This window comes from Amblyomma americanum, chromosome 3 (assembly GCF_052857255.1).
Source record: "Amblyomma americanum isolate KBUSLIRL-KWMA chromosome 3, ASM5285725v1, whole genome shotgun sequence".
NCBI lineage: Eukaryota > Metazoa > Arthropoda > Arachnida > Ixodida > Ixodidae > Amblyomma > Amblyomma americanum.
In genome coordinates, this window is record NC_135499.1 from 178,563,244 (window position 1) to 178,631,056 (window position 67,813).

Here is a 67,813-nt window from a genome sequence, read left to right on the forward strand (position 1 = left end):
ACCGAATGTGCGATGCATGCATGCGTTTGTGCTCAGCAGTGCACTGTTTCAGTTTATTGCGTCACTGGCTCCTCCTAACCCTCCGCATATCCCGCCCTCTTTTTTTGTTCCCTCGCAGCCCCAAAACCTGCTGCTGACGTCATCGTTCCCCCAGGGAGACATCCTGCTCTGCGACTTCGGCATCTCGCGAGTCATCGGCAAGGGCACCGAGATCCGCGAGATCGTCGGCACTCCGGATTACGTCGGTGAGTGCGTGCTCTCGTGGGATGATGCCCCCCCCCCCCCCACCCCTCCCCCCCCCTAAGCATGAGGAAACTTCTTGAGCCGGCACGGCTGCGCCGTTGCCGGAGTGCGATAGACAGAAGAGTCGCAGCCGAAGTGTCGACAAGTACTCCGTGGCGGCTGCAACAGTTCGACGAGACGTGGCTCTAAATCGGTACGTGCGGTAGGGGGGTGTAGTGCTGGCATAGTCGAGGCCTTCGCTGTACCACGTTTCAGCCTGAACAGAAAGCGCGCGCGAGGAGGACACCTGTTTTAAACAACCGTGCGGTTTCTTGCGAGGCATCTCGCTAATTGGCCGCCCGTCATAGTTCTCAGAGGAAAGCGACCACGCATTTCCTCGTTGTCCGTCCAAGGAGAAAAAAAAGATTATCGCCCCCTTTGTTCGCCTGTTTCTCTCCAGGACTGAGATCCTTTCGTGACGTCGTCGAGTCTGCGCGCGCGAGTAGCTGACAGCAAGGTCGCACTTTTTTTTTTTTCATTTCGAATGCCCCGCCACAGTGGCGCGTGCCTCGGCTTTCGTAATAAGCTTCCTCCACCCCCTCGGTTTCTGCTTCCTCTCGTGCGGGGTGCCCCAACGCGCCTCTCGGGTTTCGCCGCCGGCTTGTTTATTGCCGGCCGGGCGCTGAACGAATCTGCGCTGCTGTTTACTGCCTCCCGAACGGCGGCGGCGCCGCGTCCTGACCCTCGCCGCTCCGGGGTCGAGCCTTCGGTGTGCCTCTTCGACCCGTCGGCTGCTGCCACTCACGACGAGGGCCGGTCTCTCGTCTTCTCCTACGTCGTGATAGCTTTCCCCGACGACGCCGGAGGGGAGGGACGACGACGCCGGAGGGGAGGGACGTAGCGCGGCTGTGGTGCTGCTTGCTGCCACCGTCTTGAAAGCGGGAATTTACAGAAGTGCGGCTGTGATTGTGCGTTCCCTCGGAAGCTGCCTTTTCTACTTTTTGTCCCTCACTGATCTCGGAGCGTGTGCTCGAAGTAATTCGCCGTTCTTAGGTTCTATAGTCGGATACAACTCAAGAACGATGCGGCTTTTTAACCGTCAAAGGGCCCCCTTCCAGCCAATGGCGTCGGCAGATTCTCACGAACCTGCTTTTGTGACAATTGTGATATTGAGGGGCGAAGACTATCCGCGACCATGTAGGGAGGGAACTATCTCCACTCCCTGCATTGGTACGCTAGCAGACTCATGAGAATCGGCCGATTCCATTGGCTGGAGGGGGGGTCTGTGACGGGGAAAAGCCCCTTCGTTCTTGAGTTGTATCCGATTATAGAGGTGGAGTTTGCGGTACGTGTTGAGTGAAATCCAGGCGGAGTACGAGTGAGCCAGCGCTAGCCATTCCGAATCTCAAACTTCAGTTCGTGTGCTCTTGTCTTTAACAATACTGCAGCATTGCAGACAAACTAGACCAGCTTTGCATAAGTCAAAGATTCGTAATATGAGAACTTTGGCGATTCTGCGGTATCTTATCTTGTTCATTACCACTTCCGCTCACCACTTGCGCTCCACCCATCCGCTGTATGTCCGCATTCGGCCGGTTCTTCCTGGAAACACTTCCCGTCCATGTTGTCGACAAATAAACGTGGTGGATCTTCCCCGGGCGTGCGTAACCCAATCGTTCGTGACGAAACGCTGGACTCTAGTGCGGTCGGGCAGCAGCGTGACAGCTGCCGTAGACGACGTTGGGACCTGCGTAGTAGTGCCGTTGTCGTCTGCGGACGTGTCACGTGGTCTGACGTCACGTGTAATCAGAGACCGGAGACTAGCCAGATCCGTACGTCTGTGGGGCTCTGTAGAGGTCTGGCGGCACATGCAGGAAGACAGAAATTTCCGCTCGGGTTATGCCGCTCGTTTCTCCTATTTTTGAGAACTGACTCGCTGTAGAGTCTAGTCTTGTTCTAGTTTCGACCGCCTAGTCGAAATCAAGAGGAAGAAATTGGCTTGGGCAGGGCATGTAATGCGAAGGCAAGATAACCGCCGGTCCATAAGGGTGACGGAGTGAATTCCAAGAGAAGGCAAGCGTAAGCAAGGGGCGGCAGAAAGTTAGGTGGGCGGATGAGATTAAGAAATTTGCCAGGATAGGGTGGGCGGAGCTGGAAAATGACACGGTTAATTGGAGAGACATGGGAGAGGCCTTTGCCCTGCAATGGGCGTAGTAAGGCTGGTGATGATGGTGGTGTCTTTAGAGTTATCCTTCAGATCATTTACTCACACTTTCTGGCCATTCTGCACTAACTTTTGACGCCATGCTTACCGCATGCGGTTCTTTCTTCGAACGTGCTTCTTGAAGACACACTTGTCACTGCAGGCAGCTTTCTGTATAGTGCTGCATTCTTTCCCGCCTCGTGATGCTTTAACGCCGTTTTCATGAGCTGGGAACATTTTGTCTTTTTTTTTTGTGCGGGTGTTTTCTTTCTGGTCTTGCGCATCCTTTCGCCTATGACGCAGCAACTCTGCGTCAGTTCCACAACTTCCAAGCGCATATCAGGCCCTTGCAGCGCGTTGTTGTGTCCGCAAGCCGTGCCGCGCGGCGCCATTTTTTCCCCTCCCGCCGCGGCGGCGTCGCCTTGCAATCAATGCCACGGTCCTCGCTTCGTTCCGGGGGCGCCCTGCTATTGCGAGCCTTTCTCCTTCCTCAAGCTCATAACATATACTAGACGCGGCGGTACTAGCGCGCGCGTGCCAACAACACACCACGGCGGGCGCTGCTGCAAAACCACCGCGCACCGTCGGCGGCGTCAGCTCGTTTACCCACGGCTGCCGCGTGCAGCGCGGCTTTCGCGTGGGCTGTGGGACAGGCGCCGATTTTGGCCCGAATCGGACGGCAGGGGCATTAATTGCGCAGTCTCAAGGGCTCGCCGTTGTATACAGGGCCGCGCTGAGCGCGGCGCGTTATTTTAAAAAAAGCATTCCGCGCCGCTTGGGTGACGGACTCTGGCGCGCGGGGACGCGTCCCACACGGGACCTTGACGTGCCGTCGCTCCTGGCCGCCTGTCGGCGACGGCGGCGTAACCGCTTCCGAACTGCGGCTCCTGCTTGCTGCCATGCAGTGACGCAATGGGGCCACGCCCCCTCCCACCTCTTCTCTCTTCCGCCGTGTCGCGCGTGCGGATCTACGACCCTGCGCTGTCGTACAGTGGCATTCAGCACCGCCTCATGTGCCTTCCTTTTCCTGCGCATTTCGCCTTCCTCGATGAACTTTCTGTTACCAGGCCCATCTGAGTGTCTGCTTCAATTGAACATTTGCAGAAAAGTTTGTGCGCATGCGTGGTGAAGGCGCAGCCAGCGCCCTCTATAGGCGATTTGGTTTTGGATGGAAAACATGAGCCGGCCGTGCATTCTTCCGCGGCTGTAGTACGGCGGCTGATGCGAGCTGTAACTGCCATGTAACTGCAACGCGTTTTTATCAAAACTAACCACGCGTTTTACAACAGCGAGACTTGTACGTAATAAAGGGCGCGATGAGATACAAAGGGCACAGGACAAACCCGTTGATGGGGCCTATAATGCGCACATCCAGCACGTTTCGAAACGGGTGTTCCTGCTTTGTTTCGTGCTTACTGCCAAGTGCACACTGCTCGGTCGTTCTAGAAGTTTTGCCATCGACGCAGGAAAGCCGAAATATATATATTAGTATGAACATTCACCATAAATGCTACAATGTCAAAATGTGCTATCTGAACAGGGCGAGCACGGCCGAGCGCAACTTCGCGTATATCCGCACATTCTAACGCTCCGGCGGCCCGTTAGCACGCAAAGCAACGCTTTAACATATCATCACGAGCCATGGTCGTTTACTAATGAGCTAAGTCTTCCCTGAGGCAAAAGGTGCTGTGTGAAGTTAGCAGAAACTCCTGCCCTCTTAAGCAAGCGCAAATATATATGTATATGTACACACACACACACACACACACACACACACACACACACACACACACACACACACACACACACACACACACACACACACACACACACACACACACGCACACACACACGCACACGCACGCGCACGCGCGCACACACACACACACACACACACACACACACACACACACACACACACACACACACACACACACACACACACACACACGCACGCGCGCGCGCGTCGGTGCGCGTCGGTGCGCATTAGGAAAGTGCACCCCATTATACTGTTACACTCGCCCGCGCATAGGCGCACATTCACGAACATTTTCACTTGGTCATTCGGTGTTCCGTTGAGGTAGAAGAGTGTAGGTTGTTAGATGCGGGCTCCTGGTTCGTTTGTGCCGTCTCTCGCCAAGGTCGGTGTCCCCGGGTTCCGGATCGGGAGACTGCTGTAGTGGGGTTGACGAAGAGATGAGAGGGTCTTCGAGGTGAAGAAGAGACTGAAGGGTTTATTTACATTTATACAAAGATTGAAAGAGTGAATCGGGAGCTGGCGAACACACGCCAGGTCGCTGCTTAAATAGGGTCCGCTGTCCCCAGGTCCCTAGTTGGGGAATCTAGTTCATTAAAAATGCGTCGAATCACTGTGATGTAGATCACGTGTCCAGTCTTCCGGGTCCGCCCCCAGCCACACACTCTTGCCACTTCTGGCAGATTGGGGTCCGCGCTGTCCAGGCTTCAGTGATGAATAGCCCCAAGGGGGTCCCACTGAGAGCGTCGAAGGTCAGTCACCTGCACTTCACAGCGGTAGCGTGGGGCGAATGGATCCCACCGCAGTTCGCAGAAGCTTTCACGTAGAGCGTGGGAAAGCACAGTCCAAGTCGAAGTTGTTTTCGAAGCACGAAGATTCCAGAGACGTTGGCTTAGTTAAACCCGGCCGCATTTGTCACGGCGGATTTGCAGTTCCGCCGCTCGCCGGCTCCCCGTCGTCCCCTCCGGGAGAAAAATGTCCCGGGTGGGTCCAGCGTTGAGAACAAAAGACAGGTTCACTAAAGCCTTTCTCAGACAGCGGGGAGCCGTTTCACCCCTTAAACAGCAAGGGGGGGGGGGGGGGGGGGGGGGGGGGGGGGGAATGACCCTTGTAGACGCCACCACCTGCACTCGTAGCGCTGCAACCACATCGACGGCCCTTTGAAGCCTCGGTAGATTGATGAGTCCCAGTGGCTTTAATATTCTTGGCATGTTGGCGTCTCCAAACGTAACAAGGTATTGCCACACATGGTCGTTTTTCAGGCTACAATGCGCAAACTCTTCGCTCTACCCCGTTTCTAAAAACGTAAATGGGATGTTCTCCTCTTCCATCATACTCTTTCATGAGCAGACGCATGTTTCCGGGAAAGAAACAACACTAAAACAACTAAACAAGCGCGGGTAAAGTGTTGAACGCTGCTTTGCACATGTTTGCTTGAGAACCCCTTTCCAACCAAGTGCCAGTGGAGCTTCCCTGTTCGCACGACAGGTGGCACTAGTTTTTCCGCAAATGGTCAATTGCTGTTGAATAACCCTTATGTCGGATCTATTGAATGTAAACAGTAAGAGTGCGGGGCAGCCCTCGCGGCTTCCAACACATTTTGGAAAGCTATCTGCTAGCTATGTGAAATTTTTGCCGTCACACATTTGTCTCTAATTTTGCAGCAGTGCAAAGCTTTTTCCTGTCATGTACTGACGGAAGACCAAAGTCATTGGAAATTTTTTTATCACTGCGGTTAATTAAGCAGTGCTGCAGAAACAAGAAATGTGTACCAAATACACAAGTATTCAGTGTGGCAGTGACTTTGCTTCCCATAATTGTAATCAAAAGTGAAATATAAGAGTAATTCACCTAGAGAATGGTTTGAAATAAGTCACCTTGTGTATAACTATGTTGGTATAGTTATTATGCTTAGACATTTACATATGTTGCATTTGTAATATTTGAATCATCCATTTCGTGCTTTTCAGTATCATAGTTTGTTTTCATTCAGCCTCTCAAATGCATTACTTTGTCTTTTGCAGCTCCTGAAATACTGCAGTATGAGCCTATCTCCCTTGCAACCGATATCTGGTGAGTTGATACTGCTACAACTCTTCAGCACAAATGGACACTAATGCTCATTATTTTGCTATGAAATGGAGCTGTCCTTGCCAGAAGTTCATTGTCATCACAGCTGTTGTGCCTGCCAACAGTTTTAGGTATGGTGTGGCCATTTTGCATCATGAGATGCCATGTTCCCTTTTATAGAGATGCTGTGCGAGCAGGCTAAGAGGAAATGAGGCTTAATGCTGTGTAGGCTGGCATTGAAGAGCATGTAGTTATTGGTCTTCAGAAGGAAAGGTGCAACCAAACTAAACTTGCTGCCAAATTAGAGCATCGTTTACAAGTGTTGTTCCAGCAGAGTGTTGCACGTGCTTATTTCGAATTTGAGAGCTCTGAGGCTGCCACTATAAGTTTGGAGTTGTTGTACTTCTACTTCTGTTTATGCACCAAAATGCACTCAATCCCTCTGTACAAATAAAACAATGTGGCAGGGGCAATCCACATGGGCTTATGAATGGCAGGCAGGTAAATGCTGGCCACATTGTGCAAGCGTGGCGTATCTAATGGTAGCACAGTCAATGCTTCCTAAACGTGACATTATGTGCAGTGCCGATACTGAAACGTAGGACAGGGTTAATTACACAGGGTTAATTACTGCAGTGGGCATTGTTTGGTTGATGGTGATGAGCATGATTGATACTGTGGGAAAGCTCTGTGCTCATGCATGCAACTCTTACTGTTTATTACGGAACACTAAAAAAGATTTAAGTGACAATGGCTGAAGAGAGAACAGAAACAGCAGGGCATAGATGCTGCTCAGTTCCCACCTCTGTATTCAACATTTGAGCCAAATAGTCTTGCATACCAGCTTGCAACTTGCACCTCTTGCTCTGAGTGTGGCAGAGCCAAGGCTAATGTGGCAGTTCTATTCTTAAGCTACTGCAATGCAGCTCTTGCCACCTAATTATTTACCACAGCAGGCCTGTCAGCACAGGAGTGATGGGAAGTGAATTGCATCAAAATAATGGTATTGTACCAAACCTGTGTCACTATCATGCAAACCACACAATGTGAGAGGCTTTAAGTCACCTAGTTCCAGACGTAACGAATCCAAATGCTGGCTGTTTTTTTTGTTTGTTTCGCATGCATCATCTTTTTGTGGCTGTTTGGTCACATTGTCAGCAAAACTGAATTCTAGCGATCACATTTAACCATTTAGGGGGCTGTATGCACGGGTTGTTTAAAGTTGAGGCTCATGAGTTTTGAGATTTGTAATCGATTCTGTACCAAATTGTTAGCAGCATCCTAAAGCCATGAGAGAAACCAGAATCACCAGGTAGCAGTGGTCTAGTGGAGATCTTTCAACACAAATTACATGGCCCTTACTTTTCACAGTAATTACCTAAAGGTAGTTAATCGGCTCATTTTTATAGGGGTAAATGCAATATATCTTAATTTCGGTGTTTGAATGTTCCTTCTTCATGCCAGATTGTGTTCAAGGGAGTATCTCCAACACATGGGTTTCGCAGATCTAGGCTGTTAATCATCGGGTAATATTGTCTTAGAAATGTCAGCCTAAGGCATTGCTTACGTGTTTTTATAGTCTAGTCACCTGTTTATTCTGTGCACTGTTTGCTTCTTCTGAGAAAGCAATTATTCCAAGTAAACAGAACAACAGCATGAAACAATTGCAAGAACACAGAGAAGAACACCGATGTGCACTAACTTTCAGCAATGCCTTGCTCAGCAGACACCTAATATATAATGTACCTGTGCCCATGCCCATAATAAATCGGACCGAGCAGATTGCAAATTGATCTGCTGGTTCCACTGTGATTTACTTTCTGTGGTTTATCAGATTTTATGTACTTGGAGCCACCATGGTGGCTCAAGGCTTTGTATTTTTGGCTTCAAAGCATAAGTTTATAGGTTTGATTCTTGTTCCGGCAAATGCTTTTTGAAAGAGGCAAAATCTAGAAACACATGTGCACTGAGATATCAGTGTACATCATAGAAACTGAGGTGGGCAAAACTGATCCAGAGCCTTTCACAACGCCATGCCCCATAGTCTGAAGCATTTCGCTTTTGTGTAAAAATTCATTACAGTAATCTATTTGCACGCAGACAGAGGTGCAATATATTTTACATCACTTCTGTAAGGCGTTATTGAGTTATCATGCATCTCATGGTTTCCTGCACATGCTTATCTTTGGTTTACAGTGCAGGTCATACTTCTTGAATAATGAACCAACAAGTCCAGCAACATCTGCTACTTAGTGCAACTAACTTTGTTGCAGATACTGATACTTTGGCAGATATCATGAGCACTCTGCGTTCACCACACATCTTCGATTTTCCCTGTTGCAAACTTGCATAATGAGGTGTTAGGATGGTGCTGATTCTGAGCAAGACATTTTTTTTTTTCTGTGCAGGAGCTTGGGTGTGCTGACCTATGTGCTGCTGTCGGGCCACTCCCCTTTTGGTGGAGACACAAAGCAAGAGACTTTTTGCAACATTACAAATGGCAGTCTGGACTTCCCCGAAGACCTGTTTGGAGATGTCTCTGCCTCTGCTAAAGATTTCATTGGTCGGCTCATTGTCCGCGATGCAAGGTTGGTTTTCCTAATTTACTTTTTTTCCACGCTGTTTATTGTAAGCTTTTCTAGAGAAGGCATAATATGAATTCTTCACTGTTAGGAATGCTGGAAGTGTGAAGCATGTTTTGTAGAATACTGCAGGTTAGTAATGGCTTGTTTAAACCCTTGTTTTGCATTGTTCCCAAGCTGAAAATGTTGTAGTACTTTCTTTTTCCAACTAGAGCAGTGAGTTGTCAGTTTCACTTACTGTCAGCTGAAAATTACTCATGAAAAGCTGTAGTAATAAACTTCTTGATCGATTTGGCACAAGAAGCAATTCAGCGCAGTACTACTTGATCCAAATTTTGCAAGATAAATAGCTGTGGAAGAGCTTATGTGAGAGTCATTAGGAAGTTGTTTGCAAATGCAGTTGATAAGAAAGAAAATCTGTCTCTAAATAGGCCACTCGAAATAGATGCTGTAGTACCCCTGTTGTGTAAAGCTAGCAGAACGCTATTTATTACCAAGAAAATTATATTCATTGCTATTGCATAATGTGAAATAGATATTGTCCATGACATACGGGGCCCCTCTTAAGGGTAAGAGAGAAAGAATTGGGGAATTGTTTTGCTGTGAATATTTCCAATACATGGCGGAAAAAGTGCAGTCATCTTCAAAGTGCGAAAGTGTGCATTTTTGGTTGATTGCACTGTATTGACACACATTTAGATTTTACATGGGGAAAGTAAAACATTCGTTTGGTGCATTAGTTTGCATGCAAAATGTGTTCTTAACTCTTAGCAGCAAGATACTGCCGCATGCATACAGGCACGCTGCTTAAGCAGCTGTGCTCATGAGAACAACTTGAGAAGGAAATTTTTCAGCATTGCAGTTTTTGTGCATATGTAAAGTGTGGGGAGAAACTTCTAGTTATGCCAAATACCTTGGTGATAATGAAAATGTGCTACAACATGCCGGCTGGAAAAAGCTAGGCACTCAACTCTTGAGAGACTGCCACACCATCTGTATGGTAGTCTTTTTATTGCCTTAGTACATGTGCTCCATCTAAAGACCCAGAACATGAAAAATCAAAGTAAGATGTGACATGGATATCTTGATCTAGCGGCACAGATCACGAAAGGGACACTGATGACAAATAAATGTTGGCCTGTATCGATAAGGCAGCAAGTTCTAATCACAAAGAGACCATTCTAACCGAAAATGGAGTTTTGGAAAATGGAGCTTGAAAATGCCAAGAAACGAAATACAGATGTGGCCGTAGCCGGCCGATTTCGCAAGTAAAATACATGTGTAGACATCGATTTAACTTTGATCCGAGAGGCTATGATCTAACTTTAAAAATGGTGGCAACCCATCATTTTGGTAAGGATGCCAGAAGTTTGAATTGACTGGCAGCAAGTTTTGTAAATCCTGTTTTCTCAGGAGTAAATGTGTCTTTTGCAGCCGGAGAAACATCAGCACAGCCAGAAAGAGCCAGAGAATCAAATTTTTTACTGAGAACAGTAATTGGATGGAATTGTCCTTAGTGTCTCTTTAATGTTGATTCAGTTGGGTACTTGGTATAAAGAGACACTTTACTTTCTTGAAACCGATGGCTCTCTTTGGTCAGAAAGTACTGTGTCATCATTATTGAGTATTGAGCGTCCAGTCAAGCATAAAAATTTATTTATTCCTTAATGTCCTGATATGCATTTTATTTTTGTATGTAGGTAGTGTTTAAATTCTTGTGAAACATCTTGAAACATCTTGGTATCTTTCTGATCAGGTCATTTGTTGCCCTCACAAAGTGCTCAATTAACAGTGCACCACTTTTTTAGTAATAAAAGTGTAGGGCAATCACATGCATTTCCTGACATTTAAGAGTAGTAAATATTCTTGCACTCTTCTTTTTCATTACAGCAAGCGACTCAGTGTAAAGGATTGCTTGAGTCATCCATGGCTGGCTCCTGTGAAGGCTTCCATGTTGCCTTCTCCTACCAAAGCCATCTCCCAAATACAGCCCCTGGCCTCCGGCTCAGCCTTTGGCTCAGCGAGCTCAGATTCCTCTGCATCTGAGGATAGTGACGAGGCACCAACATCAAAGCCAGCTCTCCCCACATCTGCGCCACCGACCCTCCGACCGAGCATCCGCTTCTACCACGACGTCGATGATGATGACGACGATGATGGTGATCTCATCCAGCCGCCGCCTTTGCCGCTTTCTCCACCGCCCAAGATCTCGAGCCCCTGTAAAACAATCTTCAAGGATCGCACAAATGGAGCTGCCATTGCTACGAGCCTGCCCAAGAAGCAGCAGACCAGCACCCTCCAGATCACAGTGCCTCCGCGTTTCAAGCGGCACCGGACACAGAGTGCCACGTCGGTCACCACGACCGAGCGCCGGGGTGCCTCCATTCGCCATGTTCAAGAGGTGGAGTCAGTCATGGTAGAACTGGATGGACTCTCTCTCAATGGCAAGCGACTCATCTTCACCGATGAAATCATTGTCGATGAGCGAGTGGGCATCGTGTACTGAAAAATCCTCGACTTGCGAGTGGAGCCTGGCAACTTCCTTGCTTGGCTTGTTTTCACCATGTCTGGTAGCACGCATGTTTTCCTTCTCCCAGTGACCCCACCCCGTGAGTGAGTTGAGACTGCGGACCTTGGGTTAGATTTGGGACGACGCTTAAGTTATTACTGTGTTCCCGTCAGTGTGTTTGTCCACACGGGAAAGAGCTGCGAGCCCCCGTGCCACCCGTGCCCGCACGCGTGAGCCCTTGAGAATGTTGGCATATTTGCAAGATGGCGATCTCTTCAGTGGCATAAAAGCTTAGAACCGGTAACGAGCACCACCGCCGCCGCCGCAGCAGTTGCTCGGCACAGAGGAAGTCCGCAAGTGCCTGTCGGTGCCTTGAAAGTTGAGAGAGCAATGTACAAAGCTGTCTTCCTCCATGCCTGGTGTACAAATGCGAGTTTTCTGAGCTTTTTTTTTTTCATTTGGTGTATGCCAGTACCACTGCTTGCGGATAGATGTGTACCAAAGTCATGACTGCTGCATACGTGTAAATAAGTGCCTGTTTGTAATTTTTTTTTCCCCCGCAGCTTCTTGTTTTTATTCCTCAGACCAAATGCAGTGTTGAGTATTATGTGTAGAGCAGCCATATCAGGGTGCACCAGTGTCCAAGTTTGCTGGAAGCGCTGTGTTGTCCGCAACTGAACACGCTCAGCTGCATTGAACCATTTTAGACCGGACGCACATGTCTTGCAGCTTGCTGCGAGCTTTCAGTGCTGGGAAGTGTGCTGAACCATTCTTGAAGCTTCTAGTCTTCCCGGGTAAAAAGAATAAGCTTATTTGTTTAGTTGCAGTGGTGGTGGCTTAATTCTATGTTTGTAGTTTGGACTATACATAGTGTTCCCTCTCTTTCCTTCTTTAGTTTTTGTTTCTTCCCCATTTTCCTCTCTACCAGTACTTGTTTAGCTCTACAAGTTTGGCAGAGGAAGCACATTGTTATTATCCTTTCTTCCGTGTGTTGGCTAAGGGAATTTATTTTACTGCAGGGTATGCATCTTCTTGTACTGAAGGGCAGCTAGCTTTGTATGCGAGTGTTTGAAGCCTTGAGCAACTTTTCAATTATCCTTGTGATTTTTTTTTTTTTCATAGGCCCTTTTTCTGCATTGTTTCAGTAGTAACTTTCTTAAAAAAAATGATGGATTTCTTCTCAACACACAGAATCAAATTTCATCTTATAACGACCTTACTGATTTATTGTAGCTAGGTGACAAAAACTGATTGGTGAGATTTTGTTTAGCTTATATTAAACTTGTAGCATTCAGTCTACTGTTCATAAAGTTTCACTTGTGTTGTAGCACTCATGTGATTATAGATTGACTCCTGGTGAGTAGCTAATCGATAGTTCATTTCAGTCTGCACTATTGGAGAGCTCACATCGGACCACAGCTAATGAGCTAACAGACATTTCACTCATTCTGCTGTAATTGTTTATATTGGCTTGCTGTTTCGGTCAGCTCATTGTATATATGTACATTTTGTCAGCTTTTTCAGAGAGTGGAATGATTGTGTTGTTTTCTTATGCTCTGTCCCTCTTGCATTCATTTTGTTTCCTCTGGGGAGGGAGGGTGACTTCTGTCAGAAAAGAAAATGTCACCGATAGGTGAAGCCGTTGTTCTTGTTTTTTTATTTATTCATTTAATGAAGCCAACCTTCTTGGATATGCGCATGTGTGCATTACTTGCTTTTTTGCCAAGCTCATTGTTATTTGCGCAGAGTTTGTGAACAATCAAAGCTGCAGGTGGTTGTTGAGAAGAGGTAGAGAAAGAGAGAGTAAGCCAAATGGAGAGCGATATATATTTTGAGACAGCAGTCGATCCTGTGATCTACATCCCTGCATATACTGCCATCACGATGTGCCTCTCTGTCTGTAGCAGTGGCTCGCAGTGAAACAATAAATGATACAGCAACGAGCATCCAGTGGTTTTCTTCACTTAGAGGGTCTAGTTTTACAGTGCCCTTGAGTGCTTGCTTATTTATGGGGGTCGCAAACTCTGAGCATAACTTTGAAGGCAAAATCTGCTTCACGACTTCTGTCAAAGACTAAGCTGCATGTTTCATGCTGCAGAGAGTGTCGTTTGACAGGCATTAGCATAATAAATGGGCCAAAAATGCTGCCAATAAAATTTGAAGATATTCCTTTATTGTAATAATTTCATTTTTTAGTTGGGATCAAAGCATCAAATCATATTGGACGCGATATATCTAGAGTATAAGTATTTTTCTATCTGTAGAAGAACCCTATTATGAGTAGTATGATGCAGTAAAATTCTCCATATTATAAATAAAAATGCCACGCCCAATAACATTTTTATGGCAGAAGATTGAAATGTAGAAAATAGCCAGACCAAACAATATACTGTGCCAAACACTGGTAGCCTTGACAGTGCTATTATGCCATGAATGCACTCACTCCATTGAAGCTCTTGCGAGATGTGATGTTGCCCGCACCTAGATGTATAATGGTGTTTGTCATTAAGCCAGCTATCGTACCTGGCCATTGTTTCCATTACATATGCTTCCGGGCCCTGAAGATGCTATGTATTGTTGCCGTTCGGCAAGATGGAGGTCTGTTGTTCCAGCCCGCAGGGAATTGTAATTTGTGCATACTGTGAGATCCTAGACTTCTGCAGGTCTGTATGAGAAGAGGTATTCAGTTAGCAGTGCCACAGGTTTGATGTAGACAAAGTAGGAAAGAAGTGAAGAGGTCACTCGCAAAACCAAAACGAAATAACACAGTGCCTAAATCTGTTCATAGAAGCCCTGGGCTTGTGTGGCTTTGGGCATTGTTAGGGAAATGTTGAGCAGTTGTGACACTGGTGAATGGAAATAAGCATCACTTATAGGGCACCAAACCTTGCAGTAGGCTGTGGGTGCCACAATTAAACCGACACATCTTGCATCGTTTGTACGAATGGGGTTTGCATCCAAGCCATGTAGCGGGGCCCTTAAACATATTTGGCAGTCCCAAGTTCCTCCCGCCTTCGTGAGATTAGTGTCTCTGAGTATGCAAGAGGAGCCGCGCTGCAGGGCTCTGAAGCAGATCCCTTAGGCTGTATAGTTTTCACGAAGACTGTAAATGACGCACTTTTCTGGAGGAAAATGCTTTAAACATGAATCACCAAGGCAGACAGAACCATATATAGTTGATAACTGTAGTGGAAGGCTATGGACAAAGAGCGCATGAAATCAAAAAAAGCATTGTCGTGCTTTTTGTATGACAATGCAAAAAGCAATGGGCTCCTTTCTTGAAGCTATATAAATGTGGCCAATGGGTAAAGTTGAAAATAGCATGTGGAAATATAAAAAATATGGAACTACTTTCTACTGACGCAGTTTTTTAGCGAAAGCTACATTGGCCACGAACTGGCAGTTTCGCTGTGCTCGCATTCCCACTGTGGTCGCACCGCACGACGTGACCAACCGTGTGACGAACCATGTGACAACTAGCCAGACAACCAGAATAACCTGGACTTGCAATCAAGATTAACCAAGGCTAACCAAGCTATGCCTTAGCTTTCGCTATGTATATCCTGGCATAGCCGAGCTAAGCCACTGCCAATTTTTTAGTCTGAGGTGTGCATGGCTAGTTAATCTTCTCAAGGTTTTCGGTTTAAACTTACATCCCCTTATGCTGCCCCCTCTACACGGCCAAGGAGGGCAGAGTTCACATGCAGTAAAAATGAAAGGATGGAAGTGCTACTGCCTTTAAGGCTTGGCTGTCTGACCCATCCGAATGAGATCCATGCACATGGCTAAGGTTGTACTTTGACATATTTTATGCAGCACCACTTTACACTGCTGCGGTTCACCTCGGTGGAATTTCCAGTGTCAAGGCTGCTATTCCCACTATTCTTGAGACAACAAGAAATGTGATATAAAGAAACAGAGAACCACGTAACTCCGTTTCTGATAGTCGTTCAGCTGGGACTGGGTGCGCAAAGCTGACCTAAAGAAAGTTTCGTTTATGCCAGCCAATTAACCGATCTTCCTCGCGGAGAGCTTGGAGGCTTGAGGTTTTCGTAACGAACTGCTGTTTGTATGACTGCGGTGCGGGCGAGGTCTTCATCTATCGACCTCAACATACACAGTCTGTACCAGTACGACTACCGTACAGGTAGGTGTTCAGCATCTGACTTATTTCATAGACAGTTCTGGATTGGTTACTTCGTCGGGCTTTCGCGACAGATTGCGACTTTGCTGCACATACGTCCACAATTGACATCATTCATTATTACTTTTTCTCCTCCCTTTCCCTATTACATTTCCTCTTTCCCCCATTGCGGGGCAGCCAAACCAACCCGAACCGACATCTAGTTACCCCCTCCCTTCTTTCTCTCTCGTTCGCTGAAATCTACTTTAGCGCCTTGAAATCGCAAGGCCATATTTCGCGGCCCGACATGGACACCTCGTGTATACTCGAACACCATGCTGAACACAAGGCCCGACATGAGCACCTCGTGTATACTTGAACACCATATTGAACACAAGAACCGATCGGCATGAACATCTCGCGTATACGTGTCACACAAGCCAGCGCTTGCTGAACCTACACGCGCGCCAGCCGCGGCCTGTGCCACCGTCCCTGACGTTCCAGGGCCAGTCGCACGTCTTGTACACGTCGTTGAACACCAGGCCGCGCGCACAGACGAAGCGGTGCGCACTGCCGCGGTGGCAACGGAAGAACTCGCCGCAGTCCCGGGGGCTCGCGTAGAAGCCCTCGCTGGCCACGCAACGCACTTTTCCCCAGCGGTCCACCGCGACCCCCCTCGTCTCCGCCGCGGTGGGTCTGTCGGCGGCGCATCGCACGTTGCGCGGCCAGTCGCACACGCCGATCGGGTCGTTGAATAGCAGCTGTCCGGGACACTGCATCAGCAGGCTGCGTCCCTGGAAGCACACGAAGAATCGCGCGCAGCTCTCCGGGTCCCCGAAGGTCTGGCCGCTGGAACAGGACGACGGCCGCCGCGTTGGCGTCGGCGTGGCTGCTGGCGTCGATGGTGACGTTGGCGTTGGCGTGGTACTTGTGGGGTAGTTCGGGAGCACAGGGTCGGACAGGATGAAGTCTTCCATGGGCCTTATAGGAGGAGGCTCCGTTTCTGCAAGTACACATTGCGACAGGGGACTTCACATGCTTTGTTCAGGCCTTTGTGAGGTACACGACCTCCTGGAAAGACATCTGTAGTCTACGCATTATGAAGAGACTAAAACGCCGAAAAAAAAAAGGGGGGGGGGAGGAATGGGAGGGGCAGGGACGAGCAAGTTCCTACCTTCCTCTGACGTATTAGAAGATTCGTTTGATGTTTTAGACATTCATTTTGACCATTTAGCGCCTCATCGTTAAAGATTAGCAGATACACGGTCCAATATTTCCGCTCTGCACACTCCGCTGCGAGTCGATCGGTGCGCTGTCCTTTATATTTTCGCACGTTAACTGTGATACGCGAGTTATAAGCTTTGTGCGGGTTTAACCCCAAAGAAACCCGCAGAAAGGCCGATTCAACGTCGTGAGCGTACACCGAGTCAACGCCGCTGCCAATAGCAGTCGTGGGCTTCACCCTCCGCATGTCAGTATTGCGGAGAAGCTAGCTTGTCCAAGCGTACGAAGAGAACTTTTTTTCTTTAATGCGAGCAAGGAAATCGCGAAACAAGTGAATATCTGAAATGAAAAAGCAGGTCTACTGAGCTAGACAATATTAAACACCGTCGAGAAAAAGAATATAGAACGCAACACAAACAGAGCCGTTCATAAAATACGCGTTTGAAAACACGCAACGCTCTCTATATATACAACTAAGAACGGAACATACATACAAATAAGGTCGCGTACTGCTATATTCGAATGAAGAGATCGCGGGGCCTTCGTTCGGTTCTAGACGTTTGGAACTGCGTTTGGTTCTAGACGTCGCTGAGCCGCACTCAACTGCGCGGTAAATAGACCACCGTATACCATCTTGCAGTGAATTCCGGGACACTTGGGTTACGTCGGAAGGCACACGTGCAAAGTTTGCTCGGAGCGATGGTGTATTGTTGCGACTCGCTTCTATCCCACCGCTGCCACCAGTTGTTGGGACTCGGGTATCGTGACCAGTTGTTACGGTGCATGGTAGCGTTGTTGGGCCGGAGAAGGGACGAGGAAGGATGGAAGCTTGAAGTTTGGGACAACGATAACAAGCGGGTTTACTGGCACTTTGAAGAAACTTATGTACATAATTAAGAAAGAGCAAGCAGTCGAAAATTAAAAGTTCATGCGTCGAGCGACTAGATGAGCCTTGTCGCCAGGGCCCAGAGCGTTCGTTCTCACTCGGCACGCTCCTTAATCCCCTGAGGTCCGCCCCTTCACCAGGCGATAGCCAATACAATACGTGGCACATTTCTTCAAGATCGAAAAAGTTGCACAGCATGTAGTAAGTGGAGGCACTCGTGAGAATGGGCGAGGAGGGTTCGCAGGTCCGCTGCTATTCCGCACCGTGGTGCAACCGTATTGCAAGCGGCACGTGTCTATCGAAAACACAGGTGAGGCGTGCCGCGCCGTGGGCCACACCGCGGCGGTCTCTCTCCGGGCCGGCTCCTCTCGGACACAGTTAATTGCTTGAAGGTACCGTTCCCCTCTTCCCCTGTTGTCTCTCGGTCGCTTCTTGAGGGAAACCAAAGGGAAGGTCATTCGCACCGAGCCGAGCGTGGGAAGAAATCCACAGGCTCCTTCCCAGCGAGGCATCCTTTTTCGTGCTGTCATCGGCCATCTGACGCTGTCGAAATTGCCGCTGCTGTAGCCGCCACCGTGGTCATCCCGGTCGATGGATTATGCGCCTTAATCTACCTTGGCTGGAGCGCATCCCGTTTTCTAGACCGGATGCCTTCTTCTCAACTACATGCGCAGTACGACAGCCCGACACTGAATTCCAGCAGGCATTCGGCACAGCCACGTTCAATGGCTGGATCCGGACATGGTTTTTGAAATTCCTCATGCCATTCAGAACAGCCACGCATGCCTTCCACGATGACTTATGACATATTACAATTGGCGATCAGCGGCGCAAGGTGTCGATCAATAGACATCACTTCGATGGTAACGGTCTGGCACTACTAAGCAGAGCCCGTGAGTGCTGCTCAGCGAATTCATCCCAGCTCGTGCGAGCACAGCCGTTTACCTGCTACCCATTCCTGTGTTCAAAGTGGCGAGACACCGCTAACCATTGTTATGGGAACAAAAAAAGTGGACATTAAAGTCACCTTAAGAGCGGATTATGCGACAGCATTGTAGGAGCTAAGCTGCTGCTGCATAGTTACATGTCTGTGTCAGTTCTTTCACAACATACCAACGTAGTAACAGTCGTCGCATCTTTATTTACACAAACATCCGCTGAGTGACTGCACGGAGAACCTATTCCTACCAAGTTGGTATCACCCTTTCTCGGTCCCCCCCCCCCCCCCCCTTGCTTTTCAGTTTTTAATTTTTCGCGCCATTGTCGCGTGGTCTTGTGTCGTCATCGCAATCTCGACCAATGGGCTACTTTTGCGACTAACGTAGGACGCGAAATCGCATGATGGGAAGTCTAATGCTGTCGCATTGATACCACCTGTCCGCTCTGGGAACCCAACAGCAGGAAATCGGCCTTGCAAATTCCGTTCTGTATTCCTCCTATCCATTTCTTTTCCTTTCCCTGAAATTAAGCAGCCAGACAGTTCAGGTGTCCGCAGTATTATTAGAAAATTTCGAGCGGCAGCGGATTTTCCAACACGTCGAAACGAGCTTGTTGCTGCACTTTTCAGGTTGGGGATTATCAGCTCATAAAAAAGCGGTACTGTTTTAACGTAGTTAAGCCGAGTAGACGTGCTCTGGGAGGAATGGCACGGCAGGGGAAGACGTGGACGACGAGCTCGTAAGCGTGTGTGTTTTCATTCTTTCGTCCACGTCTTTCCCTGGCGCGCCATTCCTCCCAGAGCATGTCGCGCCAACTTGCCCAAAAATTTCGATGCTCGAGTAGATGTGCGAAGGCAGTTGTTTAGCTTGGGTGGTTAAACCAGGCTGAAGCTGGTTGGAAGTTGGTGACGACGACTACATGCGATGCACAGCTCGAGAATGTGTTGCAGTTTAATACGAGGCCTGTTCGGCTGCAGTGATAGCCTAGTGCTCTCGCGCAGTGAAGCTGATCTGTTCGCGCAGCCGCGGGTTCGAAACCCAGTCGCAGTAGTATTAATTTATTCTTGCATGGGCTGTTGCTATGCTAGGCATGGCCAAAGTCACCCTCAAGGTCACCCTCCCATTGGCTGCAGCTTGCGCGACGCTCCTCCGGCCTTGCCATAGCTTACCCAAGTTACTCCGAGGCTTCACACAATATTCTTGGTTGGGAGCGTGTTAAGTGTTTTCGTAATAAAACAGACAATACAGGAACGAGCACTAATTTATAATGTCCGTTATTGGCCTTTCTGCCTGTTTTTCTGGGCTCGTAATTCACATCAAAGCATTTCCACTTCATTTACCAACACAAGTAAGGAAAAAGAGGCTCTGTACACGTACCACTGCGTATAAATTCACGACCGATAAACCCGCTAGCGGAAGTCTTCATTAGTGACAGGCGAGCTCATACGTGCTATGCACTATTCTGCTTTTAAGAGTGCATTATGGCCCTACAACATGCATGTTCCACATATATGGGCGATGGGCGCGCCAGGGGGTTCTCTATAAGAGCTAACGGCCAAAATTACCAGAAACTCAAGTTAAACTCTCATCACGATTCGAACGAAATCGCGGCTTCCCTTCGGCGTGCTCTGGCGCATGTGTCCACACGGCGGGGCAGCTAGGTCGCGTGGCAGGGTTTTTCACGTTCATTGCAACTATGTATATTCATCATCATCATCATCAGCCTGACTACGCCCACCGCAGGCAAGGGCCTCTCCCATGTCTCTCCGATTAACCTTGTCCTTTGACAGCTGCGGCCACCGTATGCCCGCAAACTTCTTAATCTCATCCACCCACCTAACTTTCTGCCGCCCCCTGCTACGCTTGCCTTCTCTTGGAATCCACTCCGTTGCCCTTAATTTATACTATGTATATAATATTAAGTGATTTTCGTGGGGGTTCATTTCATTCATTTTAGATACAATGGCGCTGTGCGTGCATGTATATATTTAAACTCAAAGCGATAATGAGCTTAACGCGTGCTTACTGACTCTCAGTCCTGACGCGCTACACTAGCACAACGTGTTCCACAATCCCCTTATAGTACAGGCTATGATTCCTCTCAGAGCGATCATCTACACATTCGCAGCATGCCGTTGAAGGCTCGCATACGGTTTGGAGCGGACGTGCGCATGCATAACCACGCGAAGCACTGCCAAGCCAAATCATTATAACGGTACAAGCCTGCACCTACCGGCAATGCTGAGAGCGGCGACGCCGGTGCACGCCGCGCACAGCACGATGACCACCAGGGGGAGCCAGCTCATCTCTTCTGCCTGCTGCATTGCTCGGGAGCGCACCAGTACCACGAGTCGACCTGAGGAACTCCTGTGAAAAAAAAAAAAAATCACAAGAGCACCCGGCGCGGTAGTTAGGCCTCGCGCCACAGAGGCGACGGTTAATTCCAACCACACAGCCTCATCGCAAGCAGCCCGGAGCAACTACAGCGGTTTCTATAGCACAACGGACGAGATTCTTCCACCAAGCGGGTTGACGGGCTGTGACGGCAGGCGTAACGGATCCAGTTTGTCAGTGGCTTCCCTGGGTGTGTGAAGCACTACGTAATCACCACGAGGGGTTGCTTCGGCCCTTATCTCGAAGTAAAACCGCGCCGTTAAATTCACTCGGAACCTGTTTTATCACTCGGAAAGAACTGGATTTGAAAAGAGCGGTACGCGGCCACTGTGCTCGTATCGACCGACGCTTGAGTCTTTGGCGATACATCATACAGTACGAGGAGGAAGTTGGACGTGCCTAAAGCTCGACTGTTTGTTTCTGATTCTCCCTGAATGTGGTTGTTACGAAGTGATCCAACATTATTTTAGTCAAGGTTAGACTTGTGCCTCGTTAATACGCCCCCTGTTATTGGACGGCTCGAACTATGGACAATGTTTCTGAGGACCAAACTGTTTCAATATATTTACGCCTCATTAGTATGTAAACTCATTGTCCGGACAATGAACAGAGTGAAAATGCACAGAGACCAATGGGGTCCATGTATTTTTGTCGCGTTGATATGGGCAGCGCTGAGAACAAAACTTCGACTGCCCCAACGAAACGTTTCCTTTCCTTTCCTGTAGGACACCAACGAAAGGCAGCGCGAAAGTTCAAATGGCCGAGTGATCGCCTCCTTTCCTGTGGTTTCATGCTATAGATTGTCAATGTGCACGGTCTACGCGCCTTTATATTTTCTATGTTACTCCGATAGCTGAGCAAAAAACTCCTTCGGCACCTTGTCCTAAGTTGGCAGCCGCATTGAGAAGCTGTCAGCTGACTAAGTACATTTATGTACTAGAGGTTCATGGAATATGAATAGTCGTAGTAGGAGATACGTTATCACGTCATGAGGAGCCATCACATGCCTCATGGCCCACTAGGCGATTCAAACTCCACCAAGTAACTTTTAAGGTAATGCTGACCACGGCAATGCACTAAGACCCAGGTTGCACAAAGCATTATAACATTATATATTTGTCATGAATGTAAAAATAGCGTCATAAGCTGTGGAATTAAGTAAGCCTGACGTTAAAGTTTAACGTATAACATGTTTGTTGTTCTCAGGACGTTTATACAACGTTTTAGAAGAAACGAAATTATAACGTAAGAAATAAGACACAAGTAAAAGATATTGCAGCTTGGCTTGTAATGTATTTTTATTTTCTAAACATTTATGTAATGTTCCATATAGAACTGGAAATTAGCATTAGAAGTAAGCGCAGGTGTAACATGTAAATACGTAGCACATGAAGCTTGTTGTACTACTAAGAATTCATGCTCCTCACCACCAAAACCGTGACTAGCTATAATGAAAATAAGGAAATAACCCCTTCTCAGCATTGGAAGTATGTTTCAGTAATGTCTGTGGAGCAATAAGCTATAACATTAGCAACCATTATTATAACGTTAATATAACGTTCCTCACGCCGCATTTAATCCAGTAATGATGAACTTCAACAGAACTTTTCAATTGAAGTTTTTGGCATGTGCCAGCAGTAGATTATACACATGCTGGGAAAATTATTTTAGAAAACTTTATTTATTAACGATTGATCGCTAACACACTTAGAGGCACTGCTTATGGGTAGTATATAAGCATGGACAAGGGGTAACAGCACAGAACAGGTGAGTGTGGTATGCTTTATAGTTGTGCTGTGTTGCAGTGCACTGTTGCCGCCCTCGTAGTGTTGTTCACGCACAGATGATGGAAGCTGCTGGTGTGTATGTGCCTAATATTACAACTTCTCGGTTTGTTTCTCCGATATTGCCATTTCAACGTTATTTTATTATTTGATTTCTGCACAAATGCTTCAATAGTATTAGAAAAAAGATTACACCAAAGTTAAGTCGTGACTTTTCAGTAAATTTACAACGATGCGCAGAGGTAGATCTTAACTACAGTTTTTTTTTTTTCAGAACATTTTTTGCCTTTTTTTTCACGATTCGTTAATGATCACGACTCGCTTTATGGAGAGCTTTTGTCAGGAACCAGTGTTCATATTAGCGAGGCACGATTGCCATGTCCAATATTCTTGGACAAAAATTTCGAATATTGGAATACTGTAAGGTACTGATATGAGAATATTGAAGATAATGGTCCATTATTCTGATATGTAGCAAAATGTCTCTTGTATTGTTTCCATCGCTCGCACTGAGCAGTTAAAACTGCCATAGAAAACCAATGGGGACCGCATTTGACGATAGCAGAAACGTTATAGTAGCAAAAAAAATGCAAGCCTGCCGATGGGAGATCTTTGGATATATTAATTTTTATAGTGAAATCTTACAATATATGAAAAAATAGTGTTCATAAACTCTTTCCTTCCAAAAAGTGCTCTTGTTCAGAGTAGTTGGGTATTATGTGCAAAGATATCACCTTCCAGCTGACCACAGTAAGCGTGTAAAACCGCATTGTAAGAGAAACGCGAGGAAAAAAAAATCATTTCAGAAAGCCTGCCGAATAATTCATTTCGAGTATGTGAAAAGAAATATATAATTAAACACTGATAACAGTATTGCAAGCATCCAATACTGTGCTGCAGCACGTACACAACAGACTAAAAACAGAGAGCGCTGAAAGTATACCTTTTCGATCGTCGTCACTTCAACAGGGCAGGCAATGCTGATGTTCGCCTCGTCATAAACACCTTTCTTCTTTCCACGTGCCCCGTCGACGTCTTCTCATTAGGTGGTGTAGAGGCTTAAGTGACGACGCGACTACGCAAAGCGGTACCGAAATTAGCGCCAGGAAGCTGACCTTGCGGATCGGGTTCAGACTCAGATAGAGGATGCTAACGCTCTCCGTTTTCTCGCAAGTCCCAGCTATAACCGGCAACATCATGCCAGCCACGCTGAGAAGGCGACGGGGTCCGCTTTCTCCGCACATCAGCCGACACATTTACGATGTTCGCGAACTTGAACCCGGAAGAGCGAATCGCGATGCCGCAGCGGAGTGGCCGCTGAGATTGCGAACAAGAGGGAAGGCGCTGTTTTTCTTTATCCGTGCCTGACTGAACGACCAACTACAGCAGCGGGAGGCGTATAGTGTGAGTGACAGAGTCGACGGGTCGACCGGTTGCCGCCTGACAACAGGGGTAGTGCGTTGTTTCCGACAAGCCAGAAAATGACGCGCCTCCAAGCATATATGTGTTGCCGCAAGGGCCACACGAGGTAAAAGTCAGCCGACCGGTTATGTGTATAGTTAGCGCAGCCAAAGTCTCTACAACAGACGTATTCTCCCCGCTCTGTATACTTCTTTTTGATGAAGGAATGCACGTGTTAAGCATGAAATGCTTTTAGAATTAATTCGAAGCAAATCCAGGCGAACATCGCCCGGAAACTGCGGTGAACCTGAAACTAGAGATGACACCGAACTTATCCGAAACATTGCGAAACTTTCCATCCGAGTGGCATCCACCAGAAATAAACTTTGCCGTAATATGTCCTCGAGCGTTATTCGAACTATAGCGGCAGCACAAACAGAACTAACAGCTTCGCTTCTCGATGTCTTACAGGTTTGCACTGTTCATCCATCGCCGCAGCGTCCCGAGCTGCGTGTTCTAATTGGTGGGTTCCCACGCGGTGTATTTGAAATCGCCGTCGTCGACATCGTTCATCTGTTCCTACTACACCATGAATGTATGCTATTCGACGTGCTATGGAGCATCTAACAGCGAAATCAGCGAGAGCTGCTCAGTGCGTTACCCCCAGCACTAAAAAAAATAAAAGAAGCTGCCGAACGTGGTGGCACGCAAAACACCAAAAGCTGCGAAGACTGAGCTGTCCGGCTAAAAGATGCTGCTGATGGCGGATGCTCCTCAAGCTGCGAAAGCAGCTAGGGAGAATATGCGCGCTGCCAAACTTGAAGAGCACAGGCAGGCGAAAGCAGGGGGACGTTCAGCAGCCAAAAGCCCTTACCATTCCCGGGTGCGGATACCACCATATATAAGCTGCCCTTAAAGACGCTGCGCCCCTAATTCCTCTCATTATATTTCATGCTAACTTGTTTTCTCGACGACGAGATACCTATAGACTACAAGTTTTCCCTCACTTCCGTGTCCGAGCTTTGCGGCATCATTGTAGCGTCTGCACTGCGGGGCTTACCTAGACAACAATGCAGGTCTAAACTCGCCTGGGAAACATTAAAGGCCACCCATGCCTTTATGGGCGCGCTTCTGAAAAAATTACACTTTCCCACCTGCCGAAGAAATGAATGGGGATTGACAGATCTAGAAAACAGGGCTGTGGTGTATTCGCAATATATTTTTTTTTCCTGGCAGCGCTAGCAAGCCACTTATAAAATAATGAACGATCTCCTGGTGGTGACAATGTAGCAGAATAGCCCCGTTCTTACTCTGATATTTTGCCCGTGGAAATGTGCAGGACTTACAACCAGAGGAAGTGAGAGAAAAAAATATTTTCGACTCCATCCCCGGGTTGCTGATTCAACTAAGTGCATACAATTGTAATTTTACTAGTATCCGCTTATTGTGAATAAGATTGCTGCTTTTTGTAGATGAGTACTGGTTTCGTAAGAGCTCTATCTTAGTACATTTTTTGGGGGGAGAAAAGGGTTATTTAACTTTGAATGTGTTAGTTCTGCAGTCCTCTGTGCTTGCTGTTGATTATGAACACGAGGAGGCTGGGACCTCTGTCAGGCATTCAAATGCCTTTAGTCCCAGCCTCTCCTCGTACCTCAAAGGTAAATAAAATGAATGATGAAATGTAAAAACTGCGAAAACTTGGTGGGTTGAGGCTGCAGCTCGAAGCGGAGCGAGAGATCGGATGTACTGCACCAAAGGACCAAAAAGTAGTCTGGGACGACCCAGAGTCAGATATAAAACGTCATGATTAGGAATCATGGCTGTGGATAGCACAGAACAGAAGCAATCAAAGCCCATTGGGAAAACCTTGTGTCGTGCCGTGGAATAAGCTTTGCCGCTGCTAGCGATGACAACAATGAGAACGATGATTATGAGGTGTTCTGAGGGCCTAACTGATGGCAACAAGAGTTTCTGACAATAAGAACTGCCAGTGGAAGTTTAAACCTAAAATATGATCCCTTTTAGCAGTTATGACACAAAAAACGTGCTACGGGTTGGGCTTTGTACAGGATGAGTCAGCGAGCGATCGAGCGAGAAAAGGATCGAGCTGAACAAAGGTACAATTTACCCAACGCAAGTGCATCGCACGATGCATCAGAGACATAAATGCAACCGGCACTTTATATTTGTGTTTCGAATGGACCCATTTTGATTCTAACAGCTCAGACCTGTCAATGCAGCTGTGGCCTAGTAGGTTTAGCACCAGCCTCGCATGAGGGACATGCGGAGTTAGATCATCAATGCCGTCGGGTACCCACTGGTGACGCAATGGGTATACAAGCTTTAACCTTGCCTGGTACTCGACTTCCCTGGGGTGAATTTTTTGGAAAATGGGCCTTCGACCCCACCTTTAGTGAAGAAAAAATACATTGGGCCGTGGAGCTCTTTGGCCAAAGCTGCCCTTGCGCATATAAATTATTATGCGCAATTATTATATGGAAGACAAAAAATAGGTCCGTCAAGCATAATGTTCGACTGACTAATGGTTTATTTTAGTTTGCACTGGCCCAGTGCAGTATAAGGTATAAAACAAACCCGATCTATGCCCGGATGCCATATCTTAAGGCCATATCTTAAGGCCTTGATGATGACATACATCATCAGTCATCACAGTAAGCAGCATAGTCTCGCGAGCCTTGCGCTTGGCGGTGTTCCTGTGCCGCTTCAGGTCGAGGCTGCCGTTAGGAGAGGAGTAAAGTCTAAATATTAAGAAGAAAAGAGGGACGGAATACGAATCGGTTCGGAACATCGAAATATTACGAGCTTCAGGTTTACGATTGCTTGAAAGGGCATATATAATTATGTGCAAAGTTTTAAGGCTCAGGAGATCGACCACGCTTCTAAATTATATCTGCTGATTGTGCGTAGTGAGAAGAAACAATGCGAATTAAAGGCCCCAACTGGACACCGCTGCTGGACGTGACCAGTTTGCGGCATGATTTACTGCCTGCGATTTAATTCAGGCAGAAGCAACAGCGGCCAGGTTACAGCCGCAAGGTAAGTTCCGCTTGATAAGGAGATACCAGCATTAAATGTCTCCGAGAATGTCTTCAAAGGTCGTGCGCACCACGCAAGGTTCTATTACGTAAGCCCCGTGGTATGAGCTCGCATCTACGTATGCGTACAGCAAAAACAGAGTAATTCTTTCTAGATTCAGCGTTATGAAACCATTATCTGTTTCTTTGTGCCTGCAAAATGGCGAAATTCCGTGGAGATATTAAATGAGATCACTTCCTCCATGCATCAAAAAAACACTTAGCACCGTCGATCATTAATTTCGCGCACCGCGCTTGCCCGCATATACATATAGCTGGGCACGCCGGGGCGTGACGTATCTGCGCAATTAATGACGCGGGGGCTAAGCCTCGAGAACGGGAGAGTTTCAACACACGGCGCCCGCATATAACTGCGCGTCGGTGTCAGTGACCGACCGCTTAAAGAGCGGTTCCTGCGCGTCGCGCGACCACTACGTGGTGTGCTTCCGCGAACTTGCTCACGATCGAACGTGGGAAGGAGCTCAAGGCACAACGTGGGTTTACCTGTCCGCGGCAGGGAGCGCAATGAAGATAAAATCCTCTCCGTTACACAAGCAAGACTTCTGGGAACGAACGAGAGGGGGACGAGGGGTGGATGGAGGCCGGACTTGAACACTTCTTCGGCTGGCCGTTCCCGGAGTACGCGGTTTATAAATGGCCTGGAAAAAGAAATTGATGGACTGATGCTGAGGGAAACCGCCGCGACTGGCACTCTGGCGCAATCTGTTGTATTGCAACTGGGCGCATTCTTGACGTTACTTGTAGTGTGTAACTTCCGATCGGCACGCTGCACCCGGGGATATATCTGATCAATAAAAGAAGCGGCAACCGATGCAGGACAACGTCCGGGTTTTCGCAGGACACGCGGTGGTCACTCGCGTGCGGCCGTCAATATACTCTGGTTCTTTTTCTTTTTTTGTTGTTGTTGTTTCGGATCATACGACTGACCTCAGGTGATAGGGACAGAGTGCGTCCTGGTGGGAAATTTCTAGGCTGGATTCTGGTTGCACCAGCTTATTCTTCATCATTGTGTGAGGGTATGTGTGCGGATGATGAGTCTGTCGGAAATAACCGTATGCGCCTACCGCATGGGTTGGATCCTACGGAACCTTCAAACTCTACTCTACTCTACTCTACTCTACTCTACTCTACTCTACTCTACTCTACTCTGCTCTACTCTACGGAACCTTCCAAAATGCATATGCATAATGTAGAAAGTGTTTGGCGCCGCGAGGACAGGAGAGGGTTAAGTGGTGAAACGACAGGTTGCTCCTCTTACAAGCGTGAACATCTCGCGCCTCTCATGTTGACATCAAAATCTTTGAATTTTGAAATTAAAGAACCGTTCAGAAAGACGGCGTGTTCACAAAATAGCAGTTATCTGAAGGATATGCATGAATATAAGACGTATGAATCACATAAATAAAACCTCAAATGGCTCTGACGCTAGTGCCTCATGATTTCCGAACCCTGCAGCTGCGCCTAACAATTTATTCCTTGCATTGTTGTTGCGAGTAATAATCATTGGTTTATTCCCTGATGAAAATTCACACACTAATTTAGCCGCATTTAGAGCTAGAGTTAGCTAAAAATGCTTTTTTCCAGCTGGAATGAAAGAAATTCTAGGTGGAAGTGGAATTTTCCGGTTAAATATTCCAGCTGGAAATGAAATCTTCTAGCTGGGTTTTAATACTTTCCAGCTGGAAGGGCATGATTTGCAGTTCAATAATCAAGATGGAAATGGGAACTTTTTAAACAAGTATATCATACCATCCATTTCCCAGCCACCGTAAACCACAGGATGACTATCTTTTGATGCGAGGAGTAGTGGCACTTCCCCTCAAAATCATATGCCGTCTCAAAACACTTCATGACTGGAGCTTTGTGTTTGGTGAATGAAAAAACTACGCCTTCAGAGACAATAAGCGCTACAAAGTGCAATTGCTGCATGAAATCTTATTATGAAAACCATTAGGATTAGAGAAAACAACGCGGTCTTAAGTAATTAGGGAGAGACACGCACACTTCGAAAACTCGCCTGTGTTTAGGTGTATTTAAAAGACCTGCTAACAGGTTGTTTCACCTGAGACATCACACAATTTTTAAGAATAGGCTTTTAGAGTTAGAAGGGCGTTTTTTTTCGGCATAGCATTGTCAGCGGTGCAGTACATCAGAATACAGCTATGACGTGCTAACTATCAGGCAGGTTAAATAATATTTAATAGTTAACTTTTTAACTATTACTGATAGGTTTTTTAATGATTGAGAGGCGTGTAGCCTAAAGTAATCAATATCAATATCAGTTTATATAATTTCAAAAACATGGTTACCCTCGGTACTGTGGCCCAACAAATTTTGGCTGTTACGACAGGTTCCGGGCACTGGAGAGGTTGCTTTTCCTGCAAGCATCTCGAGACGCATGGATGGTGGCGCGACGTAGCCAAAATTAGGATGAATGGCGTGTTTATTTATTTTTGCTGTTCTGCCAATTTCGCATTTTACAGGCGCTCCACATAGAAATTAAAGAAACAGTTCTTCAGCACACCAGCTAGCCTCTTCTGCGCATCGGAGCATGTCAGCTGACAGCTACTACTTCCTTGTCGTCCTTATCTTTGTCACAAAGACACTAGCTGCGCTTAAAGTGCGCTCGAAAGGCATCAGAACTACCCATTCGTGCAATGGCTCACCGAGAGCCAGGCGGCCGCAAGCGGGGTCAAGGACCTCGCGGCAGCGTAGTGCGGGAAGCCGGCTTCCCGTTATCCGCGAACACTGCACGAATCTTTACGTACACCGAAGTTCGATTTGACTGTTCACAATAGCTAATAATCACCACTGGCTTACGCTGGTTCAGGAAGTTTGCAATGGTGCATGCGACCTGTCTGAAATTTTATCGCTTAAAGATAATTGGTTTTATTGGAAATATAACAGTTTTTATTTGCAATGAAATCAAGGAGTTCGGCAGCTGAGAACTCACCATCGAATAATGTTGGGAAGAGCGAGCAACGGCGCATCACGTGACATTGCAAGCGTGAGCTCGTGCAGTTGCCGCGTGTGGTAGTTCTTGGCACTAGCGTAACAGTATCGCAGTGAGTCTAATACAGAGTTCGTTGCACGACGTACCAGAAGGCCTTGAGGAGATACCATACGACAGGAATCAACGCGGTAATCATGGCTGGTGTACTGCTGGGTGTGTTTGGCCGTCGACTTCCAGGTCAGCACAGTACGTGCGCAGTATGTTGTCAAAGTACTCACCGTATGTACAGAAAAATCAGCGAGGCTGGCTGTTCATAGGTACGGTAAATAACACCCGTTTGCGAACAGCAATGCTCGTCAGTATAGATTTAAAACTTGGTCATGAACTCGTTTCAGCCCCGTATTATGTTCCCCTTAATGTTGACAAAAATATAAAAATTTGTGTGCGTATATTTGGAATCCCTGATTTCTTAAAAATAACTTGAATGCCTCAAAACTTTAAGAACTCAAGCACGATGCCCACTTCCACGTTCGCGGAATTGCAGCCCTATTTGTTAAAAAGAAACCAACACACGCACAGAATTATGCCTGATTTAATACTTTACTTATCGTTGTTTGCGCAACGAGAACTCAGCTAAAGTATCCTTTAGTAAAACATTCCGCCGCGTGAGAGAAGAAAAAAGTTACAGCACCAGACAGAACTTCTTAAACGGAACTTCGCGATGTCCATCTTTATTTCTCCGTTTTGTAGAGCGATCCTTACCTCTAGTCATGAAATTACTCTACCATTCGGCCCAGCAGGAATTTCAAGTGTAGCCGGCATCACTGACTTCGTGAAGACAACTAAGAAGAAGAGTTTGAAAAGTCACGTCCGCAAACGTGGACGCGGTGCCGCAAGGGGTTAAATGGCTTTCCAGATCGAACTCGATGCGTCCTCACCAACGTTCCATCATTCCAGTTTAGACTAAATAATTCGTCCTTTTTTTTTCATTCAGGCTGCAAAACGTAACAACGACGGGACATATGTCTGACTTTGTACCGTTGTGCACAAATATTTATGTCTGTAAGGTCCAAAATAATATTAGCGTTACTAAAATTGACTCGCTCTCTTCAAGATGTCAGTCACTTAAGATAGGCATATCAGGAACAACCTAACTTTACACGGACTTCATAGAGGGGACCGTTATGTATACCCCAGACAGCGCAAGCACCCAGAAAGCGGCCCTCAGTACGAACCTGATGCACGGCTGCTGGGACGAAGCGGCTGCCAGCCCGGAGCGTCGACGTCCACCTCTGGCACCAAGCATGGCACGACTGCTAAGAAGTTCATATTCCCCTCTTTCTTTTCTCTTTTCGCCATTGTGGGGCCCAGCGCTGCGCCCCTCCCACGCATTCAGCCCGCTTCAGTTGCGGCGAAGAACGCGTCTCAAAATGACCGCGACGTCTTTCGCGGAGGCGGTCTCCCTTTCATCGTTACTCTTGGCCGTTTGGGCCGAGAGGCCATCTTACTGTATATAGGTGCCAGCGGCAGCTAGTGCCCGCTAGGCGGCCGGTCCCACACCATGCAAAGCGCATGGTAACGTTGCCCGACTCCTTCTGGAGAGGTGCACTTTCCGTCGATTTGCACAGAGTTGATGTATGGACGGGAGAGGCGTTCAGCAGTGTGGCACAAGTGTTCGGGGGAAAACCCCGTGTTTGCCGTGGCCTTGAGCAAAGTCTGGACACCGCTTGCGAGCCGAGTCCTCATGTACGTCCAGTGCAAGGCATGGATAAATAGAGCCCATGGAGAAAGTAAAGCGTTAAAAAGGAATGAAAAGATGACACTTGCACTCGAATAAACTCGAGTAAAAGTAGTGTGTTGGAACTCTATTTTAAGAACCGCCAGTGGTAACTTGCTTTGTGCTAATGGCCACGTGGTAGTTTCAGAAGGTCACAGAAGCATCGATCTTCTATGTAAATAGATTTGAGACGGTCGGGGCAGACGAAGGCATCAACTTATTTGTTTCCTAATGTTTAGAGGCGTGGTTCTCGCACAGAGCCAGCCACCACAGGTCATGACGGGTCGAATGATGCAAAGGCAGCGACAAGCTAGCAAAATTTTTGTCTTTTTATTCCATTAGCGTATTCCGAAGATCAATCTTTCTAAGAACTCCTATGGGCTGCACCATGTTTGTCGCATGCAGGAGCAGTTTCAGATCCTCTCAGCCGATAACTGAGGCGCTTTGAAGATGATCGCGAGGGATTCTCACCTTGCTTCGTGTTGATAATTTGGCGCTCAAGCTTTCTACAGCGGGGTTTCCACAGCCTCTCCCAAGCCTACACACGTATCCAGTAGCCGGGATGGGGGATGCTTGAACTACTTTTACCGGTGGGTGTTGGGTGGCTTCAACCATCGACCTCACGCAGGCGTACCAAAGACGCTGAGGTTAGCGCATTCGCCTCGTGTGCCTGAGGCACTGGTTTCGAATCCTGGATGGGCCCGAAAATATCCAGAAGTTTAAAAAAAATACGAGTTTCGATGGATTTGAAACTACGAGGAGAAGCTAGGCTTAAAAGAGATTAGCCGGCGTTGGGGTTCGAACCCAGGCCAGAGACCCAGGTACTTCACTGCAGTGAAAAGTATGTCGTGCAGTGTAACCTAGATAGTGATTGGTGATTGCTAATCGGTAAGTGTGATTGTAATAGATGAACATGATCGGTAATGTAATTGTGGGTTGGTAATCGGTGAATGGTGATAGATAATTGTAATCGATAATTTGGATTGGTACTTGATAATTAAATGCGCTTTATGATTGGTAATTGATACATGTGATTTCGGAAGCTGCTATCGCTTCTGCTCTTAAGGCGAAGCTTAAGCCTCCCCATAATTTTCTTCGTCCCGTCTTGCGTGCTGGTTTTTATTAAATATAAATCGATGTCCAGCTTTTTGGGAAAGTGGGATACTGGAAGATGTATGGGAGTAAATCAAACAGTCACAGAAGATCCGGACTACGAAAAAGAAATTACCTGGAGAATAGTATGGGGTTGGAGTTCACTTTGCAGCTATTCTCGTGGTACTGTCTTGTCATGAACATCATCTTACCAACATCCCTGGAAAGGAAACAATATAACAGCCGCACTCGCCTTTGAGGCCGAGTCTAGGACGATCTAGGCACTTGGTTACGAACATAGGTGCTTACTTGTCTGAAATTTTTTCCAGAAAGCTAAATTACTACTCGGCATCTTTTACAGACGTCCGAAACGCGCTCGTGCCCACGGGGAAAACAACAACAGATAAGTACGTTCTGTGCAAAAGTAAATAAAAACAACCTCTAGAAAGCTTGCTCTAAACAGCGTCAGCAAATAATACTAGCTACGTGTTAAATTACATCTCCTGCAGAAATTCATGTGCTGTAAAAGATAACTGCCCAGGCGAATATGATATCTGTGTGCTACTCGTGTTCATTTTTATTGTTCCGCTTACAAAAGTACGAAATGATAGTAACTCGGCTAGTTCCCTGTTCTAAGTCACTGTAGGGTATTATTAATACACAAATTACAATTCAAACTACAAATACTTTCATTTCCAAAATCGCAGGGCGCAAGGAGATTCACGCAAGCCAGTGGGTTCCACGTAGAAATGTATTTTCATTGTATCCCATTAACTACGTTAATCGGAGGGTTTAAGAAGACATTTCGTACACTAGAACAAACCACGTTGGGAGTCGCAGTGCATGCCGCGAAATTACAGGCGATTATTCGGTTATATATGCGGCCGCTACCCCGCCATCGCTTCACCAATAGCCAGCGCCACGGCCGCTGTGCCGGCGCAAACTGGGACTTTCGCGATCACCGGCGGCGCGGCGCACTCAGCGGGCCACTCCTAGCTACGGGAGATCGAGCAGCCGTGGTACGGTTAGCATTGTCGAAGTACTTTGCGCTTTTAAAAGATAAGTATTTGCGAGACTCCTGCGAGAATTGTGCAGAGTGGCCACAGCACCAGAATGTTTTTCACCTTGCAATACTTTCCACAGGCAGCACAAGCTTCTGCTGGACAAAGCCAGCTTGCTGCGTAGTCTGGTTCACATTCAGGCGAAATGTTGGCGAATCGCGGTGAAAAAAACTGTTTTGAGTAGTCACGGCGGCGCGAGCGGCGAGGTTTCAACAAGTTGAAAATTTCCGCTGCGACGCGCCGCTCAACTCGCTCAGTCGCTTGCATGTGAACCAGCCTTTCCAAACAATAAGGCAAACGGACTTCAGGCCCAGCAGGCACCAGACACTGTGCTCAGCTCACTTCGAGTGCCTTCGAATGCTTCGGATCTCAAATGAACTGCGTGCCTAGCTGGATAACACCACCACGACAAAGCGCACAAAACATCAGTGAAAACGAAACTTTAACGAAACTGAACAACTAAAAAATCCAATCCGTAGCACTGTCAACAAGCCACCAGATGTCAATCCAAAACCGTTATTTTCCCCGCATTCCCTACCCTACAGTGCTCTAGAGCACTGTAACCCAATGGAACGACCCGAACATGCCTTCCTCCATGGACCCGAATAAAGTGAACTAGAATACTAGTGGCGCGAACGGAAAGGTGCGGGCGTGCCGTTTGGCGTAGAAACCACCAGGTGGCGCCACTGCAACTTTTTCTAGCGGCGTCGTCGCTGGAGCTTGTGTGTGTTTCTCCGAGTCGTTGTTCCGGTGTGGTGCATTAATACGCCTGTAGTTTAAACATACATGCCATTTGCTTCAACTAGCTTCAACGTAACCTCATAGGCACCTTTTTTCCCCCTGCCGTGCCCCTTTGAGCATTTCGGCGATGATGAAAAATCGCGTCGTCGTATGCCGTCTGCTACCGAGAACGGCGCCGGGCAATGAGAGAGGCTCACGGATTTGCCGGTGGATGTTAGTTGTCTAGGTGCATCTTTTGCCAAGCTGATATTGTTTATCTGCGATTATAGTTTGGTGCCATGGGGTATAGCATCCTAAAGCAACTCAGGCGATTAGGGACGCCGCAGTGGAGGGCTCTGGATATTTCGACCACCCGGGTTCTTTAACGTGCACTGACATCGCACAGTACACGGGCCTTGTTAAGTGGAAGCCCACAGGGCCGATGGGACCCCCCCCCCCCCCCACCCCGCACCTCTTTCCAGGAGCGGTCATGCCCGGGGGAATCGAGGAATGTACGTCGAGGCGTGACGCCCGCGCTTAGGGTGAGAGGCGGCACTAATCCTTTCTGTCCCGACGCGTGGCAACCGGTGGATCGAATGCGCATGCAGCAAGCTGCGCATTCCACTGGGCTCGGACCGGCGAGCCCTGGGCTCCGCCCACTAGTACATACGATGCAATTGCTTTGCTATTGGTCCAAATTGGGCGAGAGCTAGATTACTCAAGCTCCGCCCAATTATCGAAGGGGTTAAAACCCGCGGGAAACGACGACTTGGGACGAGCGCGCCGAGTCTCAAGCTCGGCCGTTTTTAACAGCCTTTTTTAAACAGCCTTTTTTTAAACTGCCTTTTACTCACCTGCCTTTTTATGTCAGTGCCGTCTTTAATAAATAAGTTTTGCTTTGAGAAGTTGGAACTGCTGCCCCAACCGGCAACGTGTCGCCGGACGAAGACCTGAAGTACTCTTCGTACTGCTAAAAGCCGTTCCCATCGGTAGGAGGGCAAGAGGAAAAGTTTAACTGGTGCCGTGACCAGGATCGTCTGAGCGGCTTCCTGCAGAGCGGTTGGAGGCAGTACCTTCCGGAAGGTTGACGGGCACAAAATCTTGGTGAGAAGCCCCGGGGACCAAGGTCCAAGTGAGGCGATACCCTTGCGCGCGGCCTCGGAGTCAAGGCTGTGCACGTCAGCGCTGACAGCGAGGAAGCGGACCGACAGAGCGCCTGCGGCTGGCGACGTCTGCGGCACCCGCGGCTGGCGACTTTGAAGGCCGGGAGGACGTGAAGGGCTTGCTTCAAGCTACAGGTTCCGGCCGCACTTCTGCGCCTCAGGACGTGACCTGCTGCTGCCACGAAGCAAGTGCCATGACCGACAGCCCGACAATGGAGTGAGTTTCCCCATTCTCACTTTACTTGCCTCGGGAGTGCTTGAGCCGTAAGGTTAGAACAAAATAAGCCACAATGGCTACAGTCAGTTGGCAGAGTGAATATGACTGTGATTATGGGTATGGCCATGAGCGAGTGCAAATGTCAGAGGCCGAGCGAGCCATAGAAAAGGAGAGAGGTGACGCCATTATTCGAGACCTCAAGCGTCAGCTAGCGATAGCCGAAGAGAAGCTACGGCAGACAAAGAAAAGGATTGCAGAGGAGCAACGCTCGCGGAGAGCAGCGCGTGTATTGCAGGAGCCGGCACACGATCAGCCGTGCTGTATCATTGCCAAGGACGCTGATCAAATGCTGATAGATGAGTCGAATAAAGAGGACAGCAGCAGCGTAGTTCAGTCCGTTCCTATTGAGAACAGACAAGAGGAATCACGGGTTCCTGCAAACAGCGGAGCTGTCGTTAGCGCCGAGGAGCCGCGAGTTGTCGAGTCGACCAAGAATGTTGACACAGACCAGCAGTCCTTTATTCCCAAGGTGGAGGCGAGTTACACGGACATGTCTGTTCAAAATTCGAACAGTGATCATACCCTGCAGGTCGAGTGTTGCGAGGCAGCCGAGCAAGTTATTGGCGGTGCTAATGGCACTGATGAGCGCAACGACATGAACTGCTTGGTCGGCCCGTTTGCCCCGAATGACCTGTTGTTGTTCACTGAAGCGCCAACATGCCAGGCAGAGAAATGTGAAAGCGGCATGTGCGTTCAACCAGCATGCGCCGCACTCACAGCGGCGTCGAAGAAGCCAGCACCACAGATGGGTAGGCGAGGTTGTTCGGAGCCGGAAAACTCAGACTCGTTCAAAGCCGCAATAAGCTTGGCTCTAGATGAAGAGAATCAGAGCAGTGACGACGGGGGATTCACCCCATGCCCTGGAAGGAGCGAAGTTACACTACCGCTGATAGAGGCAAACGGCGACGCATGCTGCGATCTTTTTGCGGGTCTGGGCGGCAGGCCTATCGCAAACATAGAGGTCGCTGATGAATTCTTTGAGCTGGCCATGCCACGTTCTAGGAGGCTCTCAAGACACGAGCATTTAAAACCTTTCGCGGAGGCTTGCACCCCATATGCGCAGACGGTCGGCGTCTCCTTCGAGGAAGATGAGAGACACACCCCAGAGCAGGACGAATGCAAGAATGGTGCATGCTGCTGAGCGCAATGTCCACTTTCATGCGAACAGACGACGTGTTCGATCCTGGTGGATAGCGACAAATGCATGATGACCACAGCCTTAACCCACTCTGCCACAGCCAGGTTGCGATAGGCGTAAAAATTCCTTGTGGCTCGAGCACACGATGGGGCAGTGAGTGAGAGTGGGGAACGCAAAGAGTTCACAGCTAAGAGACTCTGAAAATGATTGGACAGGCTCATGCCAGTGTACCGATTTTGTCTTGTGTGAACTGTTCCCGTTGTGGTCATGTTTAATCCGTCTCTGACGAAGAGCACCGTGTTATTATGTGTCTTGCCCTCGTCGGGATTGTGTTGTGATGTACATAGAACTTCATGAAAACTGTAGTATGTTTTCTTTAACCCGCATTCATGGCAATGTTGTTGCACGTATGATTTTTCTTATGATTTTACCAAAGGGTCTGATTTGTGCTTGTCGTCCTTAACTGAAATGTGTAAACTAAGAATTGTGCTTGCGTCTGCATGCCTGAAGGTATCTTCCCCAGCATGTTTTTTCTTCCAATTGTTAGTAGGATGTAGAAGGGTATTTTTTTGTGCTGGTACAGCGGCCAGCAGGGCCCGGACCCTTTTGCTTTCGCGCGTTTTGTATGTTGTAGAAGGCCGCATTCTTGGCGCTATTGTGGGCTTCGGTATGTTGGGTGTACAGCAAGTGTCCCCCCAACATTCTTGGTGGGGAGGTGTTAAGTGGAAGCCCACAGGGTATTCACACGGGGGATGGAATCCCTCCCGAACTGACGGCGGCTGCGTACACGTCACGCCTTCGAGAGTGCTCGCGGCGACGCAGTTTCCGGTTTTGGTCGGCGGCCGCCGCCGACGGTGGAGGGGACCGTTCGCTCGGCCGCTACGTTCAGTCCCCGCGTCCCCGGGAGATTAGGCGGCACTTGGCAGGGCGCGCGTTGGGGTCGCTGTGAGTGGCGCTGCGCTGTCGACGGAGCTGTATTACTTCTTGCCGTGGATTTTGCGCACGTTGGACATTTTTGAAGTCCAATATTTATGAACTGGTTAGAGCAAGATGCGTTTTGTGGCATACGTCGTCTTTGTGTTTGTCTGCATCTTCTCAGAGTTTCTTCTCTTCTATCTTTCACGCATCTCTTTTTTTTCGTCTAATTTTTCCCCCCTCGACTGTCGGCATTTTCCCTCCTCAGATCAGCACAGCCCCGCTCCTTGAGCATGGTAAACCCAGATGGCGGCTTTTGTTGTAAAAAAATAATAATAATAACTGCCTCGTCGCTGCAAAGCATCTTAGCATTTTAACCCCCCCCCCTCTCCCTAATGAAGGAATGCACAAAATTCGAGACGCATGAAACACGATAGCAACGATGAGGCACACCAGACAGCCCCTTCTTTCCTTTTCAACCCTTTGAGCTGTGCCTTCGCAGACTTATAATAAATCTCCCTTGTCGAATTGCTTGCTGTCGGCACCAGCGTGGGAACGGAATAATTCCCATCAGTTTGACGTTCGCAGTGCGCATGGTTTCCAAGCTTCTCGTGGGGACTCAGACCAGCTACGCTTCGCAGTTGGCCTTTCTGTGAACGAACTGGACCAGCTGTGCTGATGCGTTCCAGCATCCACAACAAAACTTCATGCGGCATACGAAGCAGTTTCTGGTATTCGTCCGGGTCATCTTCACGGAGCGTGTTATACAGACTGTGCTGCACACCAAGGGACTTTTCTTGCATCCATGGCTTCACCCGGCACCGCCGCTTTTTCTTGAAAAGATCGTCGTCATCCTCGGTTTCAAGTAGAGCCGCCAACAACACGTACTTGCGCCTTTTTGCGACGTCCATTTCCTGCTCTGGATCCTCTAGCGCCAGAAAGTTCGACGTGTATTCAGCTCCGGTGCTGGGAACGTTTGTTTCCCTTTTTCGGTTTCTTTTCCCTCTTATCTCCCTTCAATCTTTATTATTTTTTTTAGCCTTCGCTGTCTTCAAAGAACAGCAAAACCGGCCGTCCGGCCCTTTCTTTAACCCCTCCCACGCCGCCCGGCCGCTTCGCGCGTCTAGATCCCCCGTGGCGGCCACGTGGGGTCGACCGTGCGTGGCCCGGCCGGGTCTGGCCGGCGACAGCATCCACACGACGGACCAAAAGAGCAGACAAGGCGGGCCAAGCCTCTGTGATCGCTCGTCTCACGCTTCGACATTCGGCGGCGAGAACAAGCGGAATCCGCGGCCGCGGCAGTGATTCGGCCTAAATACCCAGCGGAAAGCTCGATCGGTACGGGACATATTTATGCCGCGGTGAGGAGGAGGTAGCATTCCCACGGAGGCAAATAAGGCGGCGCGCTTCCAAGCTGGACCACTCGCTTCGGACTGGATTCCTCGTTGTTACTGCCATTTTTGTTGCGTTCACTGGCAATAAATGGCGCACCCATTTCTCGCTTGGTCTCACCTCGCCTATATGAAGACGTATGAGTGAAATATTTGCTTTATTTTTTATTTAGAGTGACGATTGTGCCCCTTCTAGGCTTAAGCGGAGCGTATGTTTGTTGACAGAAATAGTTACCCGTCCTAAAAACTAGATGGCGCCACAAGGCTGAGCGTATCCTTCCGTGTGTGTTTGCATACGCTGAACTAAAAGTGGGAAATGTGAGAGGTACTGTAGCATGGCGAAAAATACCTGCGTTTAGCGTACATGACAGTGCATAGGCTTATGGCACGTCGACAGCGTCAATTGTTCTTTTCTAACCATATCTGTGTACGTCGCGAGCGCCGACGTTGCTACTAATTTCGCTCGCTCTCGCCGCCGAATGCCCGATTATGAACGAGCCGTAAAGCTGTACTAAGGCTAAAAAGTAAAACGGAGCGTCGTCCGACCACATTGACATGTTAACAGTGGAAACAAAACTACTTTCGCTGGTGTCGCCTCGACTGCCGGGAGCACCGAGCCGGGAGAGACCAGTGTGGTGTAGTTGCCAGACTCGATGTGTGCGAATAGGCTAAAAAGTCCGTGGTCCACCGCCAGAAAAAATGCTCTCGCATTTCTCGCGCGATCCGGCCCGCGGACCATGCGCGGACCTCGCAGACCGGAAGCGAAACCCCACGTGACCGCTAGTCCGCAGGCCAGAACAGGTCCGTGGTCCGTCGTCTGGATAACCGCTCCGACAGCCCGGGGCAAAGCAATGGGAGTCCGTCTTCCTTTTCGGCATCGTGCCTCTCTGTAGTGCCTTTATAGCACGAACTTCACACACGCAAGACGATTATCTCCGGATCACTCAGAGTTTACAGCTCGAGGAGCCACGCCGAAACGTAGAACGCAGACAAAACACTTCGTTTCAGCCAGTTCAGCGCCCGGAGAGCCGTTCCGAATGAGAAGCAGCCCGGCAGCGGCAGCACGGGGCTAGTAAAAGGCAGTAGCGCCCCTTGCGGCGAGGAGAGGCGTTTTGCCTCAGCTGCTATGCTGCCGCGCGCCTCCGTTCGCGCCGAGTGACAGGGCTTCGCCGTGACGTAATGTCCGCCGTAGTTCGGTCAACCGCCAGGGTGACTTCCTAAGAAGCCGTGCATCGCCTTGATTCTGAGTGATCGCAATGAAAATTGTGAGCAAGTTAGAGATCTATTAGCTTCGTTTCACTAGAAGACATGTGCTCCAAAAGCGCAGAGTGCCGACGGAGCGGGCGCATCAAAACAGGTGCTGGAACTCGAGAGCTTCGTCGCTTTTGGCTTACGCAGTGGTGCGGGCTAGTTTGAGGGTCAACCGAAGGGGCTCCGAACTGGGGGATCACGGTTTGGTTTATCGCTTCTCGGCCTCTTAAAGGGCTAAGATCAAAGTGTAGTATCTGTTCTTATCAGCTTAATATCTGATATGGGTTCTATTGGACCCTAGATATTTTGGCAATTTTTGTAGATAGGCGGAGTGCTTGCGGCTTGCCTCACCTCTGCCACGGGTTGACCTGGCATTGCAGTGCCGCCGGGATCAGCCCACCTATTCAAATCCAAAATCAGAAAAAACCTTTCTTCCACCTCACATCGATAATTTTTCTTCTCTTTTTTCTTTAGTATCATATCATTTTCCTTATCACTTGCTAATGCATTTGCACGAACACAACCTTACGTCACCTACCTGCCACCAATCGCTTTTTGCCGATTTCCACCGCAGATTTATTTACATGACTTGTTATCTCTAAACCCTAGGGCCTCTGTCTGCGTCGGCATCGGAATGGATGCCATCACATTTTGGTGTCAGGTGTTCTATTGTTTCTGCAGATTTACCACCTCTACACATAACCATCTAAAAAATCCAGTTCCCGGCCGCTGAGTTTAACCGACGAAGTGCTTATGCACGTGGGCTTCTGTATGTGAAATGCTGCGATAACTTCCCTTTCAACTCGCTCTCTGCATTTGCCGATAAGCTTTGCCGCTTCCAGCACCGGTTCGCGATCTTTGTAATCTCTGCAGTGATCAGGGACGTTCGTGCTCACTCGGCCTCTCGTTGAAACAACGGCCTGTCTGCCCAATGTAGACGCGCCCACACTTCAGCGGTATCTCGTAGATGACTTCAGACCTGCATAGCGTATGTCGTAGCCTATGCTTGATAGCGCACCTTGGGGGTCGTTTGTCCATCATGGAGCAAAGCTTACCAAGCTTACATGGTGCTGAAAACACCGCATTCACTCCGTAGCGACTCCCTATCTTCTTGATGTGCGCTATTTTATGCATATACGGAATTACTGCCACAGGCCTCTTATTTCGCTGCTTGGTTGGTAGATCACCGCTCGAAGCGAGTTTGATCTTCTGCAGCAAAAATTCGCAGACAGCGGTTATCAAAAGGCAGGGATAGCCAGCGTTGTTCAATCTCTGAGACTGCTTTTTAAAGCCAGCCTGCACACAGTGATCACATTACTGTGGCTCACATGAATGACTCTACTAGCAACTTTAGGCCATTGAAACACTGCCAAGCTCTTGCACATTTGTGCAAAGTATTCTCGTTAAATCACGATTTCGCGTAAAATCGTTGTTTGGGTAGAAGTTTTATGTGAAATATGAGCTTTATAAAATTGGAATCCTCAGTTCTTGCAGCGAAGACGCACTAATTAAAATTTATGGTCATGAAATAAAGACAAAGTAACGTGCGGTACTTTTTTTTTCGGTAACGCGTTACCTTTTTTTTTGTGTGACTAACGTAGGTCGGTAACGCGTTCCTTTCTTTTTTTAGCATAACGAGTAACGTATATTTAGTTACTTTTTTTCGGTAACGCCTACAACACTGGTCTGGCAACACCGCGTTCACAGGTTGCTCCTACGGCGTCCTCAACTTCGCTTGAAGTTTGGTGTTGACGGCAAGAATCGGCACTGGAAAGTGGGTTCGAAAGTCGAACTCTGTGCCGTTGTCGTTTTAATGTGCCGCTTTAAGCATCGCGCATTATCGTCAATATTTCGAAATGGATGCAAATTCACCTGATCCTATCTGGCGACGTGGAGACTAACTCAGGTTCTGCCAACTTGGATGGTGTACTGACCAAGTTCCACTAGCTGACTGCAGGCCAAACTCAACTTATTTAAGAAATACAGGAACTCAAGGCTGAAGTCTTTGCAAAAAAAATATGAGCGATATAAACACGTGCATGACTGCTTTAGAAGCCCCTGGTACCGTAGCGGGCGGTTATTTGCGCTGCGTGCACAGATGTGTTGACCAACTTCTGTGACAGTGCGAACTATGGTGCGCACCGACGGTACGTAGCAGCTGCGTGCATAACAATATAATCACACAAGACCCTCAGCCAGCTGCGTAATGTCATTCCTTTAACTGCAACGTGCAATGTGCAATACCCATCAGCGGTTTTCAACGTCATCGTGTCAGAGCCCGAGCGCCGTTGCCAGTGTTGATTGAACGAGGCCGGTGTACCGCTAGTTGAAACACGGCCGGTCTCGAGATGCGCGCGCTTTTCTTCTTACGGCCTTCGCAATGGGGGTCTGTTTCCGCCTCCCGCCGCACCTCGGTGGGGTCGCCACTGCCACACCGCTGCGACCGCCGTTCACTCCGAAGGATAACGAGCTCTCGCTCCCAATTCGGCCCGCGTCAGTGGTAACTGTCAAGCCTTTATATTTTGCCCTTTTACGCAAAGACCGCGTAGTCAGCCCCTTTCCCATGAGCGAAATCTGAAACAACGGATTAACGTTTGCGCACTCACTCCTTGAGCCGGACTGTGTATGACCGAACGTATGCTTCGAGCACAAACGTCAACAGGTTACACCCTTATATTTGGCTAAAAAGCAAGGCTTTGAGCTTCTATAGTTCGTCTTCCGGCAGGTTATTTAGGAGTGTGTAGAATGATATGCGGCATGTAATACTTGGATGGCGAGTTTCAAAGAGCACTGTACCTACCCGCGTGCCTCTGGTACGAGTACAGGGCGTTCATAGTAGATGACATCGAGGAAGGAAAACTTGGTGGATGAAGTCAATGAAGTGCAGAGCCACCAGCTTTGCCCTAGTAAGAAAATCTATGGTACTAACGTTACAGTAATCAGGGATACCCTATGCTCCGATAAGCCTTCAGATATCTGAATATTAGCTGAAGTCTAAAAACAGGTTGCAATGTTGGTCGCGCCATCTGAAGGTGTAAAGCCGTACTAAATGAAGAAATTTCAGGCCTAGCGGTCTAGCTGGGAGCAGTGGCCTGGCAAAGCTGCAGTGATGTATGAGGGACGTCACTGCCAGCGTACGTGATTGCTGAAAGGTGTTTATCGGTAAGAAAACAGCGTCGCCAATGTCACGGCTGATGTAATTACACGTGCATACTGGCCACTGTCATTACTTCCAGTCGATAGTGTATGTGGTTGAGCCGCTTTCTTGAAACGAATTCTCGAGGACACGACCTCGCAATGAGATGGGCCACGAGATGGTGGACTTACGGTTTCAGATTTTAGGACTTTGGAGCAATGTCCCTTGCCAGCGTTAAATGCGCACGTCTCCCGTCAACTAGTGCATGTCAGTGTTTTCGTCGTACCTTGCCATCGACTGTATCACTGCCTTGATCGTGGTGGCGATCAGCGTAGTAAGCATGTATGCATAGAGAAACTTGATGAGCAACGCCAGCCTGCGTTCGGTTTCAGAAGAGGCTTCCCCGAAGGACCCGAAACATAACACGCTAAGCAGATAGGCAAACAGCCTAGATAATTATTACTGATGGTTGTTGGCTTCTAGCATCGCTTAAATGGCAAAATAAATAGGCTTTACACACATGCACACAGTGACAGCGTTGCTTTAATTGCGCCTCATGAGCTCTTTAATTCCTTCTTTTGCAGTAATCAGTTTAGCAGTGTTCAAATCGGCCGGCAAAAGGTACGTGCATGCTCTTGACATTATGATATTTAATGTGCGCAGTGATGGTGTAGAATGTTGCGCCAGGTTTCGGACGTATTGGTTACTTGTTATTGTTCCAGATGCATCGGCTACCGAGAAGCGTTGTTTATTGTCAGTACCGAAGTTCTTTGAGGGCGCAAAACTGCAAGCGATTCTCCTCGAGTTCGTCCTCTAGTTCGGCCGTTGCGTCCACAACAGTTGGAAATGAGACGAAAGGTATGAACATAACTTGCCTCATGCTAATGTAGCTAATTAGTAGTGAGTCACATATCCATGATTAGCCTCATCGAGCTGTGTTAACAGACACATCTTTAATGCAATCGATCATTGCTGAAAACATACTATTAAGAGAGGGCTGAAGCCAAAAATAGTGTCGCATTTTTTTACATAATTGGTCTAGGGATACGTGTTCACTGTAGCCATGTTTCCAGGCAGGAAACAAATTAAAAAATGCTAAGGAAGCTACTTTTACTCAATGTGTACAAATAGTTTCATTTACAACTACTGTACAATCGTGCCCTGTTGATACGATGACTCCCGTAATATGGACGACATAAATTATGGGCAGTTTTTTGGGGACCAAACTATTTCATTGTATTTATGCCAAGTTAATGTGGAAACTGTCTGCCCGAAGAGCGCTCTGCGTGGAAATGCAGAGATGCCATTGGAGCCCATGTATTTTTGCCACGTTAATATGGACAGTGATGAAAGGTAAACATTAACTGCCTCAACCAGACCGTTCCTTTTCTGTATCTTTAGCTTGGGACACCAGCAAAAGGCACTGCGAAAGTGGAAGTGCTTGAATAATGCTTTTTTCTGTCTTCAAGCTTTACAGTGCCAAGGGGCCCAGTCGACGTGCCTTATGCTTTTCCATACTGCGTAAATGATCATAAAAAATTCATTTGGTAATTACAGTGCCATCTTTGCACGCAGCCTAATTCAGAGTGTGTGAATTGCACAGTGCACCATAAAATCTCAAACAAGGTGTCACAGATGCAAAGAAATTAAATTTGTTTTCCTAAGTCGCATTCCATAAGCTTTGGGAGCACGTGTATGGGTGTACTTTGCTGATGATTGTAAAATGAATGTTTCGTCTGTCTTTTCAATAGCATTACCGGGCATGTAGCCAGGATTTTATTGTGTAGGCAGATCCAAGGTAGCTTTTTGTATTTTTGGGGCAGTTTCTTTCCCAATGTTCCCTAAAGGGCTTACTTTTCCCCTCTCTTAGCCACTGGTATTCGGAGCTGAGCTTTTAAGCTTTGCTGTGCCATTCAAAATATACTTCTGAATTTGGTATGCCTGTGTGCGATACAATTGCCTGGAAAATGATGGTGACTCTGCTGAAACCATCCACATTTTGTGTTTTTGTTAAAGGGGCTGTGAAAGAGGGTCTCAACAAAGATGCGGTGTGCCTAGGATGCTAAAGGACGCCGCTTCACAAATATCCTTCAGCAAGAATTTTTTAGATGCGTTTTGTGGAAGCTGAGTTATCTGTAGTCAAAATTTGAATTTCCGCATCTTCGCGCCTTTTCCTCTCCTCTCGTCACTTTTTGCACGCTGAAATGTCAGCGCTCCTCCACCGGCCCCTCGCACTCTCCCCTTCCGCCGGCTGCTGACGTAACGAGCGCGGATTCGGACAAATGCCCAGCACCGCAGGCCGCCGCTAGGCGCGGAAGCGGGAGTGTTAAAAATTGTATTGTAAAATATCGGCTCGCTTTTGAGATCTTGTATGCAGCTCGTTGGCCTGTACTCTACATAATGCGATCATTTTATAGACAACCTCAAACACCCTTTTCAGGGACACTTTAAGAAAAGGAGATGTCTATGGTCAGCAATTTTAGCCGTTTCTACTGCCATACTGGATTCTGGTCACCACTTTTGAGCATTTCATTTCTTAAATGCAGCCAAATGGCTTGGTTGGGTTTTTCACAATTACGATTTTACAGTTAGTGTGTTTGTCCTCAGCTTGCTCATTGCAACACATTTACTTCTTTTTCATTTGCAGAGGACCAGGGAACTAGCACAGTTCGCAGTGGTCGTGAGATCTCGCTCTTTGGGCCCAAGGATTTGAGGGTGCCCCTTCCAGGGAATGTAGGTGTTGTTCCAGTTGACTTTGGCACAAGTCCAGCAGTGCCCCAACCCCCCAAGACGTGTGATGTACTGTCGAGGGAGACAAACTCTGAGCGGTACCGCAACATCCTGGCACAGTTTTTGAGTCCTCCAGAAGAGGTCAGTGGTCTGTTTAGTCTATAATGTTTTGCATCATGTGGTACATGTCAAGGTTCATGTATATGCTGGACATTATTTCTTCGCACTAATCTTACTGGACTTTGTCACATTGGTATAGGTATTGAAGAATATACCCAATGCATGTTGAAGGAAATGTAGTCAGAATTAACTTGAGCATTTTCTATTTTGAGGGCTGTTTCTTTTGGAGGCATGTTGGCTATCAATGTGTAGTGTGAATTGCGGTAAGAGCAGCATTAATGAAAGCAATACCGCACTTTTGGGTCTTCTAAATTTGTTTTATTGTTTTTCTTTTAAATGTTCGTTATTTTCAGCGCCTGTCCGGCATTTATACTTTATTCTTATTTATATAAATAAGTTTTTGAGAAATCATTGTGATTCAGTCATGAACATTCAGTCGTGAGGAGTTATGCCTGTGGTCTTAAGATCCTTCTGAATTAATAGCCCACTTGAAGTGTTACTCATCACTACGACAGCCCAATTGTATCAGTTATTTCAGTACGACAAAATGAATCTTTCTGCATGTTTGTGCTGCAGCTTTTGAATGAGGCATTCGGTGGGGTCCCTGGTCCACCAGCTGTTCTAGAGTGTGTTGCCCAGGACTGCCCAGACCTGCTCAAAAAGGGTGAGTTCTGCTCAATGAATCTCATTCGCTGCTTGCATCTAGAAGAGCATCCAATACTGAAATTCTGCTGTAATTTTGAATAATACACTTGTTGGGATTACTTGGCTAATAGTTAAATTTTATGTGTATTTAGGAAAACTCAGTACAACTCATTCTACTTTTCGTTCTTTGCAAAAATCTATTTTATGGGTCACTCTGCCTATGTTGAGGTTGGTTTCGAAGCTAAAGAGATCTACTTATCACAAAGAAAATCAGATTTAAACTAGCTCTACCTTTTTTCTTTTTCCCGCCACTCTATTTCTGACGTCACCATTGATAAGTGAACGACAGTGTAGGCTAGCCCCACGGATCTGTGTACAAAATAACTGCGATGTCACCGCTTGGGAAAGTGGATGGTGATGGTGATAGCTTATCTTTTTTTTACCTTTTCAAGCTCATAACAGTTCTATTTTCGGTGAAAGCAGCCTCTTTGTCATTACAATGCAGTGATTTACCTAGACAGGCCAATTGTAAGAGTAGAGCGATCTGGCCTAAGTGTATTCTGTTCAACCTGAGCTCTTTTTTTCCTCAGGTTTTGAGCTGCACAAAATTATTGTGTGGAACAAGGTGCGAATGACTCTCATATAATGCAAAGAAGAGAGTAAATGAATTAGACTTTTATTCAGTGACTTAAATCTACCAAACCTTCCTTGAGCTGAACATGGATTTGATAATTTATGGAATATGTGAAGGGCACTAAATTCTTCTTGAAATGCTTTCTGTAATATAAGTAAATTGGCCTGACTTGTATCTTGTCAGTTCTGAGTGTGTAAACCCAAAATAGTGGACGCCCAATAAATGAAACTCAGTTAAATGAAACTTACGGATAAACGGAATTAAGCAGGGTTACTTGATTGGTTTCGTATATCTGCCGCAGTAAAATTCTTTGGTTAATTGGAACACCACTAACGTGTACCCGCGGCTAAACGGCACAAAAGGCAAAAATTTGGAATCCTCCCGAGCGTATTTATGCTTGCATATGTCAGTGGCAGTCTCGCAACCATGAACAAATTCTTCGCAGCCAACGCTATAGCCGGGACAAGCCATTCCAGTAAGTCGCTTGATCAATTTTGTTTTTGTTGTCGTTCTGCATTAGGCCTACGTGCGATCGGTGTTGCCAGTGTGTCAGCGTGATGGAGAGCATTAAGAAACGGCCGCACAAAGCGCTCTCGTTTGAAAAGAAGTTAAAAATTCTGCAGGAGCTTGAGCGAAGTTCCCTTGCAAAAACAGAAGTCGTGAAGAAGTTCGACATCCCGAAGTCAACGCTTTCGCGGATCATGCAAAACAAAAGCACCATTCAAGGAGCTATCAAGTCTGGGACCTTCGCTTCCAACCGGATGCATATGAGGATGACGCCGTATGAAGAACTTGAAAAGGTTCTTTTTCTGTGGTTTAAGGGTGCGCGGAGTGCCAGTTTTTCCATAAGTGGACCCATTTTGGAGCAGAAGGTGCGGGAGATAGCCCTGCAAATGGGGTTTGAGAATTTCAGCGCCATGGCCTAGTCTTCAAAACTATCTCAGGTGAAAGTGCTGCAGTGAATAGAGAAGTCTGCGCTGACTTACAACGCGGACGGCTGCAGGAGATATTAAACAGCTATGAGCCACAAGACGCATTCAACGTCGACGAGACGGGCCTCTTCTACAAGGCGCTTCCATCGAAGACTCTCGCCTACAGAGGCGAAGCCTGTACAGGTGGGAAGTGCAGCAAAGAGCGCATTACCATGCTGGTGGGCGCTAACATGGCAGGTGATGAAAAGTTAAAGCTGCTGGTGGTAGGAAAATCGAGACACCCACGTTGCTTCAAGGGCATTCGAAATCTACCTGTGGCGTACAGTGCAAATGGGAGAGCGTGGATGACAATGGCAATTTTCGAAAATTGGCTGCGGGAGGAGGACGCAAGGTTTACGAGGCAGGGCAGGAAAGCTGTCTTCATCGTAGATAATTGCCCTGCCCATGGCCAGGAGGAAGGGCTGAAGTCCATCAGCCTTGAATTCCTCCCTGCCAATGCAACTGCTGTCATCCAACCAGTGGACCAAGGAGTCATCCAGAATGTCAAGGTCCCACTACCGCCGCCAACTGCTTCACCGCATGCTGCTTTGTGTTGACAGTGGAAAGGATTATGTCATTGACTTGCTGTCTGCTATCCACATATCGGCCCGTGCCTGGGAACAAGTTCAGGCAACAACAGTGTAGAGGTGCTTCCACCATGCGGGCTTCGAAGCACACAATCCTGTACCCCATGAAGAGTCAGGTACTGCTGATGAAGAAGCAGACACTATATTTAATCAAATAGTGCCCTCTGCCCCTTTCTCACGACAGGACTATGAGGACATGGATTCAAATGTACGCACCTGTCGCGAGGAAAGCCTCGAAGAAATTATTGCAGAAGTGCAAGCCAAGTGCAAGGACCCTGTGCCCAGTGCAGTGCCTGACAGTGCAGCTAGGGATGCAGTTCTACTTTTGCAACAGTACGTTGAACGTGAAGGGTGCATAGAATTTTTGCAAAGCCTTTCAAATATCCACAGTCACTTTGTTAAAAAGCAACTGAAGAATGTAAAACAGACCACAATTGATACCTTTTTTCTTCACACCCACATAGTAAGGGCTGGTGCAATGTAAAATATTTCTTCATGAAATATGTGTGCTTTGCTTAAATGAAACTTCTGATAAATGGAACACTATTTGAATCCCCTTCAAGTTCCATTTAAGAGGAGTCCTAAAACTGGGCTTTGAAGAAGTAAATGTGCCTTCTCACTGCATTTATCCAGTGGGCCGTTGTGCCATAGGCAGTCCAGGCCGGTAATTTTTTATTATTATTTTTTTTATGGCTGCCAACCACCTTGCAGCAAGACGGCGTCCTAGTTTTGTTGCAAATGGAAAGGACATCATTTGGTCGATTCTGCACATATTATATTATTATATTTCTTATTTTCAGACTTCCAGGATCTGTTTCCTGCAAGAAACATTTTTGGTGACCCACTCACTGTGATCACCCTTACCCAGAAGACTGAAAATGACATGACTTATTGGAGTGAAGATGTGGACATTGAACGGGAGGAGCTCACTGGCCAGGTATGCTGTCATCTTCTAGCTACATTTTGACATGCACATTTTTACATGCTTGACACTCGCTGTGTTTTGCACTGGCCAAATAGCCATACCATTGATCAATATGTGCTGTTTTTCATAGTTTGTGTAGAGTGACTGGGGTCATGTATTGGCAGTAAAACTTTTCCTTTTAGTAGTTAGTGCTGCTGCCTCACTTGTATGTAAGCAGATTTTGTTTTCAGCTTCAATGCATATTGGAGTATTTTATTTAACGGAGAAACTTTTCTTCTATAGGTTATTGGTTTTTTGAGAACTACAGTTCCACAACTTTTGTTGAATACAAATTAAAAAGAACCTGGCTTTCATGCCATGCTAATTTTGTGACACCAGCTGTAACTTGGATTCATCAGAGTGTTCTCCAACCCAATTTCACCCTTCAGTGCCTCAAAAATATGTGGTGGTTAACAGTAATGCTTTGTTAAATCGAACTCGCTTATACTGAAACATCTTTTAAGTTGAAGCCAGTCAGAAGCCCTGTAAGAGGGACCACATGACCTACTGTTTTTCAGTACCTCACTGTTTGTGCAACCTCGTAGGAGCCATGTTTTGCTTTCACCAATCATCAGATAGTTCACTTGAGGTTGTGCTCTGGAGCTGTTTGGCAGGGATATATTTGTGTGTTGAGCTCACAGTGTCTGATAAGGAGCTGCAGACAGGGAGCTAGTGCCTATTCTTCACCATATTTATTGATGACTGCCAGCTGCTTGTTCTCCATAAAAAGGACTTCGAGTTTGCTGCCTGTGTCGGTCGTAGGCACTCATAGCCTGAGGTGAAAACAGCTACCATCAAATGGCACTGGCTTAGTTTTCACTGAAATGTCAAAATGATCAGGTAAGCCTGATTTACAGTAAGCATAATGGATAGGCACCGTATGAACATATTGGAAGATGAACATTCAATATGGTCACGTGGCTGCGTTGCGACATTGTTTGAGATTTTAGTGGCCAACAATGGTGGCGCCTATAATGCCTTGCTACGTGATGCAGTGCTCTTGCTAGCAACCGCTATCTGCATTGATTGGTTGCAGAGTGCTCCACTGTGCACAACATAATTTATTCTTAGAGCTATTTTTACACGCAAACAGTTAATGTTTTGTTAATTAATTGCTCTCGGTTGGAATGAAATAAGGTTCGGAAAACACTGACTTGAAATACCTGATCACATACTGAATATTTCCAGTTACAAAAAGTGTCAACAAAACTTGAAGCTTATCCTTTAAAGGTCATGGTGCTCTTGATGGTTGGATGTCATTACAGCACACTTAGTCAGACATCATGCAATTGAGCAATAAGTTAAGGTCGAAATTTCTGTCGCCTTGACCAGCATGATGTAATAGTAGTTCGGCACATGACCATTAGAGCACTAGGAAGTGTCATTCTTGTTGTCTATTTGGCAGTGCTTGCCAGCCAAACAGTATGGTTTGAGACCATTGACAATGTCATGTATGATGTTAGGGATGCAGACATGATGAAATCCATAAGTGTAGGAAACTGTGCATGTAACATTCCTGATAATATACCAAAATATATGGCCATAATCGATTTTATGAAGTTATTGAATATTGTAAAACTAAATACAAACCAAACAAATGTTTTATTTATTATTGAAAACTTAAATGGGCTCATTCAAAAATGCAGTGTGCAGGAGGGATGCAAATAATAGCCAAATGGGTGTTGAATTAAAACGTCACACATTCGTATTTGTTTGCATATTCCTTGGCAAGAATTTGTGTAGTGCCTGTAAAAAGAAAAAGATATAAAATCGCTTAAAGCGCTTTCTAGGTCGTGTTGTGTACTGTGGCCCTTGCACAAAGAGCTTTCCCTTGTTTTGCTGGTGTGTAGTCTTGTTACGTTAACAAGGCAAGCGCAGGCTAGTAGGTTCTTCATTGTGCAGGGAACTGTGCTGGACTGGCTCCCACAAAACAGAAACATGCTTGAAGGAATGATTGGACAGATGAAGTGCATGTTCACAGCTGATTTGATTTTATTGCTCGTAGAGGGCTCGTTTTTTTATTTTGAAAGCAAAAATGTGATAACAAATATGAGGCTACATCGCAGACAAAAAACCCTACAAGCAAAAGAAAAAAGTGCATCCTTCTTCTGTGATGAGCATGATGTCACCAATCATTCAAAAAGCATAAATTTTTTTTTTGGTTTGGTTTTTATGGGGGTTTAATGTCCCAAAACGGCTCAAGCTATGAGGGATGCCGTAGTGAAGGGCTCAGGAAATTTCAACCGCCTGGGATTCTTTACCGTGCACTGACATCGCACAGTACACGGGCCTCTAGAATTTCACCTTCATCTAAATTCGACCGCCGCGGCCGGGATCGAACTCGCGTCTTTCAGGTCAGCAGCCGGCCATAACCACTGAGCCGTGCAGTGATAGTGCAATTTTCTTTTGCAGCAGTTCTAATCTCCTACCCTTCCATAAGTTTCCTTTCAGTTTCACTTTTCCCATGGGCTAGGATAGTGATGTCAGCATGGCTTGCATTTTTTGCAGTGATGGTAATGGGAGGCTAGGTTGCCAGGATGGGCATTCTGTTTAAAAATTAGTTGCGCATATATGCTTCATCAATCTGATTGTTCCTTTTGTGTGTTTTTGTCTCATGGTAACCAGTCTGGTGCGGTTCCTTGCACAGTTCTGTTTGTGAGCTCTGATTCTTTTTTCTCTGTCCACACAGTTCGTGATGAAGGCCCGGAAGATATGCCGAGCCTTGCAGGAGGCAGGTTATTGGGCTGACTTCATTGACCCATGCAGTGGAAGACCAGTGAGTAGCTTTAAAAAATATTTTTTAATTGTTTCGAATTCTCTGCAATCTGGAAATGTCATGGCTATAATGTAGTGCAAGATTTTATTGGTTTTTGAAAAATTCCACCACCGTGATAAATTCATAATCACCAGAATTACATCTAAAGTCATCTTAATTGTGGCCTGTGCATACATTGAAGACAAATGCATACTTTCCATAGAGCGATGCTCAGTTGGCACCATTAAACATAATATGCTTAACTTCATTGATGGATTTCATGCTGTTGATGTAAGCACTGATTTGGTGATGAAATGCAGAAATGAGCTTGCTGCCAAAGCACTGTTCTGAATGGCTGCTGCCTGCTGCAGTGTCATAGTTCTCTTGCAAGCAAAGGTGAAATAGTACAAATTTTACCATGTTGCTAGCACTTTTGCTTGCTACTTTATCTGAGCGCATTTCTTACTGTTTATTGTTGCCAATCACTGTTGCAGTTTAGAAATTTGAGAAACTAGTGAATGAATTCTGAGTGAATGATAAGGCACCATGCAATTTTATAATTACCAGGAAATCAACTTTTCAAAATGAAATTTCCTTTGATGCATCATGTTATATTTTGTATTTTTAAAAAGAATTTTACTTTTTGAAGTGCACAGTGCCTTATCAACACTTATTCACTGTATCTGGTGCTGTTAAGTGATCCCATTTGTAACTTTTGTGTGGCGCCTGGGCTGCATCGGTGACCCTTGCTGCAGCGGTGACCCTGGGGGCTGTCCCATCTGAGCCATGTGTTTCTTCAACTTTTTGTTCAAAAAATTGAGTTTTGCATGGTTTTCCTATGCAAATTTTTTTTTGTTATGGGGACTGACTAACCCCCCCCCCCATAAATAACCTGCCCTTTGTGACATTAGGGGTTATTTCTGTATCAGTATGCTGTTGGCCATTGAGTCGCTAGACCATTGGCTGAAAAGCTTTCTAAATTGCATTGTCAAAATGAGGATTGAATATAATAAAGACGGTACTTGCATGTTCTTTCATGGCTCATGAGTGGCATGGATGGAAGTTGTAGACAGAGGTTGTCTGCAGAAGTGTCCGCACGAACTGTCAATCTTATGTTGTATGGTGATTAAAATAATAAAAAAAGAAAATTGGGATCTACGTGGGAATCGAACGCGGGCTGCTGGCGTGCGAGGGGGGGACGCTTCCACTCTGCCACGACACTTCGGCATTTTAAGCTGAATAAAGACACGTCTAGTGAATGCACAGTTCTTAAAAACTTATCTTCGAGATATTTACTGAGGCCTGCATGAGTAATTATGAGCTTGTTAGTTACAGATGTTGCAATAAAGCGACTACCAAATTTCCTCCGTTTCCGGCAAATTTCCTCCATGTTTGGTGTGCAGTCGTAGTGCCATCATGCGGCACCTTTTGAAAACCCTCCTCACAAAGCACGGCACTGGCGTAGCAGATGGCGCAAGTGGCAGGCCGCACACAGCTTTCGCATTTCCGTACGTAAGGAGACTTAAGTGCACCTCAAATTTTTTTTTGCAGTCACTGGGGCCTTATACCAATGCAACGCTTCTGGAAACTGATGATCGCTACAGGCACTTTGGATTCACCATTGAAGACCTTGGCTGTTGCAAAGTGATCACCCATCATTTGTGGGGCAGCAATGCTTTTGTGGGCTGCTTGTTCACCAATGCACCTGCTGACAGCCTGGAAGTACAAAAGATTCTGTGTGAGCACAATGAGTGACTGCTGTGGCAACACTGCCAGAGGACTTCAACAGGTGCATATTTGTACAGTGCTGCTGGGATGCTGTTTGGAAGGTCTGGATGTGACTGGAAGCCGGTTCAAAAATAAAACAATTAGGATTTTTTCAGTCTGTTCTTTGCATGTGCACACTCTACAGATGTTAATGTGACCATGTCAGTCATCAATGCCCTGTTTAACTGACCAGTCGTCCATACACAGTTCCATCTGGTATCCGACCTTCTTGGTTCGTTTCGCACAGGCACAAAGATCTAGTAAACACAGCAAGAAATAATTGAGATTGCAGCACTGGCCTAGGGGTTTGAGCACCCGCCTCGTATGCTGGATGTGGGGGATTCAATCCACAGTGCTGCCGGGTACCCACCTGTGATACAATGGGTTAAACCTTTCGCCTGGCCTGATGCTCGGCTTCTTTAGGGTGGAATACTCGGGAAATTTCTTTGGATCCACCTTGAGAAGAAAAATACCTTGTGCTATGGCGCTCTTTGGCCTTAGATGCCCATATGACATAAAAATTCACAATAAAGAAATAATTGAGTTACCTTTGTGGTTCAGGTCATTGTTATTCACATTCTATGATCTTCATGCAAAAGAGCACAGTATATGTTGGCAATGGATCCCACTGCTGCCCTACAGGTTGTGATTTCTTGGTCTTCATTTCTTGCCTTTTGCATCCCAGTCGTGTATCGAGTCCACATTGCTGCACTAGCACCCATTTTTAAAATCTTGCAGCAGGATTTAAGCGGCGTCTGCTGAAAGCTTTTTTATTTTTTCTGTAGTGGGAACTCAGGTGCTTTAATTCTTTGGCACTTGCTTCAGTTTTGTGAGGCATATATGTGCACTTCGCATGCCAGCAAATAACCCACTGCTTTGAGAAAACGTTTATTTGAAAAAAAAAAAAGCGAAAGGTGGTAGGGAGGGAACTCTGCTGGTTTCCGACTCTTCTGCCTTGTGCAGCCATGGGAGTTCGGTAAAGCTAGAACCGGTGGCGCGTTCGAAGCTGGCGGTCATGCAAGATCCATGCTGAAAGGGAGAGTTAGACACTACGGGCGTGGTCCGGAGGTGGTTTGACCCACTGGGCGCGAGTCCGTGAGGAGCACTGTAGGGTGACCAGAAGGGAAGCCAAGTGCTGCTGGCGGACGGGGTCGTATAGTGGGCATCTCGGGTGGATGTGCTCGGTGCCGGCCTGGACCCTGTAGGAAGAGTAGACGGACGGGAAGTGGGTCTTAGCATTCCTCCGATTTGGATGAACTGTTGAAAGTGCAGAGAGAGAAGGGTACGAGTTTGGGGAGGTCTGATGACCGCAGTCCGAGGTTTCGTACGTGGCGTCTATGGGTGCGGGAGGGATGAGCAGACTGGGAAGAGAGCTAGAGAACAACCTTATTTGCAGAAAGAGTGGAGTCACGAAAAGAGTGTTTCTCCCCTCTCCATGGTGGGCCACTTTCTAGGCAGGACGCCAGGTGGCCGACAGGCGATGCCGTTTGACGACCTCTTCGGCCTTTCTCGTGACCTCGAGTTCAACTTTGGAGGATCACTGGCATCACCTCAGAGCTGCTTAAAGAAAGCGCGCCAGCGATACTGATGACGATGATAATGACTATGGTGCACCAAGCCAAGTAAGCTTGGCACATGCTGTTAGGAACAGGAATCCTTAGGTTCAACTTGGATAGGCACTCTGTGATATAATAGTTTCATGCATGGAAGAAGGAAAGAATTGTTCATCGTTCCACTGTGGTTCCACTGGTTCCATTGCTATGGTGATCAGCCTTCAAAGATGGCTGCTCCCGTGTGTTTCGTTTGCGGTCGGTGTGTCGGGATATATTCTCGTCGGTAGCAATCTGTAGTGTCGATCAGTGTCTATTTATGCAAAGTTGTTTAAAAAACTAATCCTTGCCAACATATCTGCTTTAGTAATCTCTGTGGTGAACTGGTGTCATGAAGTGAGCGCATGCGAAATTTTCTCACCGGACACGTAGAAACTTGGCTGAATCGCAGCACTTCGCGGCGATGTTTATGCATGAATGGCAGCATTAATCCTTTTGGCGCGAATAATCTGACATGCGCAGGTGTGCGTTGTGGGTTCTGGCTCATTTGATAAACAAGTCATTTTCTCAGGTGGGCAGCCCAGTGTCCAGCCAAGTAAACATTTGCGAAATGTCGACGACCACCTCAGGGTCTGAGAGGTTCGAAAAAGTAGAAGGTCTCACAGGAAAGTTTAATGATTTGATACTGAAATCACCCGAAAAACCTGGGGACGCAAATCAGCTTGTGGTGTTCTTCGGCGGCGACATACAGGTACGCATCATGACTGCAATTCTCGGCGCATTCCATTTCGTTTTTTTTTTTTTACTTTAAACCACTAAGTGCGTAGTTTTTTAATGGCTATCACCCTTGTAAATAGTTGGCTAAATTCTTTACATACAATGGCTGTTACCATGCATAGACTGTGGAGGAGGTTACTTCGTGTTTTGTAAGGCTTGTTACATTTATCAGCGCTTCTGTTTTTACAGCAACGATAGCGACATGTTTACTCCTAGTACCTAGTGGGCCATGACTCCTGTACTTTGCAGACTTCCTGCACACTAGAAGCCAGCGCACAGTGGTATGCAGACACCTTTGTGGTGTTCAGTAGTCAAGAAGTATATGCAGCTGTGTTTGCTTATATGCTAGCATCATCCTACAGATATTACCTTCCCTCATGATTGTATTGCTTTTAAATGTGCTGCATTCTCAACTTGAACGTGCATCCAAAAGGACATGTCTTGCCCCTCAAGTTTGGCATGACATTGTTTCTTTGAACTCATTGTGATGATGTATTTTTTAAACTCGCTTGCAGGACTTTCCGGAGTTGATGATGAAGCATCGTGACAATAAGCGTTACGTCCAGTGGAACCTTGACAACATGGCTGCACTTATGGGAAGACATTTCCCCAGTGCACACTGCATCATTGTTCGTCCAAACCGACTCCAGTACCTCACATTCAGTTGCTACGACAACTTTGTTCAGAGCAACGACATGGGGGCACCGACTCATGACTTCAGTATTGCTGCCTTGGAACACCTGCTTGCTCTTCTGAACAGCTTGTCTGCCAGGCTGAATGAAAAAACAAACAAGACATTGTATAGACCTATTGCTACAAGCTTGTTGGAGCTTCCTGTGGTACTAATTGGATTCAGCAAAGGCTGCGTTGTTCTGAACCAATTTCTTTACGCTATTAAAGCACTGGAGATCAACTCTGACGATGACGTCGTTGGGCTTGTACGTAGGATTAAGGAGATGTATTGGCTGGATGGTGGCCACTCTGGTGGATCAAACACTTGGGTCACCAAAGAGGTAATCTTGAAATCATTGCGACTGCAGGAAATCAAAGTCCATATCCATGTGACCCCCTACCAAGTGTTGTGCAACTCAAGGCCGTGGATTGGCAAAGAAGAAAAAGTGTTCAGAGAGACTCTTAAGAAACTGGGGGCTGATGTGTTACGGAACCTTCACCATGCAGATGAAACTCCATCCCTGGAAATGCATTTCAGTGTTCTTGAAGAGTTCAAAGACCGCGCTAGAGGTGTCTAATTATGTGTATATCAGAGGTGGGCTTCACTACTATTTGTGCAAACTGGTGGGATGAAAACAACTGTTTTAGAAGAATATTTATTGTTGTTGAAAACTTAGCCTCTTTTTTTGCATACAGATTAATGTGTTCACATTTCAACTGTGCAAAAATGGTTAACATTCTTCAAGCCAGTTCTACTGTTAATGTGACATTTTGCTCTGCAGTGATTCAAATGGTGAATATGGACAAGGTGTTGAAAGCATCCTAGTAGATTGCCTTATTGTTGTGGTAACATATCTACATGTTTTGATGTTGCTTATTTGTTTGGAACAAGTTGTGTGCAGTGGTGCATTTGCATGTACAATTCATGTGATGGCCAACAATAAGGTTTCCTGTACAACTGTCCGGCTCTTATATTGGAGGTGAGAGTGTGGTTAATGACATGAAGTGAGACACGGAAGTAAAACAACCTGGAAAGTGTTACGCCTTATGGTCTATTTAAAAGTTATTGGAGTTTTATTTTACACTTGTTTCCTAATTAAGTACTGTCAATGCTAAAGTGCACCAGTACAGCCAAAATTAATCAAAGCTGAGTTTGTGAAATGTACCTCACTATGGGATAAAGCCGCGACAAGTGTGCTGCCTTGAAAGGTGAAAGTTGTAAACATTGAGATGCTACTTTGATGTGCCATTGACATTTTATTCTTTGTAGACAGCATTTAAGTGCATATTGTGCACGTGACTTCCTTGCCTCAATTTTTATGGTTCACCACAAACATCTTGAGACCATGCATGAGCAGAAATGGTAATTTTCTCAGCAAAGTCCGTTAGTAAGTAGTTACTTCTCGACTGGCACGGAGGTAGTTCACCACAACCTTTGACACCTTTCCTGTGCAACAAAAGAGAAGAAAAAAAAGCTGTTCCACTAGGCACAGAGAAGTGAAAGTAGAGTTTAAAGGCCTTAACTTTTATTGCCTCAGTACTTACGTATTTCACCTTTTTTTGCCATGAAATCATCAATGAATTACCTTAGGTGAGTCTTGAGAATAAGACATCGATGTTAAGATCTGTATGTACCGCATCCCTTAGAGCTAACATCAGTGCAACATGTGGTTGTCGCGACTTGTAGTGGTTACCTGTCTGGTTAGACAGTAGTTTTCAGTATTTGGAATGGTCCGTCTTCTTTGTGCTACTCTATCATGTGTTTGATCTGCAACTTGCCTCGAAGAAAAAATGAGTCATTTCACAGTGGCGTTAGGACTTACAGCTGACATTTTGTTTACTGACAAGCATTTTCTTAAATTATAGTGGAAGTGAAAATACTCAGTCTCGCTTTGAGAGAATCGAACACTGTAATCAAGTGAGAAGAGTCTGCTGCTGGCACTAGATGGTGCAGCAGGAGTCTCTACATCATGAATGCTATCGCCTCTCATTGGCTATTCTCAGCTACAGCTCGGGAAAAATGGCTCCCAGACCTATCCTGCGGAACATCAAACCATTCGGTCCGCAGGAGAAAAAGTGGTTAGTGTAGGAAATCGAGCGCGGAGTGTATTCTGCATTTTTCCTGCTGGTGTGACTGCTACTTGACAGCGGTAAAATGAGGATTAATATTTTTATTTGGCATTGAAAATTTTACACAATAAGCTGAAGTGACACGTTGTGGTGAAACCTTAGTATGATTGGTGTATCCCACCATTTGACCACATCTCTGTAAAATATGTTTAATAATTTTTTTTCCCCAAGATTGTTCAGGTTGTTACTAAATAGTGCCGCACTTTCTATGTAAGAGATAGCCACTTAGTAGCTATGGTGGCCACGGTCCACTAAAACTGCTGTTTACAAGATCTTTACATGTGGAAACACAATTGGACGCTATGTTACACAAACTGTCGAATTCTTGTCTGGTGGCTGGGGCCATATTTTGATTCCTAACTTTTGCTAGTGTGCAGTCACTATCACACATGCTGATTGTGGTTTCCAGCAATGGGATACATAAGAACAAGTGTATTATTCACTCGTAAAATTCTTGGTAAAAATAATCCATAGCATTTCTAACAAAGCCGTTGTGAGATGAGGCTTTTTGAACACTTAGCTTTTCATTGCACCTCAAAAAAATTTCCCCATAAAATTTGCTTGACGGTTCCTTTATGCTTATGTAGAAAACAAGTAGTGCTGCACCTATTTCTCTTTGGTTTATAGCTTGCTCCTGCAAGCACGAACAGATGGACTGGTTGAACATGAAACTGCTGTCTTGTTTTTAAGGCGAAAGCCCTATATGGCTAATCAGCAACAAAGCCTGGCGTTTGACCAGGAAAAGTGGTGCCAAAACCCACCTGACCTCGTGACGTCATCAGCAAAGAAAAAATTTCTTCTGAATGTGCACGGAAGTGAACTAAGGACCTTCAGCACAGCGCTTTGTGGTGTGTCTCCTCTTGTCCGCGTTCGTCGTCGTGGTCTGTGAATTTAAGCATGAAATACCAACTCGCCCAGCAACTAGCTTCAAGTAAGGACCTTCTGATTGCGAAGCGAACGCACAACCCATAGGCCACAAAACTGCTTTGCTTCTTGGTGGATAAAAGTGAACTTAGTGTATGCGTGTCCTTGCGACTGCATGCTAATGGTAGGTGTGCCATTAAAAAGGAGAAGAAAAACGATAACGCTTTCGCCTCCCATTAGTAGACCTTAGTGCACTCCATCATTTTGCTCATTGTGCTGCTACCAAAATGTTGTTGCATTTGAAAACACAGCTTCATTTTCGAAGTGAGAAATCCTGAGGCTGAAATGCCTTTAATAAATTCACTCAATGCCTAGTGTTGCACTGAAAGTACAAGGGCGATGTAAAGAAATTCGAGCAGAGCTCCGCTCTTCGCAATTGTTTTCGTCACTCTTTTGTAACAGCGGTAGCAAGAAAACGCTAGAGTCGTCCATGACACATTCTAGAATGAGCCTAACGTCTTTTTGCTACACCTAGGTAAAAGTGCGATGAAAGGAAATTCGAACAGCGCCGCGCGTAGGCGCCGCGTTCGCATTTCTTTTCATCGCGATTTTTCTATCGTTTATCCCACCATGTAGCGGTGCTAAACTCTAGCAGAGGTCTCAAACACGTGGCCTGTCGGTCCTGCAAGTTTCATCTTTTCAGCTGGCACGTCAAACTCGCTAGTCCAAACCCTGCTGCAGCAGTGCACGACCGGAGGGTAAACGAGCGCCCAAACCTCCGCGACGACTTCTTGAGGTAAGTGATCGGTTCACTTCAAACAGTTCTTCGGTTGTGATGAATGAGAAAATGAAAATTGGTTTTGAGGAAAGGAAATGGCGCAGTAACTGTCTCACCTCGGTGGACACCCGATCCGCGCCGCAAGCAAGGGATAAAGGAAGGAGTGAAGGAAGAAAAAGGTGCCGCAGTGGAGGTCTCCGGAATAATTTCAGGCTTTAACGTGCACTGACCCCTCCGCGGTGGCTCAGTGGTTAAGGCGCTCGACTATATGCATCCGGAGTTCCCGGGTTCGAACTCGACCGCGGCGGCTGAGGAAAAACGCTAAGGCCCCCGTGTGCTGTGCGATGTCAGTGCACGTTAGAGACCCCCAGGTGGTCGAAATTATTCCGGAGCCCACCACTACGGCACCTCTTCCTTTATTCTTTCACTCCCTCCTTTATCACTTCCCTTACGGCGCAGTTCAGGTGTCCAACGATATATGAGACAGATACTGCACCGCCGCCGCGCTGGCTGAGTGGTTATGGCGCTCGGCTGCTGGCCCGAAAGACGCGGGTTCGACCCCGGCCGCAGTGGTCGAATTTCGATGGAGGCGAAATTCTAGAGGCCCGTGTACTGTTCAATGTCAGTGCACGTTAAAGAACCCCAGGTGGTAGAAATTTCCGGAGCCCTTCACTACGGCGTCTCTCATAGCCTGAGTCGCTTTGGGACGTTAAACCCCCATAAACCAAACCAGATACTGCACCATTTCCTTTCCCCAAGAAACCTATTATTATTATTAACGTGCACTGACGTCGCCCAGCACACGGGCGCGCGCGTTAATTTCGCCTCCCTGAATGAGACATGTCGGTATATCATCCAAACATCGCATCAGCTGGCACGTCAAACTCACTAGTCCATACCGTGCTGCAACGGTGCACGAAATCAAGGTGAACATATGAGCACCCAAACCTCCGTGACAATTTCTTGGTTTCTTGGTGTGAGTGTGATGCATGGGTTCGCATTCGTAACCGACTTGAATTTGGTGCAAGCTGGCTGCCCCTGAGTGACAAATATCTCTGTCTGTCTACAGATAATATAATAAATGAAATAAAATTGGTTTTTGAGGAAAGGCAATGGCGCAGCAATTGTCAGCCATCTCGGTTGACACCCGAACGGCGCTGTAAGAGATGGGAGGAAGGCGCGAGTGAAAGAAGAAAGAGGGAAAGAGGTGCCGTAGTGGAGGGCTCCGGAATAATTTCCACCACCTGGGGATATTTAACGTGCACTGACATCGTACGTGCAGCACTCGGCCGCCTTAGCGTTTCGCCTCCATCGAAACGCGACCGCCACAGTCGGGTTGGAACCTAGGAACCACCTTTCCTTCCTTCTGAGGAGAAGTAGATCGTGCAGTATACACAAGTCCTGCAAAGGATTGCGACAGTCGCTCCGTCCGAGCGCCGTCCGTTTTCTGGAGCAGAAAATTCGTATGTTCACATTCAGTTATTACTCAACATTTCAATATAAACCTGAAAGCGCCTTCACTTGTGCTTGAATCATTTCGTCATTGTGGTTTTCATTGGTTCACGACAGTGTGAAATCAGTGCCACAGGTGATTCGCCCGTAGCGTTCTTAACAGTGCCCAGCGACAGCTTCTGTGTTGGACAGTCGGCGAACAGGGCTTGCGTAGTACTTCTTCAGTAGGAGAGGGTCATATCCGTACCTGGCCGACACAACCATTAGAAAAAGGAAAAGAAGAGCAACATTCCCTGGCATATCGACCTCTTCCGGACAGAAAAAGTGATAGAAATTCTTGGCTGGTTGTGATGGTTACTGCGTCATTTCCTTTCCTAAAAAAACCAATTTTCATTCTCTTGGCTACGACCAGATGTTATGCATTGCTTTTTGCTCTCATTAAACGCCATATATATCTGACGACCAGTGCGAGTCAAGCGGCGGGTAGCAACGTGTAGCGTGAAAGGGCTGCGTATACTGAAGGCAAAAGGCGGTATGAGCTGGTCTTGTTGAGCGCTCTGGAAAAAAAAAAAAGTTCCGTTTGTCGCAGCACCTGCGCGTAAAACTCTAGTCTGCTACCGTGCAATGATGCGTTCGTTCTCTTTTCTAAGATTTCTTGTTGACGCCGCCACTGCTACCGCACCCTTATCAAATGCAAATTGTTCCATTCTGATCGATGGCAGATGCCGGGGTTAATAAAAATCTTTTCCTTCCTTTTTATTATTATTATAATAAAACCACTTACTACTACTTGTGAGAGCAGGCTCCATGCCCATAGCAACGTGCTCACAGGCACATTGCTAGCATATGCCCTCAACAATCACGTAAAGGCGGATTTCAACCCATGTAGGGTGCGGTCGGGGGCGGCGGTCTTGTTTGCACCCTGTATTTCTTGACCAAATCGGAGCAATGCGATTTATATGCAAAAAAAGTTCGCCTGATGGGAGCAAAAGGTCGCACCCGCCGTCTCCGCCATCCAACATCCATAAATTTACTGTTAATGACATGCTTTACAGGAGTTCGTACTACGCTCATTGTGCATTTACACCACTACATTGCCGTTTTTATAATAGCCTTTGTCGTCAGGCTTTCGTATGCGTGCTTTACCACACGAGTGCAGTTTCTGCAAGAGTTCTGAGGAGACATATTTTCGAAACTTATATTTTTGAATTTTTTAGTCGAAAAAATTCGCTTCAGCACAAATTGAAATTGAAATTAATTTTCCAGGAAAGGAAATGACGCAGTAATTGTCTCACATCTCTCCTGACACCCGAACCGTGCCGTCAGGGAAGGGAGGAAGGTGGGAGTGAAAGAAGACAGGAAAAGGTGCCGTAGTGGAGGGCTCTGGGATAATTTCCACCGCCGGGAGATCTTTAACGTGCACTGAAATCGCACAGCGCACGGGCGCCTTTGAGTTTCGCCTCCATCATAACGCGGCCGCCGTGGCGGGCTTCGATCCCGGGAACTCCGACTCAGTAGCAGGGCGCATCTATGCGGTCTCAGCATAGCGTCCCTATGCAAAATTTCTCGCTTGGGGACGGCGACTGACGGGACCCAACGCTGACCAGGACTCTGATTTCAATCCGGTTTACACTTTTAAGGAAATATGCGATTATTACAAATACACGCAGCAAACTCTTCCCACCCCGTGCAAAGGGCCGGGGAAGGCCAACGAGCGGGTACTGCTGCGCCTGCTCACTAACACGATGCTATGCCCGGCAACTCTAAATCATTTCGATCCTCAATTCTATGGGCGGTGCTCACACTGTGGGGAGGTGTCTGACACCTACCACACGGTGTGGGCCTGTCAGCAGAATCCACCCGTACCCCCTATCCCAGACCCCACCCGAGAGGACTTGGAGGCGACCCTGTCCGGCTGCTGCACCCTCGAGGCCCAAAGGGCCTTAACGCAGCGCGCCCGGGCTGCGGCAGCCGCCAATGGGAATCCTGACCAGGCATCCCACCTAGTGGTTGTAAGGGCGTGACCCTTCAGGCCACGACCCCCAACACCTCTCTCTATGATTAATAAATGTTTTCACCTCCACCACCCACTCACCCCGCCTACCTCCCTTTTAATACGCCGGATAGTGTAGGCAATGAATTGAGGGCGAGGAAGGCAGGTGTAATAAGCACTTTGTAACTGAGTCGATATACTAACGGAAATTTTTGTAGTTTCATGTTGCCCCATTTCTTCACTGCACCCAACTGAGGAATAGCACACAGCTAGCCCACAATTTATTCTATATATTAGCAGAGTGATGTAGCTAAAAACAAAACAGAAGAACATTTCGTCCGCTGTAGAAACAGAAGGTACTTGCAACGTTGACTCAAGTGGCACGCGCTGCCTGTAAAAATATTCAAGAGCCCTGTGCGCGCGCGCTAAGGGATTGCGATGGCCGCCACACGACCTTCGGCCGTACGAAACCGCTTTGGAAATAAAAAACAAAAACAAGAAAAAAACGATGCGAGCAAGTAACAAGACTCCAGTCCTTACACAGCAGCAACAAATCCGGCAAGAAACTTCTGTTTTTTGTGATGTCTGTACAACAGAGCTCGTTAATTGCAGAGCCTCAAATGTCATCATGCCTTCGAGCAGATGCAACTCTTCAAGAAGCTGGCTATAGCTCGCTCGCGGCCCTACAGCCACCCTGGTGGGACGAATGTATAAGTGCACGCGGTGTCTTTCTCCGGTCTGTCGGCGGCTCTGAGGCACTGGCAGAGAAGCGACGGCAGGTTATCTGGCTTCCGAAGAGTCCCAGGGAGGTGCACGTCCGGCCAACGTTCACGGTCTTCACTGCGGTCCAGGATATCGCGAGGCAGGCAGCGGCATATATCCCCGGCGGATGAAGCACCATGTATCTCAGCATCTCGTCAGTCACCGCGTTTCTTTCATCCTGTGGTGCGCAGTCAGCACGCGATCTGCCAGCGGCGGCAGACACGCCAGATCCGTTGACAGGGGACCAGTGTGGCTATCTTGAGACGGCTCAGTCGCGCTCGAGTCGGATTGCGTCATCGTCATCCTCAGCTTAGATATAACCGCGTGCACGGACACACTCACACCGATACCCCCCCCCCCCCCCCCACACACACACACACACACACTGTCTGAGGTGGCATGCGCACGCGACGGTAGGTAGCCAAGGGAGTCACTCTATTGCGAGGAAGTTTCGAAGTGCGAAACAAAAAGTGCGGAAATGTCTGTGCTCTTGACCAGAGCGGGCCTGTGCTTACTGCTCGTGCTACCAGTTTTGGGGGCTGCTGAGGAGGATAAATTCCGGTTCTTCAAGTAAGTACTACCTCCTCCGCAGATAGAGTGCTTGATTAGTTTGGTGAAGGCATATTTTCTGGTTGGAATGCTCAGTACAGAACGATCGATGTTCGCAGTGATTGCTGCTATTTGCAGACTTGGTGGAAAGAGTGCTCAAAGTTAAATGTGACTCCGGTTGATTGCTTCTCTCTGTGGTACATAAGATAGAGAGACATCGGAGTCGTTGGATGGATCTTTGAAGGATCACTCTCGTACAGGTGCGTAAGACGTCGCTATGCATACAGGTTTACGCAGCACATCGATGGGGTTGGTATCAGCCAACAACTGTACAGATCAGCACACGATTTTAATGACTCTCAAATCCATTTCAGGTAATTTTCATGTCTTAGCTAATAGCAGGTGTTTTGTTTTGTCGCACTTCTGGAGGATTAAACGTTTAAACAGCTAGAGCAATACTCAGCATGGATGCCGTGTCTATATTTAGGTGCTCTTATTTTCAGGAGATCTGTCAAGGTGGCACACGACGGTAAGTCTCAAATATCCGAAGCGCTGCCTATACTCGCGTACTGCTTGCTTTTAGCGATGCTTGATACAATTTTTGCTGGGATAAGTTTCAGTCTGATAAGCGATTAGGTGCAGTGCCGCTCATGAGTACTTCTCGAATTAGGTCTATCTTACTAAAAAATGGAAACCAATTTTCCTAATTGCTGCAGGAATGCACTGACGTGTTCGCACTGATGCTCAGATGTAGCACTGAAATCTTCGTTGGTACGAAGGACGCTATGTATGAGAACGTTGTTACAACGGACAGGGCGTACTTGCAGACAATTGATTAAGATCTGGAAATTTGCTCAGTGGAAACGCTTCGAAGTTAAGGAACTGGTTTGTGCTCTCGAAAGAGCGCTCAAAGACGGGCCTAACGCTGGCAATGACCGCTTTGCAGAGAAAAGCACTTGATTTTTTTTTCTGCATGATGAAAAGCATGGTCATTGTGAACTAAGGAATTGATGCGAATTAGCCAGGGACAC

The 67,813-nt window shown here is 47.0% G+C and overlaps 5 protein-coding genes and 1 non-coding gene across 12 annotated transcripts in view; 5 read left to right on the top strand and 1 right to left on the bottom strand.

Moving 5' to 3' along the window:
* Nucleotides 1-13,288, top strand: part of Drak (Death-associated protein kinase related) — a 209,882-nt gene extending 196,594 nt beyond the window's left edge. For both annotated transcript variants that reach the window (XM_077659002.1, XM_077659001.1), the window contains exons 5-8: nt 119-245; nt 6,206-6,254; nt 8,660-8,839; nt 10,724-13,288. In XM_077659002.1, the coding sequence (XP_077515128.1) occupies nt 119-245; nt 6,206-6,254; nt 8,660-8,839; nt 10,724-11,339 (972 nt within the window). In that variant the 3' untranslated portion in view covers nt 11,340-13,288. The remainder of the gene's footprint in view (nt 1-118; nt 246-6,205; nt 6,255-8,659; nt 8,840-10,723) is intronic.
* LOC144125526 (putative chitinase 10) lies at nt 12,859-23,836 on the bottom strand. Its single transcript, XM_077659003.1, has 3 exons — nt 23,635-23,836; nt 20,747-20,880; nt 12,859-16,468 (listed from the first exon to the last, which is right to left on the bottom strand). Exons 2-3 carry the CDS (start codon nt 20,835-20,837, stop codon nt 15,897-15,899), a joined length of 663 nt encoding a protein of 220 aa, XP_077515129.1. The 5' UTR covers nt 20,838-20,880; nt 23,635-23,836; the 3' UTR covers nt 12,859-15,896.
* Nucleotides 23,837-41,156: 17,320 nt separating this feature from the next.
* Nucleotides 41,157-41,351, top strand: LOC144126483 (U2 spliceosomal RNA). Its single transcript, XR_013313522.1, has one exon. It is a non-coding gene; the product is annotated as a U2 spliceosomal RNA (small nuclear RNA).
* A 2,015-nt stretch (nt 41,352-43,366) lies between these two features.
* On the top strand, nt 43,367-55,365 carry LOC144125527 (cobalamin trafficking protein CblD). 5 transcript variants are annotated; one of them, XM_077659008.1, is made up of 8 exons: nt 43,367-43,446; nt 44,667-44,703; nt 44,805-44,940; nt 46,730-46,953; nt 47,509-47,596; nt 50,570-50,706; nt 53,423-53,509; nt 55,040-55,365. In XM_077659008.1, exons 3-8 carry the CDS (start codon nt 44,805-44,807, stop codon nt 55,241-55,243), a joined length of 876 nt encoding a protein of 291 aa, XP_077515134.1. In that variant the 5' UTR covers nt 43,367-43,446; nt 44,667-44,703; the 3' UTR covers nt 55,244-55,365. The 5 variants fall into 5 exon arrangements, with proteins under 5 accessions (XP_077515134.1, XP_077515132.1, XP_077515135.1 ...); XM_077659006.1 differs by lacking the exon at nt 43,367-43,446 and adding an exon at nt 43,976-44,108; XM_077659004.1 differs by lacking the exon at nt 43,367-43,446 and adding an exon at nt 44,040-44,142.
* A 1,661-nt stretch (nt 55,366-57,026) lies between these two features.
* LOC144125528 (mitochondrial protein C2orf69 homolog) lies at nt 57,027-59,295 on the top strand. 2 transcript variants are annotated; one of them, XM_077659011.1, is made up of 3 exons: nt 57,027-57,063; nt 57,377-57,556; nt 58,098-59,295. In XM_077659011.1, exons 2-3 carry the CDS (start codon nt 57,416-57,418, stop codon nt 58,830-58,832), a joined length of 876 nt encoding a protein of 291 aa, XP_077515137.1. In that variant the 5' UTR covers nt 57,027-57,063; nt 57,377-57,415; the 3' UTR covers nt 58,833-59,295. The 2 variants fall into 2 exon arrangements, with proteins under 2 accessions (XP_077515137.1, XP_077515136.1); XM_077659010.1 differs by lacking the exon at nt 57,027-57,063 and having other exon boundaries at nt 57,170-57,556.
* A 7,130-nt stretch (nt 59,296-66,425) lies between these two features.
* LOC144123502 (uncharacterized) overlaps nt 66,426-67,813 on the top strand; it is an 8,317-nt gene continuing 6,929 nt past the window's right edge. Inside the window, exons 1-2 of the mRNA XM_077656317.1 lie at nt 66,426-66,803; nt 67,286-67,311. Coding sequence (XP_077512443.1) covers nt 66,712-66,803; nt 67,286-67,311 — 118 coding nt within the window. The 5' untranslated portion in view covers nt 66,426-66,711. The remainder of the gene's footprint in view (nt 66,804-67,285; nt 67,312-67,813) is intronic.

What these genes read in the sequence shown, in the direction of transcription:
- LOC144125527 (XM_077659004.1), top strand. An exon ending in AGTTGGAAATGAGACGAAAG is followed by an intron (nt 44,941 to 46,729) that starts GTATGAACATAA and finishes TTTCATTTGCAG; the next exon opens with AGGACCAGGGAACTAGCACA. An exon ending in TTTTGAGTCCTCCAGAAGAG is followed by an intron (nt 46,954 to 47,508) that starts GTCAGTGGTCTG and finishes TTTGTGCTGCAG; the next exon opens with CTTTTGAATGAGGCATTCGG.
- LOC144125528 (XM_077659010.1), top strand. Translation starts at nt 57,320, where the DNA reads ATGCGCAGGTGTGCGTTGTGGGTTCTGGCTCATTTGATAAACAAGTCA. An exon ending in TCTTCGGCGGCGACATACAG is followed by an intron (nt 57,557 to 58,097) that starts GTACGCATCATG and finishes ACTCGCTTGCAG; the next exon opens with GACTTTCCGGAGTTGATGAT.
- LOC144125526 (XM_077659003.1), bottom strand. Translation starts at nt 20,837, where the DNA reads ATGCAGCAGGCAGAAGAGATGAGCTGGCTCCCCCTGGTGGTCATCGTG. An exon ending in CGCCGCTCTCAGCATTGCCG is followed by an intron (nt 16,469 to 20,746) that starts GTAGGTGCAGGC and finishes GTGTACTTGCAG; the next exon opens with AAACGGAGCCTCCTCCTATA.